Raw genomic sequence first — 72,089 nt, forward strand, 5'->3', positions numbered from 1 at the left:
TGAGGTACCATATATTTTTGGATAGGGGTGGGCTCTTTCACTACTTGTCCACTTCTCAGAGTTACAACATTTACCGTCTCCTTGGGGTTTCTTTCAGTATTAGCTGTCAAAGTACCTGGGATCCTTTCAGACAATATGGTGGCAATTTGTCCCACTTGTTTCTCCAAGTTTCGCAGATCTGTGCCAACTTCTTTGATAGCTTCCCCATGAGCATCTACCCTATCATATGTCTTGACAATAACGGAATTCATCAAATCTTCTAGCCCAGGCTGGAATGTTGAGGTTGAAACTGCTGCCTTTGATGAATTTGGAAGCCTGGAGCTCCTTGTCCCTGGAATCTTGAGTTGTTTTGTTGCCATGCATTTGCAGTACCCCCAGGTGAACTCCATGAAAAACCAAGGTGATTCTGACCCATTGCATTGAAGTTATAATTTCCCACAATATTTACTTCCTCAGTTGAGGCCTGACACTCATTAGTAGGGTGTCATCTTCCACATATATCACAAGCTGCGTGATTATCACTTTGTATAGAATCTAAGGTCATCTTCCTTATCTCTTTCGCCATGGCATCAAACTGTACCTGCACAGATGTGATAGCATCAACCTGGTGAACACCATTCGGCTGTCTTCTTTCAGTACTTTCAGAGGGCCACTGATTTGCATCTTCAGATAATTCATCGAGAATAGTGACTATATCCTCTGGTGTCTTTTTCATCAAAGGACCTCCAGCTGCATTACTCAATGTTCTATGTGAGGCCGGTGTCAAACCATCCCAAAAATCCTGGAGTTGTATCTAGAGTTCAATTCTGCTATGTTGACACTTTCGAATTAATTCCTTGAACCTCTACCACGCTTCAAACACAGTTTCAGTATCATTTTGGCAGAAGTTATGGATCTCTCTCCTAAACTTGCTTGTCTTAGCTGAGGAGAAATATTTATCATGAAATTTTCTGGTCATCTCCTCCCATGTTCTAATTGATCCCTGGGCAAGCTTCAAAGCCACTGCTTTGCATCGTCTTTGAGAGTGTAGGGTAATGCCCTTAAGTAAACTATATCTTGTGACAGACCATTGTATTGAAAGGTCTTCATAATCTCCTCGAAGTCCATCAGATGATTGTTTGGATCTTCGCTCATCTTTCCTCCGAAGACAAAATTGTTTTGAAGAGTTTGAAGCAACCCCTGCTTTAAATCAAAATTGTTAGCTGCAACTGGAGGTGGTCTCACACTCGATAAGCCTTGGTTGTAGACCGGTCTAGCATAATCGCCAAGTGGTCTCCCAGCACTGGGAGTTTTATTTCCGAATTGGTCTGCACCCAAAGTTGATTCTAAATAATTCTCTGAGCCCTCTCCTCTTCATAGACAATTTGTGCATTTTGAAGAGTTGTCTCCTCAGCATCTCGTGCAGCTAAATCTCTTTGCTGAGCTGCCTCTCTTGCAGCCAAATCAACATTATCCTCATCTCCCGTCATAACTTCCTTAGTTGAGGATTGCCCAACTTTCTCTATATTCTCAGGGAGATTTCTTTCCTTCCTCAACTGTCGCAGTTGTTTCTCGATTTCTGGTTGGTATGGGAGCACTTCCTTCCAGAGGATCGAGTCATGCACTAATCTAACCTGTAGCTTGCGCACAATCAAGTAACACACAACGTAAAAAGAGAAAAATAAAATAAAAAGAAAAAATTCCTGAATTAGCACCACAAACTATTTCAAACACTATTAATAAACAATCCCCGGCAACGGCACTAAAATTGATGAGCTTAAAACACACACTTAAATATGATCGCTAGTCGAATATAGTATATTATAATATCGTATCCACAGGGATTGGAGTTAAATAATATTATCATAGTTTGTAGCTAGATTGCTATCCAAGATAATCAATAGTTTAGAATTATGTGATTAAAAACTAAAATTAACTAAGAATCTAAAGTTACTTGACAAATGACAATCGAAACAAAAGTCGGCAAAGAAGATATCAATGGGAGAAAATAGGGATTGATTGGAGAGGTGCAAGATAAATGCATGTGATGTAACTCTAGTTAATTCACTTCTAATGTTCAAGTGAGTCTCTCAAATTCACTCAATTATTAGTTCAAACGTTTGGTAGAAACTCCTCTATCGATTAAGTCTCAACCTCACAATGTGAACCAATTTAAGCTCGGTGAAGATATGCAAGAATTCGTAATGGATTGATCTTTAGGAGAACCTCTTCCGATTATCCTCCTAAGCAGGTCTAAACAATAATTCAACTAGCCTATTTCGATTACTAAGAAGAATTAATGAATTCAACCAACTAGATAATGCAACGATATCACAAGTATGTCTCTCTCGATTAGATGAACACGTGAATATAGATGCAAAAATTAAAACAGCCAAAACGATTCAATGCATAAAACTAGAGTTAATATCCATAAACAAATATCAATACACTAAAACCATCAATCCCTAAAGAGAACTACTCCATAGATATGGAGTAATTCATCACAAATATAAAGAAAAATATAAAACGATCCAAACTCTTGTCTTGAGTGAGGATTGAAAGATGAATCCCATATACTTTCGCTTCTCTACCTCCTTCTTAGCCTCCAGGTCTTAGATCTATCAAAGTCCTAAAAATAAAGTTTTTCCATGTATATATACCAAGTAGGGTCGGGCCCAAATGAAAACACTTTTTCCTACGCGAAATAGGACAACTACTCTGTAAAACTTTCACAAGCACGCCGCATGGGGCGACGCACTATGCGGGGCATTAGTGGGGAAATCCAAAGAGCTAGTTCTGACAGGCAGCGGGGATTTTATATAGGCGCGGCGCGGCGCGGGTGTTTTGTTTTCTCAAAGTCCAGATATTTCTTGACTTTTTGATATCCAGATGTGATTTTCGACCCCCGAACACGATCCCGGCTTTATCCCTTGGGCTTTTACTCAGACTTCAAAGAGCTAAATCACTTGAATTAACTCTATAACATTTACATAGCTCGAAATTCTCCTACAAGACATAGAATACACAATTAGTGCAAAACAATAGCGATTAAAGCTTAAACTCAATAAAAGTGCAGTAAATTAGAATGCAATAAGAGACTAAAATATGAGATTATAGCCTACTATCAAGCAACTTATCAGCGGCTCATAAACAAGATGTTTGAAAAATAGATAAGGAAAACCATGGAAGTTTATATAAACGATATGTTTATTAAGTCTTTGAACGCATGTGATCATCTTAAACACTTGCAAGAAACTTTTGACATCCTAAGGAAGCATAACATGAAGCTTAACCCCGAGAAGTGTGCGTTCAGGGTCAGCTTCGGCAAGTTCCTTAGATTTCTGGTGTCACAAAGGGGGATTGAGGTTAACCCTGATAAAATCAAAGCCATCGAAAACATCCTGTACTAGCTATCAAGCATAAAAGAGGCTCAAAGGATCATAGGGAGATTGGCCACTTTGAGCAGGTTCATTTCCCGGTCTTCTGAGAAATGCCACCATTTCTTTGCGCTGCTCAAAAAGAAGAACAACTTCGAATAGACCCTGGAGTGCCAGCATGAATTGAGGGATTTGAAAAGGTACTTATCAAGTCCTCCGCTACTATCGAAATCGGAGGAAGGCAAAAAATTATTGGTCTACCTAGCAGTTTCAGAGGTAGCGGTAAGCGTCGTTTTAGTCCGTGAGGACGCAGGTACGCAATCTCCCATTTATTATATTAGTAAAATTTTAACTGGAGAAGAAACTCGCTACCCGCATTTGGAAAAGCTGGCCTTGGCCCTTGGAAGCTAAGGCCTTATTTCCAATGTCACCAAATAGTTGTGGTGACTATCTTTCCCCTGCGGAATATCCTTCATAAACCCGAATTTTCGGGTAGGCTGGCCAAATGGGCCGTCGAAATGAGTGAATTTGACATAGAATATAAACCTAGGACTGAGATTAAGTCACAAGTTTTGACCGACTTTGTGGCCGATTTTAGTCCAGGATTGCTACCTCTGGCAACCAAAGAAGCAGTGATGGTGTCAGAATCAACATCAGAGTTTGGACCCTATTTACCGACGGAGCTTCTAACATAAAAGGGTCCGGGCTTGGCATAGTATTAACCACGCCTTCGGGAGAAACCCTAAAGCAGGCCAAAAGAACAGTTCCTTTGACTAACAATGAAGTGGAGTATGAAGCTTTGATTACAGGACTCGAATTGGACCAGGGACTAGATTTCGAGGTCATAGAAATCAAATGCGACTCCTAGATGGTGGTAAATAAGGTCTATGGGATCTTCGAAGCCAAAGAGGAACGCATGCAACAATACGTAATGAAGGTTCAGGCTCTGCTTGCTCAGGAGTGGTCAACTACGCATATCCCGAGAGAAGAAAACTCAGAAGCAGATGCATTAGCTAACATTGGCACATCAACAGAAATGAAAGGATCGAACTCTGGCACGGTCGTACAACTTATGAACTTGGTTTTAGATACAGATAGTTACTACGAAGTAAACGCGACTAATTTGGTTTGGGACTGGAGGAATGAGATCATTGATTATCTCGAGCATGGAAAGTTGCCTGAAGATCCTAAAGCATCCCGAGCGATGCGTGTTAAAGCAGCACGACATAGCTTCAAAGGAGGCCAATTGTACAGGAAATCTTTCCAAGGCCCGCTGGCTTGATGTTTGGGAACCTCTGAAGCCAACTATGTTATGCGAGAAGTCCACGAAGGGATCTGTTGAAATCATTCGGGCATAGATTTCTTGGTACTAAAGTTGGTAAGGGCAGGATACTACTGGCCCCGAATGGAACAAGAACCGAAGTTTTTGTATAAAAATGCGATAAGTGTCAACGCTACGCAGCGTTAGTACATAAACTAGCAGAACCATTGCACTCAATTTTGTCTCCATGGTCTTTCGTGAAGTGGAGAATGGATATCATTGGACCACTTCCGCCGGCCCTGGTAAGGTAAGGTTTCTTTTGATTTTAACTGACTATTTTTCTAAGTGGGTTGAAGCAGGTCCTTATCAGAAGATCGGCGAATGTGAAGTGGTGGATTTCTTGTAGTAGAACATAATTTGTAGATTTGGGATACCAAAAGAGATAGCCTGCAACAACGGGCCACATTTTATAGGCGCAAAGGTCATAAAGTTCATTGAATACTTGAAGATCTAAAGGATCACATATTCTCCCTATCATCCGAACGCAAATGGTCAATCGGAATCAATGAACAAAGTGATTATACAAAATCTTAAAACGAGATTGGAAGCAGCTAAAGGAAAATGGCCCGAGGTGCTGCATGGGCATACCGAATAACGGCCAAATCGAGCACAGGAGAGGATCTTTTCTCCCTTGTGTACGGAGCAGAAGCCTTGATCCCGGTGGAAGTAGGGGAGCCTACCTTGAGATACTTCCAAGAAAATGAAAAAGCAAACAACGAAGCAATGTTGGTCAATTTGGAGCTGCTCTATGAGCGCAGGGACTTGGTGCATATAAGGATGGCAACTCAAAAGCATAGAATAGAAAGATATTATAATCGAAGAGCCAACCTCCATTATTCAAAGTGAGAGACTTGGTTCTTAGGAAAGTAACTCAAAACACCCGGGAACTCAATGCAGCGAAGCTAGGTCCAACATGGGATGACCCCTACCGGGTTTTAGCTATCACCAAGAAAGGTTCATACGAGTTGGAGAATCAAAATGGAGAAAAGTTGCCAAGAAACTGGAACGTGGCACATCTCAAGATATATTATTGCTGATGAACATCACCTGTAGTGAAAGTATGTGCAGCACCCTTTTTCCCTTCGTCCAGTTTTTATCCCAATTGATATTTTCTGGCAAGGTTTTTAATGAGGCAACAACGGAAAGCATACTATGAAGAAGGTTTCAACAACAACAATAAGACCTTTTAATAACAAGGCACACAAGCGAAGAACCACTCCGGAGCGGTTAGATAATCTTTTGCTCGGTAGCAAAGTTCCTATCGGGAAGTTAAGTTTGCTATCGAACAAAGACTACCCGACCGTTCACAAGTGCAAGCCACTAGGGGATTGTTAGATAATCTTTGGCTCGATAGCATAAATTCCCAAGGGGAAGTGAAGTGTGTTACCGAACTGAAGATTAACTAGCAATTCATTAGTGGAATCCTCGAAAGTGTTAGACTTCTAGTGTTCCAATTCGTATTCTTCGCATTCAAACACTGGGGGAAAGAATAGTTATATCATCAGGACCGGGGACTGCGCGTCCAGCCCCGGAGAAATAAGTTGTACAAGTTAGCCACAAGAAATGCCAATTTCCTTTTAGCATAACGAATGCTTATGTACATTTTGAAAATGGAAGGAATAAAGTAAAGTCTTTTTATTTCTATCTTGTTTCTTGTCTGAACGATGAATTGATTTTGTCATTTGAAAGTTAAATAAGTACTTCAAATGCTAGTGCCGTAATGAACAGGAGACGTCCTCTTCCAGAGCACCGTAAACATAAGATGGCCCTCTCTTATGAAAACTCTCACGATAAATGGTTAATTTCGGAAGAACTTGTGCCCGAAATCCAAATGCTTTCGGGAGAAAATGCACCCAAAGCCTTGCATAATCAGACGCAAATAGTAAAACTTGCACAAAACACTTAAACGAGAAAGGACGCAAAGATTAAACTTGCATAAATGTGCAAACAAAAGAACACAGAAAGACTCATGAAATACTTGAGCAAAAAGTGTTTTTATTTACAATGAATATGCCAAAAATGGCACAAGTACAAAAGTTGGAAAAAGAAATGAAAAGCTAAGATGCTGCATCTCCGAAACCCGGATAAAGAGAAGCATCCGCGCCCCCAGGAGAAGTAGGTAGATCCGTCGCTGGTTCGATATCTTGACCTTCATCATTTTGGCCTTCAACATCTTTGCCTTCCGGTTCCTCTTCAGTTCCCAAGAATTCGGAACCGGAACCATAAGAACAAGAAGCATCATGACTGGCCGGAAAACCCCTTTTAGCATTTGACTCCAACTCACGAGAATTAGTGATTTCGGCATCAAAGTCGATGATACCCGCTTTAGCCTCTTCTAAGGTTTTTCTCCTCATGTTGTACGTAACATATATTGTTTCAACAACGAGGGAAGCCGCTCGACGCTTGAGTTCTTCTTTAAGTTGGTCAACCTCGGTAGAAAGATTTTCACGTGCAGATCTAATGGAAGCATCCGCGCCCCCAGGAGAAGTAGGTAGATCCACCGCTGGCTCGATATCTTGACCTTAATCATTTTGGCCTTCAACATCTTCGCCTTCCGGTTCCTCTTCCGTTCCCGAGAATTTGGAACTGGAACCATAAGAACCAGAAGCATCAGGACTAGCCGGAAGACCCCTTTTAGCAGTTGACTCCAACTCACGAGCTTTAGTGATTTAACAACGAGGGAAGCCGCTCGACGCTTGAGTTCTTCTTTAAGTTGGTCAACCTCGGCAGAAAGACTTTTTCGTGCGGATTTATCGGACCGGAGGCTAACATCGAGATCACGGATATTAGAGATGAAAATTCTATTATGCTCAATGGTCCTCTTATACTTCTCCTCCAATTGGGCATATTTCACCCCGGGAGCAGCAAGCTCTTCAGTTTTGGAGTTCAAGGCTGCCTCCAAATTATTTAATCTTTCAGCGGAGGTAGCCTCGCGATCGGATGTAGCAAGAGCGGCACTATGAACTTCAACCCATTTGGCCCTAGCCTTTTCAAATTGAACCCTCAGCGGGGCGATCGCTTGGCTAAGGTTCTCTACTTCTTGCTCACTTTGCTGCAAATGAGCCTCAAACACAACAACCTCAGCAGCTTACCATGATTTTTGACCTTCCACCCGTATTTCAGGGACAGTTCTTTCCACGTGCGGGTCTCGGGCGTAGTAATGTCCAAAATTTTCTGGACCCATTGGTCCAAGCCCACAACCCTAGGTGAAACCCACTGATGAAATAGGTAAAGGAAGAAAAGTCAATAATGATGTGGAATGATCTTTAACAGAAGAAGAAACAAACGATAGACTTACGTGCAGAGGCGGACCCATGTGTATGGATGAGGGGTCACCGGACCCCGTAAATTTCTACTGAAATACTGTATATATATACGTATATATCTTTAAAATGGTTAATTTAAGCAGTTGGCACCCTGAACACTAAAAGTATTTAGAGGGCATTGGTTGAGCATAATAATGTTCCCCTGTCGCGTAAAAATTCTGGGTTCGCCTCTGCTTACGTGTGCGGTTCCATAATTTTGGGAAAGCCGGAGTCGTGGCCGGGATGATGTCATTGGTGGCGACTGAAACGAACCTTTCCATCCAACCACGATCATTGTCATCATCCATGCTGGATAACAGTGCATGGTGGCCACGCTTGCTGAAATTTATCATTCTCCCGCAGAAGATTTTAGGGGAGTAGAGGTTCATCACTTGAACTAAGGATAGCTCATCTCCCGTCTCCTGGAACAGGCGCCGGAGGCAAGCGATTGTCCTCTACATGGAAGGGTTTACCTGTGCCAAGCACACCTGATAGCGTAGGCAGAACTCAACAATGATGTAGTCAAGCTCGCCGCTCAATGACAACACTCCCAAAGTGAAGGAATACGTGTAAAAATATGTAAAACCCTTCTTGGGCAAAGTTATCCGCTTCGCTTGGTCGGGAGCGATAATGTCCAAATCTTGACAGTGGCAATCTTCTTTCACAACAGGGATACCGGAAGGACGAAAAGAAGAAGGGTATACGCTAACAGCCCACGTACGAGAGTGAGCAGAAGGGTACTTCTCTTCAAAATCTTTGGTAGTAATCAGATTCTTTGGGATGATGGTACTCACCGTAGTGGGAGCACCATCATCAATTTTGCCTTTGTTCTTTGAAGAACTAGGGTTTCTTGAAGAAGAGACCACTTTTTATCAGAAGGAGGGTTTTTCTCTCAAAGAAGGAAGCTAAAGAAAAGTTAAGATCGAAGTATGAGTTGAGTAAAGAAAGTCTTAGAAAATTTAGAGTATTATGAAGTGTAAATGAAGGAGGTTGATGCGTATAAGTAAAAGTATAGGCGGCTAAACTCGTGGCCATAATTACCTCGATAACCGGTAAAAGTTATGCTAAATCGTGGGATGACACGTGTCCGGGGCATTAAATGCGGAGAGACGTGCGTCTAATCAACCGTCAGAAACTTTTCAGAGGGGTCACTAAATTTTCCGCCAAAAATAATGTTTCTACCAACTACCCGGTGACATAAAGGTATGCCACCGGAAAGCTGAAGGACTATCAGTATAGGGTAAAATATATTTATTAAATGATCGCATGAGGAAGTGACACGTAGAGTCAAAGACAGAAGATAGTTGAAACCGAAGGCAACGACCCCGTCTGTTACCGGAGAGAATGACACTCATAAAGATAAAATAAATGTCTGCCACCTAGTAGCATTTAATGAAGAATACTCTACAACATTAAGTATACTACCCGTTACAAGAAATATGGCATTCACTGCCCGCCGTTACACATTCTTTAATGGCCCTCATAATTGATATTAAAGAGGGACTTGATCCTAGGACCTCGTTCCCTAGGTGCAGCTATAAATAGTGAGTTCTATTATCATTGTAAAGGACAGGAATTTACTGGCAAACATACGCTACACTCTATTCAAAACTTAATATAATTTTATCTTCTTATTTTTTTGATATCATTGTTGTTGTGCCCGAAAATTCTGATCCCGGAACTACTATTTCTACTATTTCGTTTCCATCTCAAGGCTAAGTATTATATTTTTATTTAATTAATCTATTATTTCAGGATCAAATTAATTCACTTGTTTAAAAACCACGTATAAATTCAACTGTATCGTTTTACGGGTAAACAAAACCCCCTTCTAATTTTAGAGTTATATATACCTCCTTGTCGAATCATCATTACGCAAATTTTATTTGCCATTAATTCATTTTCTAATGTAAAATAAAAATAAAAATTTATGTCATAACTTTATCTTGGATTCGTTTTCGTCTCATTCTTTCTTCTTTCTTTTCCTTTTTTCTGTTTAAGTCAACTTATATAAAAAAAAAAATATTTTCAACTCAACCTTTTACTATGCTTTGAAATAATGGAGAGACGTTAACACTTGGAAAGCATCAAAATTATGAAGGTAGTCCAACTTTTGCCATAACAAAATATGTACACCAAGAAGAAAACATTTCTCTTAGATGCTAAGCAAAAGTGGTTTATTCCAAAATTGAAAAGCACAAACACCTAGTTTTGCCAATAATAATCAATCTTGGATTTAAAAGGATCAATGGGCTTTCTTTTGAGTACTGCGACTTACTTTACAAACAACTTTTACATGACAAACCAACAACAATTGTAGTTAAACGGTAAGTTCATTCATAACCATAAGTTTTAGGCTATGAAAGAACACTTTATCCACCCCTACTATGGAACTTCTCAGTATATATTTGAATTAGTTTTGTTTAAAGAAATGCGTTGAGAAAGAGCAGATGTATAAAACCTTTCGATAAGATAGTGCTTTTTCGGCTCTCTCAAAATGAAATCTATTCTAAACATATATATGCCATGGTTCCTTATTTGAACAGGGTAAATGTCTAAATTTAATATTTATACATACTTTTCTCACCTATTGCCAATACTAATTACTGTAAAATTCTAAACACCAAGTAAGAAAGAAAAAGAAACTTTTACTCCCTCCGTTTATTTTTACTTGGCACGTTTTGACTTTTCACGTCCCTTAAGAAATAATAAATGAAGTGCATAATTTATCATGATACCCATATTAATTGATGTATATTTTATTGGATTTGAGAAAATGATTTGAAATGAGTAATAAATATTATGGGTATAACCGGAAAAAAAATTATTTTTCTCTTGATATGTGTAAAGTGACAAGTAAAAATAAAAATTTATTTTTAATATACATGTAAAGTAAAAGTAAACGGAGGGATTAAATGATAAGTATTCAATGGGGTAATTATAGAGGGCCAAAAGCAAAGCAACACTAGTCTATATGTGGAATGCATGTAGCGATTCTTTTAGAAAGAGAGGTGTTTCTGTTAGCAACTTTTATGCAAATTTGAGATAAATTTATATAGTCAGTATTTAATTTCCAAAACACAGACAACTTTCTTGAACATATCACTTGCAACTATTTCGTACTTCGTAAGTCTGAACAATTTGGAATGATAGTAAAGCAAAGTTAGCTCGACATTATTTTCTCTGGCTTTTTTCATATTTCATGCAATCTTAAATATTATGGTTTTGATAAATTGAATTTGTTCTAAAATACGTATTCTTTTAAAAACAAAGTGACATTTCTTACACTCTTATTACTATTTTAATCAGTAGAGTTTTAATTAGTCAAAACGCTTAAGAGATAGAAAAATGGTAGCATAAACAAATATTTTATGTACTTACGATTACTCCCTCCGGTCCACTTTAATATATTTTTTGACTTTTATTTTTGCAGTTCACAATATTTAATTTTTTAGATATTAAAAAGGAATTAACTTCTTTTTTTTAAAGTTGTCTTTGGAGTAAAGAATCTCGGTATATCTGTTATACTTCTAATGAGCAAATTAAAGAGATAGTAAATATTAATATGGTCAATTTTAATGTTAATTAATGTTAAAAAGGTAAATTGTTTAATTAAGTGAAAACAGTCAAAATAATTTATCAAAGTAGACCGAAAGAAGTATTATATAAGTTTTATAAGAATGTATGTAATCCTTAAAAGACAAATAATATAAATCAAATGTAATAACTCCTAACATACCATTATTGTATCCACCTCAGTCCTTTATCTTTTCTCCCAATTGATTATTGCTAAAACATTACTACATGGAACAAATGCGGACACCTACTAATAATAAAAACATCTATATCACAATCTCAAGAAATAAGGGCCACAACACAGAGGAACACATTAGGATAATAACATTTTCTACGAACTGTTGAGTGAAAATTTTAAAAAATTTGAGGAATTTCTAAGAAATAGAAAAAATGGGAAAATGTATAAGTACCCCTCTCATTTATAGTATGATTTTCAATTATACACTTTATTTTTACGGGGGTCCTATTACCCCCTGAACGTTTCTAAATGAAATTAGTATACTTTAGTGGTCTGATCCTTTCCCGAACCCCGCACATAACGTGGGCTTAGTGTACCGGGCTGCCCTTTTCTTTTAGTATACCTTAGTGTTGATGTGGCAGAAGAGAGTATATGTAACTCTCTTTGGGAGAGCAAGAAATAGAGAATTACAATATTTTTATAAAATACTATTTTTCTATTTTCTTTTCTCTTGTTTTCTTTTTCTTTTCCTTTTCTTTCCTCCAATTTTGTTATTTATAGACTTGACCGGCATTCTCCATATTCTCCGACGAGATCGAGTTCATATTTTATTCTTCAAGTTTTATTGTTTGGCGTAGAATTTAGGATAAGGGTTTTATTTAATCAAGTTTACAAGAAATGACTGATAAAGAAGAAGGGTTTTGATTGTTGGTTGCAAAAAATATTCTCGCCGTTCGGTCTTTCACTGCTTCAGGTGGTGAAGTGGGGAAGGGGAGTCCTATATTTTTAATTAATCAAATTTACATCAAAAAAGAAAACGAGGAAGAAGAATTTGGTTGTTGATTGTGAGAAATTTTTCTAGGAGCTCGCCGTTGTTCGATCTATCACCGGAAAAAATTTTCGTGCCGGAAAAAATGGAGTCCTTAAAATTTCAAGTTTCCAACCACCATTTTTCAGCTTATATTCTTTTTCTCTTTCTTTTTTTTTTCTTTTTCTCTTCTTCCCACACATAACTAACACTTTAAAGAAAAAATTATACATATACAAAGCAAACCACACTCAGATCTGGACAAAAAAATCTGTCACCGGAAAAAAATTCGCGCCGGAAAAAATAGAGTCCTTGAAATTCTTACGACCAACATTTTATGAAATTGTGAAATCAAAGAAGAAGAAAAAATGAATAACATTACCTAAAAAAAATTAAATTTTTTTCATAATTCTATTCCATTCTAAGTATGTATTCTTATAGAATCTAAAAATAATATTTCAAAACTTATCTACTTCCCTAACTAAGTGGAGTGTTAAATTATTAAACAAGGATCAAAATCTATCTCAATTGTTATGCCGCCGATGACCAAAATAAAAAGAAGAGAATGAAAAAAAGTTAAAAAAAAAAATGAAAACAATAATAGAATGATAAGAAAGGAGAAAAAGAAAAAGAAGAAAGATTAAAAGAAATACTAAATATACATGTGACAGTGCGAGTAGTTCATAGCTTGCCGAGAGTTTGATTGTCTAGCTTTAGAGTGGTATTTATGTCGTATGAAAATAGTTCAAGGTTAATAGGACCTCTGCAAATATAAGGTGTGTACTTGAAAATCTGTCTATATGTTAGGGAGGTACTTATGCATTTTCCCAAAAAACAATTAACATTGCAAGGTTTAAATATAAATCATCCATCATATCATGAAATCTGAAATAAATTATTGTTCAACGTAATACCAACTGGCAACTTAATTTACTTTTATGAAAAAGGTTTGATGAATTTTTAAAAAAAAGTTAACTGCAACCGCTATTATATTTTTGGGAACGTTTTATGAATTTAAAATTTCAAAGGTTTGTGAATTTTCCTATTTCTCTTCTTCCGGAAGAGACCGAGATAAACGACATATATCGAACTTGCTTGATCAGCTTCGAAAATTGCATGGGCGCCCTATTTGGTCGCCCCTTTTAACTTATACCCGTTTTATTTTTTTATTTATATTTATACTCATTTTTTTGTTAAAAGTATTTTAAAAAGACGATTTTGCCCTTCAGGAGTATTGACAAAACTGTAGACTGCAGGACAACACTTCAGCATGTTTTTGGCATGAAATTTTAGCAAATGAACTAAATAACTTAAGCATGTTTAGTCTGAAGTTTTAGCAAATGAACTAAATAACTTAAGCATGATAAGTCCGAAATTTTAGCAAATGAACTAAATAACTTAAGCATGTTTAGTCTGAAATTTTAGCAAATGAACTAAATAACTTCAGCATGCATTAGCAAAAATTCATTAGAAAATTACACATTGCAAGACAAAAACTTAAGCATGTTTAATCTGAAATTTTCGCAAATGAACTAAATAACTTCAGCATGTTTAGTCTGAAATTTTAGCAAATGAACTAAATAACTTAAGTATGTTTAGTATGAAATTTTAGCAAATGAACTAAGGGATCGTTTGGTAGGGTGTATAAGAATAGTGCAGAGTACAGTGTATTAGTAATGCAGGGATTAGTAATGCAGGGGTTAGTAATGCAAGCATTAGTTATGCAGATATTATCTCTTATAAACTGTTTGGTGTAGTGTATTAAAAAATATAATGCATTGCATAATTTTTAAGAAAAATAGTTGTTTACAAAAATGCCCTCCATATTCTCTAGCTTTAAGGGACTTTAAGGATAATTTTGTCTTTAACCATACTAATGCATGCATTAATAGCCTTGTTATTACTAATGTCATAGCTTTCTATGCATTACTTATACATAGGCTAATACCAAGTATGATGTATAACTAATGCAAGTATTAGTTATACATAGGTTGAAACAATATACCAAACAAGGTATTAGTAATGCACAAAGTTAATGCTTGCATTATTTTTTCTAATACCTCCTACCAAACGACCCCTAAATAACTTAAGCATGTTTAGTCTGAAATTTTAGTAAATGAACTAAATAACTTCAGCATGCATTAGCAAAAACTCATTAGAAAATTACATATTGCAAGACAAAAACTTAAACATGTTTAGTCTGAAATTTTCACAAATGAACTAAATAACTTCAGCATGTTTAAACTGAAATTTTAGCAAATGAGCTAAATAACTTTAGTATGTTTAGTCTGAAATTTTAGCAAAATGAACTAAATAACTTCAGCATGTTTAGACTGAAGTTTTGGATAAAACTCATGACAAAACTGTTGACTGCAGGATAAATAACTTCAGCATGCATTAGCATGAAATTTTAGCTTCAATGTAAAACAACTTCAGCTGCTACTGTAATTGGCTGAAGTTTTACACCATCTCGCATGCTAATGAATAACCTATGGTACTGTAAAACAATGTCATCTCCAAACGTTAGCATGCTGCTACGTTTATCAGGGCTTGTTTTACAGTATGCTAATGCGAATGAGGTCATCTCCAAAGTAGCATGCTAATGCTAATACTATCAGGGGTGTAATTGTCATATTCTTACGGATTTTTTGTCAACTGGCTACCAAATCAATAATTTTTAAAAATAGAGTACAGGTTAAAAGGTGGCACAAATATAGGGTACAGCTGCAAATCCCCCTGATCAGCTTCATTTCCAGCCCAAGCCCATATAGCAAATTAGCAATTACCTTCTTGTTGGTTATTTATTTGGAGATTTGGCATTGCATAACAACTTAGTCCAATAATTGGCAAAAAATGGCCTATCTTTTAGCATTTGGCACACGTAGCCTATATTTAACATTTAATGATCTTCTCTCTCTTCTAAAGATCCAACCATCACCCTAAAAATAGGCTTTCATTTCCCTTTTGTTAGAATTCGAAAATCTTTCAAGATTTTCTCCCAAATCTCTACAATCTTTTTTCTAGGTTTTTAAATTATTTCTCACAACCATTAAAAATATTAAAAATTATAAATATAGTTTGTATATCATAGTGTATATCAAAATGTATATCACAACTTCATTTTATTTTTTGTGTCTATCAAAATGTATATCACAACTTTATTTTCCTTCTTTGTATATTTAACATATAAAATTATAAATGTAGTTGTCTATAATTTATTACTATCTTTATATCCAGGTGTATAACACAAAACTAATTATATTATTTGTATATCACAGTGTATAATATATAATAAAAAGTGTATAGCAAAATATATATCACAAATTTATTATCCTTCTTTGTATATAATAAAATGTATATCAAAATTTGTTTTCCTTCCTGTATATCTCCGTGTATAATATATAATTTCTTATGAACACACACACACACACACACACACACATATATATATATATATATATATATATATATATATATATATATATATATATATATGTTAGGACCTCGAGGAATTGTATGCACATATTAATTTGTCGCTCTATATTAGAGCTTCGCTCATCTGTACTTGATGGGTAATACTTAGTAAACCAATCGTAGAGCCAATCCACCATTTTAATCTCATTTGGAATCCAATCCTGTAAACCACAGCGAACCGGGAAGGGGGGCAACGAACGAAAGGAGGGGGAAATCAGGAAAGCAATGAACAAGGGAAGGGATGGAAGGGAGAGAGGCAGCGAACAAGAAGGGGGAGGGAAGCAATTTCTGGGGGGGGGGGGTAGCAAACGGTGAGGAGGTGAGGAGAATAAATAATAAAATAGGGTTTTTAGAATTTGGCTATTTAATGCCAATTATTTGGGGCTGTCTTTACCAAAACCTAATATAAGACTAAAAAATTGCCAATCCTTCTTATGTGTTGTCATCACGTGTCATTGTTTCTTATTTATTACTTACCAACACGTTTAACTTTTCATCTTCAAGTTCTGCCCATGAGGCAAGCGGGTGTCAAAAGTAAAGACCACCAAAAAATATTATATTTCTATAATTTTTTGAGAAATTTGCACAGATATATAGGAGTATCTTTTCAGGCTTTATTACACTTATTTGGGCGTATTAATGAAATAGCATCAACTAGCCCCAAAAGAAGTATTGCTATGTAGCCAAATCCCCAAACCAGCACCTTCCTCCATCTCCTTCCTTAATCTTCAACCATAAATTCTATCTTCTTTTCCTCTATTCCTCTTGATTAAACCTCCACTATTAATACCTTCTGATTTGGTAAACAATTGAAAAAGGTTTGGTAGAACCATCACTAAAGACTCATTTGGAACTTGAATTCGAAATCTTAATTTGCAAATAGTAGTTTTGAGTGAGTGTGATTGAAATTTATTGAAAACACTTGGACGACAATTTATACCAATTTTGAGGATGATCAGATGTGATTTGAACAGGTTTGGAGTCAAAATTCAGAACTAAAAAATGTCATAATATACTATATATCACATAATATCATGTGTATATTATATGGATATACACGGATGATACACATAATTGCATATGGTTTTACATTTGCTATGTATGATTGAGGTGATAATAAATTACTTGTGTGGCTTATGAATTGATATTGCTATAAAATCAAAGATAGATTTGAATTGCATCACGTGCTAATATTTTTTTAAATGACCATGATACCTGGGCAATTTGAGCGTATGATGCTTAGCTTAAAGTATATATATTTATATGTATATCGCCTCATGTTTTACTCTTGTTTCGTGGATTTAGGATGTAAAGTGTGTTGATTTATATTAATTCGAGGTGTTTTTATGTGTAGGAATTATCCGGAAGCAATTGGGACAAAAGATGCGAGATTAGAGCCAAAACTAACGAAAAAAGGGAAAGGGGCATTTTCAGTGCCACAGGCAACGCCCCACACTACCTGTGGCGCCCCAGGCAGAATGAGAAATTTACCAGCGCCAGGGACGGCGCCTAGCACTGGGCTGAACGCTGGTGACGGGATTTCTGTCCAACTTTGCCCGGAACAAGGTTATTTCGGCCCTAAACCTACCCAACACGTATAAAAGCAAGACTAAGCTTATTTTTAGAAGGGCGACGCCACTTTGAAGGGGAAATACACACGAGAAACATTCGGGAGCGAAGAGATCTCAGTTTTCTTCATCTTTTCTTAGTATTTTCAATTATCCAACACTTATGAAATTGTTTGCTATCATCATGAGTGGCAAAACCCATAGTTCTGGGGTTGTGATTTAGCCATGAATATTGTTGTTTAACGTTGACTTAACCTTTATTACAATTCACTAATATATGGTTGTTTCTTCAATTCTGTGATTAATTGCTTAATTGTCTGGCCAACAGTTAGGTTCTATTTACTATCTATGCTATGATTGGGTAAGTCATGTTTAGATTAGAGAAGAATTGAAGAGAGCATGATCTTAACTGTTAGGGGAGGGGGGATTTGTGGTTAGGATAGGAATATACCTAGTCACCGTGCTTAATTAAATATCGTAATCTTAATGCGTTCTTAATAGATTGATTCCATAGGAATATAGGCGTTAATCTATTTTGAATAGGCGAGTAGTACTTCGGGAGAAGGCTATGAGAGCAATTATCGATTAATTAGCAACCATGAATGAATTGTATGAAAGGGAGAGTTAACTAGAACACAATAGGATTGGTGAATCGATCACAACCCTAGAATATTTGTCTCTATTGAATACATAACAATCATTTTACTGCTTGATAATTTAGTATTACTCAGAATTATAGTTTAGTATAATCACATTCCTGAACTCGAATTTGGCTTGACTGAATAACAATCTTGGTGAATTTAGTGGGTAGTTGATACAAGTCTCTGTGCGTTTGGGAGCAACAAGTTTTTGGCGCCGTTGCCGGGGACTTGAATATTGACTACTTTCTAGTTTTGGCTTTCATTATTTATTTCATCGAGTCTAATGTCACTTAATTATTGCTCTGATCTTAGGAACTTTAATTAAATGCGCAAGGTCAGAAGCCAGGACAGACTTAAAGGCTTTGACCCCGAACCTGAGAGAACATTTCATAGGAGGTTGAGGGAAGCAAAGGATACAAATAATCTTCAGGCACTTGTTCAATTTCCTATGAACATGGCAGAGGAACAACATATGGCTGTTCAGGAGGTGGCAATGCCCAACAATACTAATGTCACTTCCAGCATTGTGAAGCCCGGGATCACTATGTACTTTGAGCTAAAAAAGAGCATGATCCTGCTACTTCATGCAAATGGGCAGTTTATGGGTCTTCCACACGAGGATCCACAACAACATATCCTGAATTTCTTGGAGATTAGTGATACTTATATCACTAACGGAGTCACTCCAGACTATGTGAGGCTCACACTTTTCCCATTCTCTCTGTTGGGTGATGCAAAGCTATGGCTGAAGGCAGAACTGGATAATTCTATTACATCATGGAATGATGTGGCAAGGAAATTTTTAGCAAGGTTCTTCCCTTCAAGAAAAACTGCAAAGATTAGAAGTGAGATAGTCGCCTTCAAACAGAAAATGGGGGAGTCTTTATACTCAGCTTGGGAGAGGTTCAAGGGGCTACTCAAAGACTGTCCTCATCACAATCAGACCAACGAAGTGTTAGCTCACACTTTCATAGAGGGGCTACATCATGAGACAAAAATTGTGGTAGATGCTGCAGCTGGAGGTCAAGTGTTGGAAAAAAGCTTTGACGAGATATATGCATTATTGAACAAATTCTCCAAAAGCTATCCGGATTGGCAAAGAGAAATGGGCAGACACACGGTGCAAAAATCTGCAGGGGTTCTCGAGTTAGATGTCGTCTCGGCATTATCAGCGCAGATTTCTACACTGACCAACCAAGTCAATCATATGACCTTGGTTATTAACAAGCAACAAGCTCAACCAATGCAACGGGTTCAATTGTTTTGTGAAGTATGTGGAGAGGGTCATACGAGCGACTTATGCCTAGTTAATCCAGAGTCTGTCTGTTTTGTGGGTAATGCAAATAGGGGCCAGACAAACCAATATGGGAACACTTACAATCCCAACTGGAGGAACTACCCAAACCTCTCTTGGGGTGGAAATCAAGGTGTTCAAAATCAATACCGACCACAAGCACCTCAACAACAATATAAACCACCTCAGGCTGAATAACAGGCAAACTCAACAAGTCACATTGAGGAAATGATGAAGAAATTGATGGCTGACCAGCAAGACTATACAGCAGAGATGATAAAGAAAGTGATGGTTGACCAGCAGGCCCAAGCCGCAGCAATGAGAAATTTGGAGCGCCAAATGGGACAACTTGCTAGTGCCCAGAATACTCGACCAGTTGGAGCTCTTCCAAGTAACACTGGAGTTAATCCTAAGGCATCCATTAATGCTGTGTCATTAAGGCATCCATTGAAGTCCAGTCGAAAAAGAGAAAACATATGACTTTTAATGTGAGGTCAGCCACTATAGAATCAAAATCAAAAAAATCAAAGGAGTCAGAGAAGCTAGCTGAAGAGGCAGTGACTGAGCCGCCCCCACCATTAGTTGCAAGGCCACCACCTCTGTTCCCTCAAAGATTGCATAAAGTGAAGGATAATGTCGCGTACAAAAAGTTTCTTGATATTTTGAAGCAGGTACAAATAAATATTCCATTGGTAGACATTTTGCAAGAAGTGCCCAAATATGCAAAATACATCAAGGACATAGTGGCCAATAAAAGGAGGCTGACTGAATTCGAGATTGTGGCACTCACTGAGGAATGTAGCCCGAGAATCCAAAGTAAGCTGCCTCAGAAATTGAAGGATCCAGGTAGTTTCACTATCCAAATCTCGATTGGTAAGCATGCAGTCGGGCGAGCTTTGTGTGATCTTGGAGCGAGCATCAATCTGATGCCGCTATTTGTGTTCATACAGTTGGGTTTGGGTGAGCCGCGCCCAACAACGATAATCTTACAGTTGGCCGATCGCTCCCTTGCTCATCCGGAAGGAGTGATTGAAGATGTGTTAGTTCAAGTGGGTTCTTTCATATTCCCTGTTGATTTCATTATCTTGGACTACGAGCCTGATTAGGAAGTCCCATTTATTTTCGAGCGTCCATTCTTAGCCACGGGCCGAGCTATTATTGATGTATGCGAAGGAAAGATGACGATGAGAGTAGGTGATCAAGTGGAGGTATTTAATGTGTACAAAGCACTCAGATTGCCAGCCCACTATGAAAAGCTATCCATGATTTATGTAGTGGAAAGCAATGGTACGGCATTGGTGCCTTATATGAGCCCCATAGATCCTCTTGAACGAGCTTTGATTGGGAATGAAAAAGACACTGAAGATAAGATGATGGGCGAAATTGAGCAAGTACTTGACACGTCATGCAACTATGTCCATGGAATTAGGAAGTTTGAGGAGTTGGGCATGCATGTTACTCTAACCTTTCCTAAGCCATCTATTAAGGAAGCTCCAGAGCTAGAATTAAAGCCCCTTCCAGCACATTTGTGCTATGCTTATTTAGGGAACTAGGAAACATTGCCAGTAATTATCTCGTCCAGCCTGACTAATGTACAAGAATAAACATTGCTCAGAGTATTTCGCGAGCATAAAAAGGCTATAGGGTGGACAATTGCTGACATCAAATGAATCAGTCCATCATTTTGCATGCATAAAATTTTTCTGGAAGATGGACACTGCCCCAGTGTTTAGCAGCAAAGGAGATTGAATCCTATCATGAAAGAAGTCATGAAGAAGGAAGTAATTAAGTGGCTCGATGCAGGTATCATCTTTCCTATCTCTGACAGCAACTGGGTAAGCCCAGTGCAATGTGTGCCTAAAAAGGGAGGGATGACTGTGATTGAGAATGAAAAAAATGAGCTAATACCTACTCGCATTATGACGGGGTGGAGAGTTTGCATTGATTACAGAAAGCTCAACAAAGAAGCCCGTAAGGACCATTTCCCACTTCCATTCATTGACCAAATGTTGGACAGATTAGCGGGGCATGAATATTATTGCTTCCTTGATCGTTATTCGGGGTACAACCAGATCTCCATATGCCCCGAGGATTAGGAGAAGACCACTTTTACTTGTCCTTATGGCACATTCTCCTTCAAGCGAATGTCGTTTGGTCTTTGTAATGCACCAGCTACTTTCCAAAGATGCATGATGGCTATTTTCACTGATATGGTGAAAAACTTTGTGGAAGTTTTTATGGATAATTTTTCAGTCTTTGGGTCTTCTTATGATGATTGTTTGAAGAATTTGAGCAAGGTTTTGGCCCGTTGTGAAGAAATAAATCTGGTATTGAATTGGGAAAAGTGTCATTTTATGGTGCAGGAATGCATCGTGTTGGGTCACAGAGTGTCTAGGAGTGGCATTGAAGTTAATAAAGCGAAGGTGGAAGCGATTGAAAAATTACCTCCACCCATTTCTGTGAAAGGTGTCTGGAGTTTCTTGGGACACGCGGGATTCTATCGGCGCTTTATTAAAGATTTTTCTAAAATTGCTACTCCTTTGTGCAGGTTGCTTGAAAAAGATGTAACTTTAAATTTTGATGACGCCTGCCTGAAAGCATTTGAAGAGATCAAAAAGAAGTTGGTGGTTGCCCCCATTATTGCGGCACCTGATTGGTCCTTACCATTTGAGCTTATGTGTGATACAAATGACCATGCTATTGGGGCAGTGCTAGGCCAGAGGAAGGACAAAATGTTTTATTCCAACTGCTATGCGAGTAAGACTCTTGATGATGCGCAGCTAAATTACACCACCACTGAAAAGGAGTTGTTAGTTGTGGTGTAGGCCTTTGAGGAATTTCGGGCATATTTGGTGGGAACAAAAGTCATAGTCCATACCGATCATGCAGCAATCAGGTATATCTATTTACAAAAAATGAATCTAAGGCTAAATTGATGCACTGGGTATTGTTGTTGCAGGAATTTGATGTGAAAATAGGAGATCGAAAGTGCACAGAGAACCAAGTAGCTGACCATCTATCAAGGCTGGAAAATCACGATCACGTGGAGGAGGGTGGCCAAATTAAAGAAGTATTTCCTGATGAGCAACTTTTTGCTATCACCCAAGACCCTCTCCCATGGTACGCAGACTATGTGAATTATTTGGTGAGCGGGGTACTTCCTCCTGAAATTGAATCTGAGGCTAGAAAGAGATTTCTACATTATGTGAACTTCTACTATTGGGATGAGCCATATTTGTACAAGCAGTGTGTTGATCAAATGATGAGGAGATGCATACCAGAAAAAGGAGGTCGAACTAATATTGTACGATTGTCACGCATCACCCTATGGGGGCCATCATGGAAGCGATAGAACAACTGCAAAGGTATTACAATCCGAGTTATTTTGACCAACATTATTCAAGGATGTATATTCTTTTATTAAAAAGTGTGACCAGTGTCAGAGAACAGGAACAATCACAAAGAGGCATGGGATGCCTTTGAATAACATCCTGGAGGTCGAGATTTTTGATGTACGGGGAATAGATTTTATGGGACCATTCCCATTGTCCAGAGGAAACAAATACATTTTGCTACCAGTTGACTACGTGTCAAAATGGGTAGAGGCGATCGCATTGCCAACAACTGATGCCATGGTGGTAGCTGCGTTTGTAAAAAAGAATATATTTTCAAGGTTTGGGACTACACGTGCTTTGATAAGTGATGAAGGGACACACTTTTACAATCAGTTGTTGAATAATCTTCTAGCTAAATATGGAGTCTACCATAGAGTTGCGACGACATATCATCCTCAAACAAGTGGACAAGCAGAGGTGTCGAGCAGAGAAATAAAGCAAATCTTAGAGAAGACGGTGAGTGTGAATAGGAAGGATTGGGCTGCAAAGTTAGATGATGCCCTGTGGGCATATAGAACTGCATACAAAACGCCAATTGGGGCGTCGCCTTATAAGCTTGTTTATGGGAAGGCATGTCACTTGCATGTTGAACTTGAACACAAAGCGTATTGGGCCATTAAAAAGTTGAATATGGACTTCGAAGCCGCGGGCGAGAAAAGACTCCTGTAGTTGAATGAATTAGATGAGTTCAGGCTGCACTCTTATGAAAATGCTAAGCTTTACAAAGAAAAGACAAAGAGATGGCATGACAAGCATATCAAGCCGCGTCAATTCGAGCCAGGCCAACAGATGTTATTGTTCAATTCTAGGCTAAGGTTATTTCCTGGGAAGTTAAAATCGAGATGGTCAGGCCCATTTGAGGTGGTGAGAGTCACTCCTTATGGTGCAATTGAGTTGCGCGGGGTAAATGGTGAGAGAAAATTTTTAGTGAATGAACACAGAGTAAAGTACTATTGGGGAGAATAATTGATCGTGAGAAGATCAAAGTTGTACTCGCTGATGAGTAAGCGAGGCCCTGCGTCGTGCCGCGACGTTAAATCAGGCGCTTGTTGGGAGGAAACCCAATTTTTATTACTTTCATAGTTTAGCTTCTTAACTTTTTAGTTAGAGTAGTACTTCGGGAGAAGGTTATGAGAGCAATTATCGATTAATTAGCAACCATGAATGAATTGTATGAAAGTGACAGTTAACTAGAACACAATAGGATTGGTGAATCAATCACAACCCTGGAATATTTGTCTCTATTGAATACATAACAATCATTTTACTGCTTGATAATTTAGTATTACTCAGAATTATAGTTTAGTATAATCACATTCTTGAACTCGAATTTGGCTTGACTGAATAACAATCTTGGTGAATTTAGTGGGTAGTGGATACAAGTCTCTGTGGGTTCGACACTCGACTTATCTTTTTATTACTTGTACGACCACGTATATTTGCGTGTGCGTTTGGGAGCAACGGCGTACCACAACTAATTCCATGAGGTACCTACTACTAACATATGTATCGGCTCTGTCCACCAATTATTATTTTTTTCCTATTTGGACGTACCAAATTTAGAGCATCAATTAAAAAAGAGATAGAACCATAAAACTAAAAAAATACTAGTTTGTAAGACCCACAAAATTAAGTGGGATAATTTTGAAAAGTCTAATTGATATGATACAAAATAATCAAAAAAAATAAAATAATACAGCGTCGTTTCAACGCAGAACACATATAGGAAATGAAATATCTTTCCACAGACAAGTTAAATATAACGGTTCAAAATTAATCATCGAGGAAAAAAGAATGTGGAAAGTCCAAGAAAAAGCATATATATATATATATATATATATATATATATATATATATATATATATATATAAGCAGCCGAGGCGGTGACTGTAATTTGCCCTCTTTTGTTTATTTGTTCATAAAAAATGTGGGACGAGGAGCGTCAGTTTGAGTCAAAGGCCGACGCCGGAGCTTCGAAGACTTATCCATCCGTAAGAACGGTTACATTGTCATCTCTTGCAAGGTTTTTCTCTCTTAAGCGGATAATTTTACTTGTTTTTACTGATTTAGATTTCTACTTTTTGTTTCAACTTTGTATCTAAATTTCGACTATGATCTATTTCGTGCAAAAAAGAAAAGATTTTTTGCAGAAAATAAATATTAACCTCAATCAGAAAGTGTGTCCTTGTATAAAAAAATTCCTTGATTGCTTCCAGTGTTTGGTAACAGGTGGTGAAAGTGTTTACTTCCAAGACTGGCAAGCACGGACATGCCAAAGTGACATCTTCACTGGCAAGAAGCTCGAGGATATTGTTTCCTCTTCACACAATTGTGATGTATGTGCAGTTCGCTATATTCTTTTCATTATTTAATTATTTAATTGTCCTAACTGTGCTTGTTGCAGTTCCCCCATGTTAATCATACAGATTACCAACTCATAGACATCTCTGAGGATGGATTTGTATGTAACCATTTATAATTTGCAGATCAAGGATGAATTTGCTGAGGGCAAAGACCTAGTTGTGTCTGTCATGGGTGAGGGAGGAGCAGATTTGTGCACTCAAGGATATTGGTCCAAAGTAAATTCGTTAAGAGCGGTTGCACATCAAGATTGTGGATCAACTTGTTCAAGATATTTATCATCTTGATGATATCAATATCTGTTTATGTTAAAGGTTTAGTCTCATCTCCGCACTGGCCTTGAATGCTTCTTATAGCGTAGTTGAGACATGGCGTCTTGAATTAGCGCATCAAAGTTCAAACTGGACTTGAATTCTTCTTATAGTGAAGTCGAGTTTTGGCATCGTATTATTGACATTTGGTACGCAAGCAACAAATTGTGATGGGATGTCGAGAGATATGCTTTCTATAAGATTTAATCTGCCAACAGACCAAAATATGAAATTTTCTAATCCAATACTGCTATGATCTGTAATAAGGAAAATCTGAGAAAATGATTAGGAAAGGTGACTAGGAATAGGGAGGAAGAATAGGGAGACCACAATAAAAGGAGAAGTTTCCCATCATTTCTTTTCGTTGCTTTAGTGAACGAATGCAAAGTTCAACGAGGTACGGGTGGCATTATAAACTGAAAATTTGCTGTTTGTAAATGCCTTCACCCAGAAACAAAAAGGTCTTAAAATGATTTGAACTCACGCGTTCAGGGGTCCGTCCAAATGGTACACTTCTTACTGAATTAATCATCATCCTCGCTGCACGGACCAGGTTTCACTGCAGTAATCGATGATTTAACTCATATACCTGATGGCTGTTCCAAGCCAGTCATCAGGTATGCTGCCTTTCAAGATTCCACTCAGGGCTTTCACTGAGTGGTCCGTTCCTGCCTGCACCAACCTAAATCTCAGCACACAAGCAAACAACTAAGCCTCAATCCCAAACAAGTTGGGATCAGCAATATGAATCCTCACTTCTTTCACAGCACACAAGAAAAGAAATAATATATATCAAACTAGTTGGCATAGGCTGTATTTTTTCACCCTCGGTGGCTTTCCAGGAAAACATATTACCTTTGTTATGTAGACATCGATTCCAAGCTTTGCAATCATAGCGGCTTCTGTTATCTTTGTCACCATCCCACCAGTTGTATCATGGGCAGCTACAGTGAATTCAACTGTTGATGAAAGATTGAGGAATGATGAATACCAAGTAAACAAACTCTCTCTGAAGATAGTTGAATGCAAGTCAAACTGTTTAGTGCCTTTATAACGAAATAAGCAGCTAAATCCAGCATGGCACTGTCTTCTTCAGTTGCAACTTACGGTATAAGAACAGATGTACTTATTCTGATTGATATATGCACACAAGGCAATTAGATTCGCAGCCCCCAACAGTATAATCTTCTCCATTTGGGTCTGGCTTTCTTATACGTAATTGTGGGCTTGTTTTATGACTATCAATATTGAGGAATTTGCAGATATGAGAATGAAGCTATATTGGTGTTCAAATGCATATTCAGTTCCCAGAGTAAGCAAAATTGATGTGACAATATGATTGTTCTACACTGACCTGGCTTGCTTGTGTCCTCTAATCTAGGTTTCACTACCGACCAGCTTCCATCTTCACGTACAGCTGTCACAAGTGAACATTTCTCGTCTCAATATGATGCAGCTTCCTGTAGTTGCTCTACGGAAAGTAATATATTCAAAACAATGAACCCAACTCTAGGGCTAAAACGGAGCATTTACCAATTTCCCGGATAAGCACAGCGCCAGGTTCTACTGGTGGACGATCATATACGCCAAGTACATCTGTCTTCACTCAAGATGTATAGGATACACTCGTGTAAAAATGAAGAATCTAGAAAGTCTTATGGAGTAACTATTCTAATTTGCAAATCTCCAGCATGAACAGTATCAGAATGCACTCTCTACATAACAATGCGTCGGATACAAGAAAAACAACAAACTCTGGCTTTAGTTCAGCTGCTAAATGACGTATTATCACGTCTCCGCTCAGAATGGTGCACTCCTGAACAAGTGAAAGGATTAAGTAAATGATCACCAAGTTAATGTTCAATTATACTTGAAAAACAGACCTGTAATGTATCCAGGACAGCATCTCCATGCAAAACCTGGAATTCAAATGAACTTGTGTTATAACATTCCAATAGTTATGTTCACAAATTAGAAAATTGAAGCAATTACAATGACAAAGTGACCAAATTAGGAAGTGATACTTTAATTCACTAATCTGATATCCTATGAAAGAATAAAGAAGAAAATCTTTATGAAGGGCAATATAATCGAAGTTCCTTGCAATGAAGAAAAGACTCAAAAGTGGTCACTCAAGGCAGAGCGAAAGCTAAGCTAAGGTACATTTGCAGAAAACCATCTTTTTCTTTTTGCTAACATAAATTGGTTATTTCACACAGATTAACATTGTATATAATGAACATGACACTAGTTCAAGTAAAATAATATTTTGAAAAGCTTTCGGACTACATAAATAAACTTTAACTGCCAGCCCCTTTCATATATAATTTAGTGATGAACTATCATTAACATTAGATAATCCATAGTTAATTGTACTCGGACCTACTCTGAACACAAAATTATCTGATTGTGAAGTATGGTCGTTGGATATAAAGATAGCTTAAAATTACACAAAGACAGTTTATACCATGTGTTAATACATTTATTGGCTTTTAACTCTTCAAATAACCGATACGGCTAAGTATCAGCACTGAGCAGGTTTCATGCGTATATGTGATTGTAAGAGAGACAATCATCTGTGGTATTTTTCCCACAAGAAACATGAATTTCTATGAGTGAGGAACAAGTTCTCCATATCTCTTAAAATTTCTTGGTAATGTTTAAATGTCATGAATCAAATGTTGTGCTAAAAGAAAAAAAAACACATTATATGCCTTCAGATCTTTAACTCTCAGCAGAAATCTGCTCCTACATCATAATTAAATATGATCCTTTCTGCCTATAATAGTGGTATAGCAGATAGTTAACACTTAAGAATCAAGTCAAACTCAAATACATGGAAGATATTTTACTCCAGCACTTGAAAAGGAGCTAGAAGAAGAAGTAATAGCAGGCACATACCCAAGAATGAAACATAACGTCTTGCATGATGGGAGTGCCCTCATCCAAAAGATTTTAGCACCAATCCCACTTTTGTTAGTTTTCTTTTTGTGCGGGTTTTGTCATAGTTTGTTAGAGATACTATGTCATGCATCAGTTTAAAGTTTCCAAAAAGTTACATTATGACCTAGGCTGCTTCACACATTATCATAAGGTTTTGGCTTCATTACTCCGGTTCTTTTACAAGGTAACAGAGCTAATCTTAAGTAAAAATGTTCTCTATGTAAATCTGTTCAATCAACAGTTTTTCTCTCTACTTCTAGTCCAATTGTACATTGTCTCTCTATCCAATTAGTCGCTTTGCACTTGGCTCAGTCTACCAACTCAACTAGCCACTAGCTCTATTGTAGGTTCTTTTCTCTACTCGTTGAACCCAGTTTCTATGCTTCAATCCTCCAGATACCTTCTTCAACTTGTTGATCTTAATCTCTTTGCTCTAAACTCACTCTTCAACCTACAAGCCACATTCACGTTGTTGAGATTACTTATGCGAAATAATGTTACAGATACACAACATGCCGCGCCTTGTTAAGAGTTGCAGAAGAGCTTTATCATTGTCCGGCTACTCCACCCATTATATTAAGGATTTGGATTGGATGTGCAGATTATTTATAATTGTCACATGGCAAGCCTTTAGTTTAGATATGTGGGCTTATGAGTCACAAAATGTTAAGCACAGAACAATCCACTGAATAGGAAGGTCAGATTCCCTTTTAGGTAAGAGGGCCACATGAATTTTGTTAACTTCAGTTTTGAATCCTCGTGTGTAATTCACTAATTCCTTCGCCCAGTACTCGTTTTTTCACTTTTTACTTAGTATTACTATTTCATGCATGTTTCTCAGCTCGTCTATCGCATGGGATGTATCTGCTTTTCTCTCTTCAACCCAAAGATTCTAAGGATCCCATGGATCACCAGAGTTCCTTTCCTTATGCATATAATCTGTTGCTTTACAAGCGTGGGGTCTTTAGCTGGTGCTGGCGCCTGCTGCAATGCCTCCGGAACCTCACTGTTGTTCAACAGCAGTGCCCTCCTCCAAGAAGAATGGATTCAAAATTCTTGATCAACATGTCAAAAAGAGCAAGACAGCGCGATACATCATTACCAACAACATTCATGCACAGAATCATCCTAAAAGTAAAAAGCTAGAAGGAGCTTTGAGTAGTAGAACTTTTTCCTTTTCTCCATGTTCTTCTACAGGTTTTTTTGAGCTTTTGGTGTATATGTCAAAACCCATATGATCATGAGATTTTGCACTATCTATAACATTCTTCTAGACATTCATGTGGAACATCAAAGTTTATGAATATACATCAAAAAGAGCTGACAGTTAAGCACCTCCTAGACATGAAAAGCCTAAACATCATGAGAAAGCTACCTACACAATGCACATTCTGAATGATATGCTTGGCTAAGAAAATGATATGAAAGATATCAGGGGAAAGGTAAGAATATGGTCAGGAAGTCTCTGTTTCACATAAAAAACAAAACTGAAAAATAATCACAGAGCCTAAGGAGATAGTTATATGTGTGAAAAATAATGAGTGGTCAGGCTAAGACCCAACGAGTTTAAACTCACAGGTATAAAACCAGCATCAATTGCTTTAATGACCATTGAAATGTCAGCCTCTGTCATCTGCAAAAGCACAAGTTGTCAAATTTCAAAATATTTCATGGAAAGGAACAATTTGTTTTTTCCCGAAAGAGCTTAAAAATATAGCAATATATCCATTAAATAAAATGATCTTCAGTTCGCCTTCTAACATTTCTTTGACATGTTGACCAACCACATGAGAATGGAGACATTCCGATGGAAGGAATACCCTCTGCAACAACAAAAACCATTTGTTAGGAATGTACTGGTAAGAGACAGACATAAAATCGTAATGTAGCGCATGACTAAGTAATCTGTGAAGAATGAATTCAAGTAAGCTCTTCAAGTTAAAAATATGCATTTATGGTGAATCATTAACAAGCCTTGTACATGAAGAGCGTTGATTGTTTGACGGTTAACTGGATGGACAGTTATCTAGTACTATGAAGATCAACAGCGTGACTAGATTAATTAGGATGTTAGCTTTAAAAAGAGCGATGTGCCCTTGTAACATCTTCCATAGAGCGTCATAGCCCCTCCAATCTGATATGATAATTACTTATGGCCTTCACAGTGTCTTTTCAAATCCTATTTCTTATCGTGCAGTAAAGAAGTTGGGCTAAGAGAGAGATTTCAGCACTTAAACATCAAAATTTATTTCAAATCCCAACCCTGCCCAAAGTGAGACCAACTGGAGGTAAATGGAGTGCAGATGTGAAAATGTTACATGTCACGCTACCAGTAACATTTAATCTCATCTATTTCAAGACAGGCTTAGAGACTAGCAGTATAGAAAAGAAATTGTTATGAGTACCTCTTGCTAGGGCTCTCACGATTTCAAGATTGAGGGATGTGACCTGGAATAAAGAAAAATGAGTATTCTATAGCATATTACCAGGGCATCAAAGCAAAAGCATAAAAAGGAGATCATTACATACAGACAAAGGAGTCTAACAAGTAATTAAGTCATAATCACTTAATTTGCAGGAAACACCAAACCCGTCGTTCCTTGAACACCTAAATAGAAAACTCTCAGGTAGTGCATAAGGTTAAGCAGATAAGAACTCAAGCATGGAAGTTAAGCCCGCATAAGATCCTGGAAATATGCCCAAAAGAAGAGGAGAACTAAGATGCATGCATGAAGTATATTTTGTAATGTTTGTGACCCAAATGAAAAAACCATGGAATGTAGAAATGCAAAAGAAAACAGAGGGAAGCAAATATTTCACTGGTCTCAGCAACGGCACCGCTAGTCCTAAGTTAAAAGCAGAATGTAGAAAAGGAAAAAAGACAATATCAGCTACATAATAGAGTTGAAAAATGTGTGCCACGCGGAACAAAGATATTGCTTGAAAATGAAAAGGTGAGGGCTGGATCTTACTGAAATTCTTGTAGCAACAAAACCAGCCTTGACAAGAGGTCGGCTTAGTCCACCCTTATGAACACCTGACTTGCTAGCTTGAAAGTGTCCAAAGGAACCTGAAGGCAATGATGACAACGTAAAAGGGTCACGAGTTTACATGAAACTAAGAACTAAATTGTCCTTCTAGAGAAGTAAATCTGGTAGATTATGTTTTATTCATTTCATAATTCACATCGTTTTGTTGGCTAATGAACCTTAGAAATCTTGCTAATGACTAAGCACACTCGAAAACATCAACCTGCTCCATGAACAACAATAAAACTTTCTGAATCCGCAACTGGTTGATCACTGAACTCATCGACGAAACTTGGAGGTTCAGACTGTCCCGGCCTTTTGCTCCAATCCATTCCAAGAATTTTTGCAGAATCAGAATTCGGAATCAATGCTTGACGAAGCTGGGATGAAACTTCCGTAAGATTCTCCTCATCTATAGTCTCCAATTTATTTTTACATGTGATCGCTGCACCTCCTGAACTAAACAGTAAACAAGTAATGAATCCTCAGAAAGCAGACATGCTAATAAGTAGAAAAGGATTCTAATCCCCTTGTTTAAACCAACCTGATGTCACTTCAAATGCAATTTATACATTGTAAAGAGTAACCTAAAATAGTTAAATACAAACTCCGAAGAGAGAATCAACTGGTCCATTCTAATTGTTAAGTGACCAACATATTTCTATTTTTATTTTTTCTACAGGTAAAATCAATCACTATGTCTCAATCTTAAACTATGGGCTCATATACTAGGAATCCTCCGTATCAGTGAAAGAATATACATTCTTGTTTGGCTATTTTTATGTTGTCTGTCAACCTATTATAACTCTCCTTTATCCAGGCTTGTAATGCTATGTTTTGCACATATGTGGAGTTAGTTTTTCCCCTCTTGTTTATAGGTAAAAATCGTCAAAAAAGAAAATAACAGTGTTTCCTGTAAGATGAAAGCACATCCAAGCTGAGGCATCATCATATCCGAGAGTTAATAAGTAAAGGAACTCTTTCCCCGAAGAAGATACAAGGATCTTAGAAAAATAAAAAAATGGTACTTTCTTCGGAACTACAAAGTGTAAAAGTACTTGCTATAGTGAAATCAGTTGCTCCTCTCGGGTCATGATTTTTTAATTATGTACTATTTAGAAGGATTTTTCACGTTAAAATCCTTGTGTATTTGTTTCTCATTTTATTATCGTTAATTACCGTATTTTGGTTCTCAGCATTTATTGCAGTTAGAACAGTGAATATACTTTCCAACAATTGGTATCAGAGCACATGTTATGCTCATAAACAGAAATATTTTTCATGGTCGGTTGTAACTCTAAGAGAAAATGTCAGTAAAGTACGAGGTAACAAGATTCAACAGTAATGACGGTTTTCTATATGACAAAGAAGGATGAAAGATCTACTTATCCAACAAGCAAGGCACTAGATAGCAATAGGACGAAGCCCGAACCCATGAAACATGAGGATTAGGCGGACATGAATGAAAAGGCAGCCAGTGCAATCCAACTGCACTTGTCTGATGAAGTACTCAATAATGTCGGTGATTAAGATAGTGACTGTGGTATTTAGAAAAGACTAAAAAGCATGTACATGTCCAAATCCTTGGCAAACAAGTTATTTTTAAGAAAAGAACTATATGATTGAAGGTACAAATTTCTGATCACATTTAAATATGTTAAATGGATTAATCATGCAGCTAGCCAACCTCGGAGAACAAATTAGTGAATTAGATTAGGTAATCTTGCTACTGAACTCGTTGCCATCTTCCTATGAATAATCATCCTGCATTATGAATAATCATCCTGCATCGTAGAGATGCCATTGAGTTAAAGGAGGTCATATCAGTCATCCTACTCAATGAGAAGATAAGGAAGAAGCTTGAGAATCAGGGGCAGGGCTCTTATCATGGAAACAGAGGCATGAGGCATTATAAAGCTTCGAGTAGCATGATAAATTCAAAGGTCGTGGAAAGTCCCGGGACCGTCAAAAGGTAGAAATTGTTACAATTGCGGCCAAACCGATCACTTCAAAAGAAATTGCCCAAATCCAAAGAAAGATCAAAAACAGTGGCCATAAGAATGATGACAACACAATTGTCATAGTGCATAATGATGATTTGATGGCTCTCTTCATTCGCGAGAGGAAGGATGCATATACTTGGCAAGCCAGGAGTCAAAATAGGTGATTGACATAGCAGCATCCTAACATGCCACTCCGGAATAGTTTTATAGGTACATCGTAGAGAACTTTAGGACGGTCAAGATGGGAAATACCAATCACTCAAAGATTGTGAGGATTAGTGACATTTGTATCAAGACAAATGTCGGAAACACATTAGTTCTAAAGTTGTGCAAAACATACCAAATTGCGAATGAATTTGATTCCAGGGATCGCTATAAATTGAGGCGGGTACGCGAATCATTTCGCCAATAGGAAGTGGAGGCTCATCAAAGGATCATTGGTGATTGCTAAAGGAGTTGCTCGCTACATATTCTACAAGGCAACCACTCAGTATGAGATGCGATTGTAGATGACATACCAGCAGATTTGTGGCACCAAAGATTGTGCCATATGAGTGAGAAGGGACTGCAGATTTGTGGCATCAGATGCACATTAGTTCTCTACCATGCAAGATGGTTGTTTCCAAATTATCACAGGAAGATGGCAATGAGTTTAGGAAAGGGATAGCCTTATCTACTTCACTACATCTTTCTCCAAGATTGACTAGCTACGTGATTAATCCATTAAACATTTAAATATGACAAGAAATTCGCACCTTCAGTCATATGAATGAAATACAGTTGCTTTCTTAAAAACAACTTGTTTATCAAGGATTTGGACATGTACAAACTTTTTAGTTTTTTTTAAATGTCACGGGTACTACCTTCATCACCTATATTATTGAGTACTTCATCAGACAAGTGTAATCAGATTGCACTAGCCGTCTTTCCATCCATGTCTGCCTAATCCTCAGGTTTCACGTGTTCGAGTTTCGTCTCATTGCCATCTAGTGCCTTGCTTATTGGATGGGTAGATCTTTCATCCTTCATTGTCATATAGAGAAACCATCATCTCTATTGAATTTTGTTACCTCGTACTTTATTCCTGATATTTTTTTTTCACAGAGTACGTTACAGCCGACCATGAACAATAATTTTATGTATGAGCAAAACATATGCTCTGATACCAATTGTTGGGAAAAATAACCAACAAAAAATATTCACGGTATATAACTGCAATAAACACAGAGAACCAAAATACAGTAATCAACGATAATAATATAAAAACAAGGACACCTATATTTTAACATGGAAAATCTTTTTTAGAGAAAATCACGACCCGAGAGGAGTAACTGATTTCACTATAGCGAGAACTTTTCCACCTCACTATAATAATGCTCACACTCTTTTTCCTCTCAAAGTATTTTATTTCTCACACTTCGTAAATTCTTCTCTTGCTCTCTGTGTTTTGTGTCATACAACTGAGAGAGCTCTGGCCTATATATAATAGTAGAATTGCCTGGTGTACCCTTTATGCCAAAAGTCAAGTTTGACATTGGTGAACACTAGGGTTGTCTAAGGGTGGGGGATTTCCCGGAACCGGTCCGTACCGGTACCGCTCCGTCCCGGTCCGGTTGGGGGGTAGGGGTAAGGGATTGGGGCTAAGGGGAAGGAGAAGGAGAAGGGGAGGGGTAGGCCTGAAAAAAGTACCCTTAGAACTGGTCTGATTGGTACCCTAAAGGTACCGTACCGGCAGTGGTCCGGTACAGGACCGGTACCCTTAACTTTTTTTTTAATTTTTAAATTTAACTATTTTTTTACCGTAAGACAGCGGTTATTGGCAACGGCCAAAAACGGCTATTTTTGCCACCCTACCCCCTAACACCCTCCCTAACCCTTAATTTATATTTTTAACCTCGAAGTTTGTCAAATTACACTTTGGCCCTATTTTTAAACGATAAATATCTCATTTTATTCTTTTTTTTCACATAAAACTCTCCTATCTATCTAATAATCTCTCTCTCTCTCTCTCTCTCTCTCTCTCTCTCTCTCTCTAATTGCAATTAATATTTTAGCACTCAATTATTTTACTATAATTTTTCAAGCATCAACATCAATTATACGACGACGTATTTTTTTGTTGGCGCTACACCACTAGTCGGAGCAATTTTCTTCCATCGACATCAATCATATATTAGCGCTTGGTACACTCGTTCCGACTTTTATTAAGTTTCGCATTTATTTTTGTTATCCCTGTATTGCTATTTGTTGTTATTTTAATTATTTATTATTAAAAATGGCTCCTAAAATGGTAAAGAAAATATTTACTAGATTGACTACGGTTAATGCTAGGGAGGGGGTCCCTGTTGTGAAACAAAGTCCGGGTATATCTGTTACAGACAAGAAACATATAATTCTGCCTTTCAAGGTTTTCCTAGAACAACAGTTAGAAATGATGTTTGCAATGATGAAGGAAATGATGACTTGCTGAAATATTGGATTAAAGCGGAGAGAAGAAACATTAGCTTTCCAGATATAAATCAAGAAGACTATGATGCATAATGAAATACTACCTACCGGAGATGGTGGGGATGCAGAAGAACAAGTACTATCAATTTCAAGCGAAGAACCACTAAAAATTATTGAAAAACTATATAAATCCTTCAAAAGAAAAATATAATTTTATTTTTATAAGTATTGAAATACAAATAAATACTTATAATATTTACATTGCATTAAATAAAATAAAAGACACTTCATAGCCTTGAATATTTTCATCCCGTAAAGTTTGTGTGTATTTAAATATAGCAATATTTTAAATTTGAATTTAAAACACCCCTAAGTACCCTTACCGGTACCGCCCCCTTACTCAGTTCCCTTAAGTACCCAGAACCCTCCCCTCAGACAGCCCTAAACACATACAAATATTGACTGGCCGCCTATTAAGTTCAAAGAAGAACAACAAACTTTCTTTCCTCTTTTTCATGGTTTCACATTCTGGTAGATGGGGCTGGACCTCACAAAATAAGAGCCTCTTCCTGGTAGGATGAGTTATTTTTTCCCTTCTTATTTATAGGTAAAAAATATCACAAAATTTGTCCTAGATGAAAACTTCCACAACTTTTTAGACCCAATACTTCTTGGACCCATTTCAATACCTCAGCCAGTCCAATAAGTAAATGATAAAAGTAATAAACAAATTGCTCAAGATCCCAGATCACTCTCCCTTGTATTGGTCGGAAAAAGCAAATAGGGTATTCCAAATTTCAGATTTTTCAATCAAATCCACACATATCAGATTAAATGTAGAGAAACAATGAAAATGGAACTGAAAGAAACTAAAAGATAAAAAAATAATAATAATAATGAATACCAAGATTGAGCGTTAAGGAAAAAGAGTAACTCACCGAGCTTGACGATGCAGCGAACGCGTTTGGTTGGAGGGACCGGGGCGGAAGCTTTATTCTGCTCCATTTTGGTTGACGCTTTCTGCTACTCGTCTAAGTCGCTGCTGCTACTGCAACAGTAGAAACTCTGTCTTTGTTCAAGCTGACTCCGAGCCCGAGGTAGCTCAAAATTGAAGCACAAAATCAGCACTTCTTCTTTTTATTATTCTTTTTCTTTCTTTCTTTCTTCTAAATGCACCTGGGTTTTTTTTTTATGTTTGTCTGAGCTTAGACGATATTTTGACCGAGGGATTAATGTAATAGTAATTCATTAAAAAGAGAATAATTTAACAGTAATTTGATTTACGTTAACAATATGTGAAAATGGTTTTATAATTAATTTGCCCAATCATTTAGGACTTTTTAAATATAGAAGCAATATGAATTAGAATTGAAAGGGTACTATTTCTTTGTTTCTTCGTTCGAAGTGTTTTGGGACCGTTTGTCCATACAGAAAAATCTTTTTTTAGTTTTTTCTTTCAAAAATGTGTTTATCCATACAATTTTACAAGTTTTTAGAAATTTTTCTAAAATAAGTTTTTCAAAAAGCAAAAAGTGATTTTGACCACTTTTTCAAAATTTTCAAAAAAAAAAAAAATTACTCAGTCACAAAACTGCAATATTTTTTTAAGTGAAATGCATGTCCAAACATAATTTCAAATTCCAAATATAATTTTTCAACTTAACTCCAAATACTACTTTTTTCAAAAATTATACAATTTTTATGTCCAAACGCTTACTTGGTGTTGCAAATTCAACTTACTTTAGGGCACGTTTGGCCATGAAAAAATTCGCTAGCGTTTGGACATATATTTGGTTGAAACTTGAAAAAATGAGTTTTTGAAGATGAGATGAAAAATAATTTTTGAAAATTAAAATTGTGTTTCGACATGCATTTTACTTGAAAAGAATTTGAAGTTTTGTGAGTGGGAAACTTCAAAAACTACTCTAGAGCTGTTTTTGGGATTTGAAAATTTTATTTTTAAAATCGGCCCCAAAATGATTAAAAACTATAATCAAACATATATTTGAAAACAGAATATGAAAAAAAAAAAGCTCCCAAATTATTTGGCCAAACAAGAGAGAATCACTTTTTTCCGGAAAAAATTTTCACTTTTTTTTTCGAAATCAATATTTTGCCATGAAATTTCAAATCCAATTTGAAGTTGAATTCCGGAATTTGAAAAACTCTAAAAAACTATTTTTCACAATTTTCACTGAAAATCACTCACAAAAATATAAAAATAACTTTGATTTGTATTCATGTCCAAACACAACTCTAATTCCAAATATCATTTTCAACTTAATTTTTTTTTTTACTTATTTGTGAAATTTCACAATTTTTATGTCCAAACGCCCACAAAATACCACCCATCGACAAATAATAATGGGTTTGGAATAAAAGGTCTATTATGATTTCAGGCATATTGCTCAACTTTTTAACGTATGTAATTTTAGGAATTTCGTAAAGACATTGTAAATATTTTACACTTAAAATTGATAATTAAAAAATGTTTAGAATATCTTGATAAAATCTACCTCTTTAAGTAGTATAGTGTCGAAAAAATATAGAACAAAATGCATAATGAAATATATATTTCTATTGCGGAAAGGAATAAAATATTATGAACATTAGCTCAAGTATAAGTTTTGAGATTCGTTTTCTCCCATTTACCTTCCATCCCCCCTGCTCAATGTTAAGCGTGGAACCAACTTTCTTTCGGTAGTGATTTACTCCTTGCGCAAGTGCACGCAGAAATGACACGAGCTAGCCACTTCAAAGGATTGTTGTTTAAATACAAGCCAATATATTTTGAATTTCAGTTTTTCAGTTTAAATTTTTGGGACAATAGTGTCCCGAATTATCCTAAAATTAGAATTTTTAGTTTAAAATTTTAGGACAAAATAATCACCGTCTAATTTCTAAATAAGATCCCTGAAAGTGACTATATGCACTTGCCCAAGTACATTCATGTTTGTTCCTACTCAAAACTCAGTTATGAGACCATAACATAGAGAAGAAAATGGATTCCTTAAATCGTAAAACATTACGGTTGATTAAAAAAAAAGGAGCATAATTAAGATAAATTCAACTTATATGCTTTAACGGAGTATTTATTTTTACATTATATCACGTATCTTCTGAGTTTCTTCGGAAGATGTATTTAAATGCATTTTAATTAAAATATTTAAACCATACATTCACAATTATTGGATTGTAAAAAAATATTACATGCATAGGGCGTTTATACCAAATTATATCAACTTACCATAGTTAAGTATTTTTTGTGAGAATATATACCCATGGTTAAGTGAGAGAATTCCTTATACAAAAACATACTTATTATATAGAGTTAATACCCTAAAATCCTCCTAAACTATACAACCTTTGTCAGTTACTGGTACACCCCGAAAAAATTTCGAAGTACTTAAGTGTAAAGCCCGGTAAAGTTTGCAAAGAAAATAATATTTTATGGTACCGGAATAGGTTTACGTGTTAGAGAATTGTAGAAATTCTTCGCGACTCGCAAGCTCGCCGCGGCTCGGACTTTTTGGATTGAACAATGCACCGGAAAGTAAAGAAAATTTTTTGGCGGAAAAGTGCATTTCTGCGGTCCATTATGCGACCGCAGAACCACTCTGCGGACCGCATAATGGCCGCAGAGTGAGGCAGTTAACTGGGTTAGTTGGAAGCAACTATGTTGTCGACTATGCGACCGCATACGCAGACAGTTCTTTTGGCCATTTTGTAACCAATTATGCGACCGATATGCGGTCCGCATATCGGTTATGCGATCGCATACCTTGTTTTGGAGCTCCATTTTTGGGTTTTTAAAACCCGACCCTATTTCGTTAAATATACTCTTTGGGTCATTTTTGAGCTATTATATGACATTTTAGAGTGAGAGATGGTGCCCTAGAGTGAGAAGGTGTTCTCCAATATTTGTCCTTCAATTCTTACCCAAGTTTTGGAAGATTAAGAAGGGAAACTCACTAGGTCTTCATCCTAAAGGTAAGATTCTACACATTAACTCTCAATTTCGAATTTTGTGTAGAAATGGATAATAAGCAAGATAATTTCTGGGCAAGAGGATTGGTTATCTTACATGCATGTGTTATCAAAGGGTGTAGGAAGATTGTTGACCTAAAAATGGTAAAGATTTGGTTGTGGGATGATGGAATTCTCCATAAAAGGACCTTGAAACCTTAATGCACACCTAGTGTTTGATAAAATGCTCAAATGAGCTAGAACCATAATCATCTTCCAAATTTTGATTCGATTTGTTATATTTCTACAATAGATTGAAGTTGCTAAGAATTCCGGAACATTTAGAGTATAAGGAAGCTCAAGTGAGGTATGTTGGCTAAACTCTTCTCTTAGAATTGAATCCCACGATATTCATGTAAATTATATAAGTCCCGAGTGATTCATTATGAAATTGGCTATTCCGAGTAAGATTGGGTTGACAGATATATGTTCAACAAGCATCCCAAATGCTCTATTCATGTTATGTTACCAATTGAGGATGTGTTAAAAAATGGGCTGTGCATTAATAATGTTTCGACTTTAAGTCAAGTTCAAATGAAGGCTACTATGCCAAATTTTGTGAAATATCTGTATGTGCATTAGACTCTAAATTGCTCACATGTGTACTACACACTTTGATTTAAATTGTGTTTGTTATTGATGATGAGGATGATATTTGAAATTGATAATGTGAGCATGAAATACTAAATATGGCCAATGTGCCAAGAATGATCTTATAATTATAGCCATTAGTGCCAATAAAATGAAAAGATGTGAAAGTATTATGAAATGCGATGATTGATATAAAAAGGTTGATGTCTCAAATAAGACAGCCTAGACGGTCGGGTCGTGATCGGATACCATGTCGCACACATGGTGGTGATTGTGCTGGAAATTATAATTGAAATTATGATTGTGGTCGATGTCCCTAATGGATAGCCTAGCCGATCGGGTCGTGATCGGACTCCGTGTTAAAAATGGTGGTATTTGATATTGAGAGAAATTGTGGTTGATGTCTCTACTGAGATAGCCTAGCCGATCGGGTCGTGATCGGACTCCGTGCTAAGAGTACGGTAGTACTGATTTTGTGAATAATGATATTGTGAATAGCGGTATTGGTATGCTAAATAATGGTATTGGTATTGTGAATAATGGTATATCGATACTAAAAATCTCCCAATGTGAGATATGAAAATTAATTTGAACACTATCTTGATCCTAAATTGAGGTTTGATGTTGATCAAGGCTTTCATTGACATTATGATAATCTTGTTTGTATTATTTGTCATTCTATTGAGAGGATGTTTAGTTATACATACTAGTGCTATTCGACGGTACTAACGTCCCTTTTGCCGGGGGCGCTGCATCTTTCAATAGATGCAGATGGTTCCACAGCAGGAGATATTGATCAGTGATAGCAGTGCATTTTCTTCCCAGCTGACTTGGTGAGCCCCACTTCATTCTGGGGTCATGTATCTTTTGTACTTTGTATATTAGGTTTGAGGTATAGCCGGGGCCTTGTTGCCGGCATTATCATTGTACTCTTCTTTATCTATAGAGGCTCCGTAGACATAATGTGGGTTGTGTATTGGTGCTGGGGAAAGACAAACTATGTTATATTGTAGATGTGTTACTTGTCCATTTGAGACTTTAAAAATGATAAAACCATTGGAAATGAATTGGTATTGTAGACATGAACACATTTTTATCTAATTAATGATAATATGTATTATCTCTATTCATGGATGAGTTTGGGTAGAATGAAATCTAACATGCTTACTCGGTCGGATTCACTCGGTTGAGCGCCGGTCGCGCTCCTCGATTTTGGAGCGTGACAATTGCCTACCTAAACTATCACCTATCCCCGAAAACCCTCTGAACTATATCCCCCTTCATAATAAAAAAAACCCTCGGCGCATTCTTACTAGTGTGTGTAATACCCTCTCTAACTAATTTTTAAAATCTGCCACATGGCAATCTACATGAATATTTTTTTATCTTAATCTATAAAATAGAATTAATTAATATTTTAATACTCTTTATTATATCATTGTAAAAAATTACATGGTTAAAAAAAAGGGCCAGGGTTAAAATTAGTGGATCAATTGTAAAAAAACTCATTTTCTCTTTGCTTTCATCGGAGACTTACTCTCATCAGAGAATGGCTTCACTAATCTCTGAGTAACGATTTTCTCCATTAATCTTGGTTCTAACCTCAATTGCATTGTCTATTCTTGCTTCCGTTCGAAAATAGGGATAAAAACTAGGGTTTCTGCTCCTAAATCGATGTAGAAGATTAGGGTTTTGATAGACCTAAATTTTGAAGATTGTGGAAAGGAGATACCTAAATTGTTAAAGAAGATAGCTATACACATGTCCTATTTCTTTAATCCCTAATTTCTTGAAGGATATTAAACCTCATGCTCTACAAATACTTTAAAGGGTGTTCCTTTTTTCAAATGAATTTAGTTAAGAAATGAATGATGGATAAAACGAGAAAGATAAGAAATAAAATCAGAAATAATAAGAGACAAAGTTTCAGATGGATTCAAATAAAGAAATGGAGAAGAAAGGGAAAAAAATGGAGAAAAAGGGTTTTAAAATAATGAGGAAGGAATGTGAAATATAAGAAAAAAGAAGAAAAAATAAAAACAAATGTAAATTTTTAAAAAGAAGGGCTAATTAGCTGATAGACACGCCATTTTAACGGCTTTTTTTAGCCTTCATGCGCTCTTGGATGATTTATTACATACATAATGCCACATAAGCGATGATGGGATTTTACTATGAGGGAGATATAGTTTAGGATTTCTTCGGGAACATGCGATATTTTAGGTATGCAGATAGTTTAGGCGTTTTTAGGGTATTAACTCTATTATATATCTATTGGTTTGATGTAAACATCTCGTGTGGGTAAAGTTTAACCGAATGAATTTTAGGTTCAACCAGGATCAACCGCCTGGTCTGGTGATCAGAGGCGGATCCAAGATTTAAAGTGTACAACAACAACCTAGTAAAATCTCACAAGTAAGGGGTCTGGGGAGGGTAGTGTGTACGCAAACCTTACCCCTTCCCGATGGAGTAAAGATGTTGTTTACGATAGACCATCGGCTCAAGAAAACAAAAAAGACGAAAAAGACAATATATCAGTCAATCAGGAGAAATCATAGAAATAATAACAACATTATAAGAATCAGAAAATAGTTGAAACGCAATAACAATAACAATAACCAGTAAAGAAAAACGGGAGGATAGTGTGAACACAACATTAACCACTAGCAATCTAAGACAAACTCTATCAGTCTACCCTTACACCTGGAATTAGGATTTAAAGTATATGAGTTCTAAATTTTAAGATAAGACCATGACCTAAAACTAGTTTTTAAGCCGGAGTAGTTGATCCAGTAGGTCTAAATATAGATAGAAGAATCTCGAATGAACAAGCATCCACAAGTATCGATTCATTCAAGCAAGAGAGTGCAACAATCCTTTCTTTGACACTGGTCCCGTAAACGAGTTTCTTAGTTAGTTAGTTTTTTTTTTTGAAAAAAAAGAAGAAAGAGTAATAGAATAACTGCTTTAAAGGGGAATTGAACGTAGGCGTTTTCCTTGTAAAACAAGGCTTTGCCACCGAACCCAAAGACCTTTTGTTCTACGATTCGGCGTACCGTATTTATATACATAAAGCTAATATTTCAATACAAATATAGGATCCGACAAAAAGTCATTGAGTTCGACCGGACCCGCACCCTCTACTGTAACTCCGCCCCTGCTGGTGATAACTCAATCACCAGCGTAGATAGACTCCCATATCAGCATGCTAGTCTTTGAAATAATACTTCGTAGTCTCCCACATTGAATGGAATTCTTAAATCAAATTGCTAGTACCCACAAAATTTAAGGCAAAAAATAAAATGAAAAAGATAATTATCCAATCCTGGGCACAAAATACCTTAGGGATGACAATGGGGTAGGGCGGCAAACACTTAATATGACAGGGTAGGTTAACATCTAAACGGGGCAGGCCGGTGCAGGACAAAATTTGATTTTTGAAAATTCTTAATAAGGGCAGGGCAAGTATAGGTCGTTCATTTCTCTTGTGATGTTTCTCTTTTTATCCTTGAAACTGGTAGCAGCACTTTCAGATTTTCCTGTTGGTACTATGAAAGGAAAAAGCTGATAATTTAAGAGTCAATTGAAATAGTTCTTGTAAATTATAATAGCTTCTTTCTAATTTTCTAAAATTAGAGTTAGCTCTCCTAATATTACATACCAATACTTAAATGAAAATCGAATCACTATTTATACAATACAACAACAATGACGTTGAATAAAGATAATATTAAATCTGAATATTGTTTGAAAAGGAGACAAAAATTAAAAGAAAGAACATGGGCCGGCTTCCAGTTATCTTCCATCTAATGTTAATCCAAAACTTAATAGTCTAATCTATTTTCAGTATTTGAGGGTTACTTTTACTGGTTTTACATTTTAAACCAAATAAATTGTACACCCTGTTAAACACAAACATTTCAAATGAATATGAAATTATTGCATTCAACTAATAAAGTCATTAAGCATTAATCAATAAGGGAGACTTAATAATTAGTCGTAAACGGGTCTCACATGTAACTTTAAAAATCATATAGATCTAACGAGTTAATAGTTCAGAGACGCGTTTGTGAACATAAATATAATACTTTATTTTGCTGAATTACAAATGAATCGAGAAAATATTTTATTTAGACAATAAAAATTTTAAAAAAAACGGGCAAGGTCTAAATAGGGCAGGGAGTTAAACGGGGCATGGCATAATTTTGGCATGGAAAGACTTAACCCGCCCGGCCTATTGCCATTCCTAAACACCTAATTATAGGCTACTTATCTGCCTTACACCATAAAATGCAATTAAAACCATACTGTCTAAAAGGCTAATAATACTCTTGCAATTCTTCTCAAGCAGATAGAATCGCCTCTGTTAAAACCTTACTGGCTGCTTGCCTCAAGCACAAAGATAATACATACTCTTCTCCTTTGTAATTTGAAGGTAAATGCACCAAACAATTGTTACTAGTACTTGATACATTACAAAAATCATCAGAAACAAGTACTACACTTTCTTAGGAATAACAGAACATCTTTCTTAGATTATACAATAGCAATCTGGTGGTTAACAGCATAATAGAAGAAGGAAGTAGAATCCGATTCTTGGTGATTTCAGATGCAATTCAATTCTGGAGAACAAGATGTGTACCATCTCTGTGACTGAAAAATATTAGTAGTAGTCAAACTATCAAAAACCAATGACGACTTGAAAGCTCTCAGTTGGGATTTTTCTTCCAACAAGGAAACTCACCTCAACATGATGACAAAAGATTTATTCGCAAATGATGAAGATTGCTTTATGATGCAAAATCCACCGGCAGAGGAAGTTGGAAATTTTAAAAGAAAATTACATGACTCTCAAGCACTCTACAATCCAATCATGGGAAATTGTAAAAATGAAACAGATTCTCCATCCAAAAATTGGGAGCAAGCAATAGGAACATTGTGAACAAGCTCCCATAGTTTCATAATTTGCAATTATGATGCTAATCAAATATTCATGAAATAAAAGGTAATGCAAACAATGCCGAAAACGTCTGAGCTAACAATGCAGCAGAAAGGGCAATTAATAGACTGTTTCAGCTTGTTAATTCAAACAAGACCATGTTCTTGTTCCATGAGAGCTCACAATTCCTTACCCCTTAAGAGTATTTTCACCCCACTACCTTCTGTAGACAATCCTCAATCTGAAGTATGCCGTATCTCCGAGAAGCAACTAGCTTATTAGAAGTGCCAATACCAATTCCCAAGTTTAAGTTTGCCTATTAACTAATTAGTAAGTGATAAATGATATGCAATCTGTGAATACTACCACACTGTGAAGGGGAAAAACAGCTGGCTAGCTAGGTGAAAATACAGATATCTTAGGACTTTTTTAGGTCATAACAGTAATACACTTAAAGAGATCTTAACATCCCACAGAGGATTTTTTACAAGGACAGAACTTCCAATATTCAACATAACAAGTATAACTGTTGGATCACTTTTTAAGCCATGATTTTTTTTTTCCATTGGATAATTAATATTAATACTAACCCAAGACAGGATTCTTACTAATCACTTTTTAAGTCATGCCATCAAGTCATATCATATTTAGACTGAAAAGAAAAAAATCACTTAAAACAAAAAAAGAATTTCGATGCATAAGCAAGTTAAAAATACCCATAAAAATATAGCTAGCACAACCAGATTACACTCAAAATATCCTTGGCAGATGATCTGAGAAGTGGCAATGCTTTCTAAATCTTGTCACCACTATTCCCTGCAAAACCTTGTGCTACAGTGGCTTCCTGGTATGCAGAAAATTGAACATATCCTGAAATCCCTCTTTCAGAGGAATATGGCTAGCCAAGCATCATGAGAAAATCCACTTTTTCTTCCTGAATAGCCCATACTTTTCTTTAATCACATTATTCCAGAGAGCTCCATTCTCATGAGTAACCTCTAAAGCATTTGAATAAGAAACTTAGCATAGTCTTAGTTCTCTCACCTAGTTTATCCTCCTTGTCTGCAATCACTTTTTCGATGCAGTCTTTTGCTACGCTCTTTGAAATAACTCTGACTAGGTAATAATAGAAGAACAATCAAACTTTTTTTATTTTTCTCGATCAGTTAGAAAGAGCAATCCGATTTTCTCATACTCCTCCTCAACCACTGCGACTTTTGAAGCTCATTAATTTATCAAGAAAAATACAAAATAAAGAGATTTGAAGCCTTGAAGCTCATTATAAAACACATTGTTGTAGATGCACTCCATATCTCTCCATTTGCTCAATTGTAATTTTCGAGGAGATATATAAAACATCCATTTGCTTGCATTTTCTGAATAGTTAGCTCGCGTAAGAGCAAGCCATTTAAGTGCATGCACTTACCCGATATGTAAATAAGCAAAAGAAGAATTTAAAGTCAATGTAATGCACTTTAAATTTGCCTCCGTTCTAATTGTACTACTAAAGCAAGATAAATTCATCGTGGATCTTCTAGAGTTGAAAAAAATATTATGCTTTTTCAAGGTAAGATACCAATTTTAGGTGCACTATTATGGAAATCTTTTCAGGGAACATCCAATAAAAAGAGTACTATCATGGAGCAATAACTGAAGCTAGGACACCTGGATATACGATTCAAACTAACTTAACTTTTCATTAAGGAAATGATAGTTTTTACAGTACATACACAAAACGGAGAAGCTAGAAGAAAGCTAACTACCATGAGACTGGATGTTAGCTTCAACAACTTATTACATATAGAAGATGCATAATTATATTGATTATGCATCTTTACTTGATCTCCTAGCTACCATGAGACTGGATGCACGCCTGCATAAGATTAAGACGCAATTTCTACAAACTAAAAAGTAAATGCTGCATTTCGGAAAACCTACTGACCTTAGGCTATTTCAGCCTTGAACAACACAAACAACATGAGGAACCTTTTCATTGTCAAAAGGCAAGTACACATACTCACTAGCGAACTCCTCCGCGATATCCAACGCTAGCTCCCCGTGCAACGCCTTGCAATACATATACAACACCACGCTCGCAGCAAGACTCTGAAGCATTAGCAGAGTTGCAAAACCCGAGCTCACCACCATCTGCAGTATCAACCCGAAGCTCGTCCACCCTCCGCTTGCAGCCCCTACAGTCACCAAAAAACTAGAACACCCACCCACTAATAATCCAATCAGAACCCCGAAAAACAACAACACTGATAGCGTGACCCGTCTCATTCCCTTCACCAAATACGCGCTTCTCCTTAACGGTTCGTAACCCCATTTCGATTCCACCACTACAATCACATAAGCTAATGACCAGTTAACCTGCAACCATACAAAAACCAATAGAAGCGCTATTCCTAAGAAAATAGCCAAACCCGTCAAGTAATTCGAGTCATAATTCACTTCAAACCCCAGAAATTGCATGCACCGGACCACGATCGCCCCGAATAGGGCGAATAATAGAACGATGAGAGCGTGGATTACACGCGAAACGATAAGGGTTGCAACTAAGGGCAAGAAGGAGTAAAGAACGGACTTGATAGAGGAAACAAGCTTGACGGGTCTACCGTAAAATCCATGGAACGTGCTGTAGGTGATCGTAGCAACAGCAAAGAGTGCCAGCAGAACAGCGAAGAGGATGTAAGCAAGGAGAACAACGAGGAGGAGCTGGGTGTCGGGTCGGGTTAGTTCCCGGGTCGGACCAAACGGATTAGGGAGGGTTAAGAAGGAGGAGGAGAGGTGAGCTTGCGGGTGGAAGATGATGGAATTGGACTGAGAGAGGGCGGTTTGGAGGGTAGGGTAGATGATGAGGGAGAAAGAGAGAGGTAAGAGGAAGGAAACGGAAAGGGCCAAGAAATGGCGGGAGTGAGCATTGATTATGCGCTTTGATTGGGAGACTACTCCCCACAGGTTAAGGGTATGTGAATAAGCGGACATTGAATAACAATGGTGATGATAACGGAGAGATGAATCCAGATGGAGGACAAGAGATTGTTTTGGGATGGTTTATAAATTGGGAGAGATGCAATTTGGGTTTTTTTTTCCGCTTTCTCTTTAGCTTTGCAGATAATTATTAGGGAGAGAAGAGGGAGACACGTGGAAATCTTAATACATAGATTTGATTGGAATTTTAAAAAAAATTAAAAAAAGATTATTTTTAAAATTGTGTTGAAAAATAATTTTTGAAATGAAATTGTATTTAGACAAAAAAAAATTCATCCATCAAATTTGAAAAATAAATAATATTTTCAATTTTTTTTAGCAAAAAGTAAAAATATTTATATAAAAAAGGGAGCTTAGTTTCAAGATTTCCTGAAATTGGCTGGAAAAGTAGTTTGGTCTAACCCCATGATTCAACCAAGAAGATTTCAAACTACATTTTTGGACATTCTGTCGACTTTCACCAACATTCTGATTTTTCTTTGTGGAAATTTCAGTAGACACCCCTGTACTTTGACGCAAATGCATACATATCATAACCTTTGGCAAAATTTGGGGGTTCAAAATCGAACCGAAAATCGAACCGTAAAAGTGGCTTAATGACTTATTGATATCGGGTTATCGGTTTAACGGATGATGAGCAGATTGAAATTTTATTATTAACGGCTTATCGGTTTGGGAGCGGATTATTTAATTTTTTCATCGGATAAACTGTTAACCCGTTAAGAATATATATTTATTTATTTATTTTATCCATATGTATATTAAATATCCCTTCCATAGTTTCACTAATCCACCGTTGAAGAATTTCCATTTTTTTCTATTGCTCAAACCTATAACATGCCAACAATCTCCTTCTTTGCATGTTAAAAATATATAGGTAAATGTGATTCTAATGCCACCGGATGGACTAGATTGTTGGCCAAAAGAAGATAGTAACAAGCAATCGCTTGTGTTTTACCACCATTGAAGGTAACAGTGTGGGAATACATGCAAAGTAAATTGACTTTTTGCTGGTATTTACTAGTAATAGTGTAACTTGAAGGACCGAAATAGGCATCTGTAATACATATTTAACTAGGTCGATAAACTGCATGATAACCGTCCAATAATAGCTAAACCGATACCAATCCGCCCGATATCTTATTGGGTGGCTAGCGGATTAATACATTTAAAAGTCGATAACCGATAAGCCGAACCGTTAAGATTAAATAACCGTCCGATACGCCTGATCCGCCTTATAAGTAGCCCTAGGCAAAATACATGAGTTTCCCTTTAAACTTGTCCGGATATTTCGGTTGAACATTAAAATTTTATGGGCGTTCATGTACCACTTTATTCTTATTCAGCGTAAAATAAATATTCCCTTATGTACAAATAACTTATGCGTTGAAAATACCAAAAAAGTTATTACTAGTGATTAGTACTCCATCTTGTTAAGTAATTTATGATCAATTGCTGTAAGAGTTTTAAAAGATAAGTGCATGCTTTTTTTAATTTAAAAACATTCTTTTTTTAATCAAAGGTGTGCATAGAAAGTTTCAACAAATATGCCTATTCTTTTTCTTACATTATATAAAATTAAATATATGGGAATTTGCTACTTGTAGTTTTAATTTATTGTGTAGTTATATTAATTAATGTACATAGAGACATGGCTCGTGTTTTACAAATCTAAACACATTACACCCTTGTAAACTAAAATATGATTCAAACTAATATCAATGTAGAAATTTTCATAAGGTAAGGGTATGCATATTTGAATCTAAAATACATGAAGTCAATTTACAACTGAAATACGTATATTACATTAATGTTTATTATAATACACCTTTTTTTTTTATATCATTATGATCTAAGGATTGGTGTGCCCAAAGAATCCAAAACTCGTACCAAATAAAAAAGTCAATTCGAACTGATTTGATAAGTGATGTGTTCTTTGTACATTTGGTTTCCAAAATTATGGAAAATCAATATTATTTGGTTTAATTTGAAATTAAAATAAAAGGTTCAGTCCAACGGACAATGTACAGTACCAGTTTGTAATTTTTCCAATTTTAATATGTATGTGCATATATATCTTTCCTAAGATTTATATGTACTCTGAATTTTACAGAATATCAAAATGAAATTGATTCTTGACTCAATCTTTTCGATAAATATTGGCTCGAATCTCTTGATTTTTATTCCATTTTTATAAGAAAGACTCATTTTATTATGGTATAAACATGTACCGATGCTTTATTATACTGCTTTATATCATTAGTATTCTTTTCCCCTCTTTCTCTCATCCATCCATTTAGCCACACAAGATTTGATTGAAGAACAAATATTTCGAAGTTAAAGTAGAAAAAATAATCGAGCCTTTTTGAAGTTATCAAGTTATTGTTAGTGTCTTGTCCATAGCCTTGAAATGTAGAACATCTGTTGTTTTTCCTTTTTCTCTTTTAGCCCCTCAAGTAAAAATAACACAAATAGTATGGGTAAATTTCACAAATGGTCATATAACTATGATATTTTTCATCAAAATCATATAACTTTATTTTCTCACACCAAAATCATATAACTATGATTTTTTTTCATCAAAGTCATATAACTTTGTTTTCTCACATAAAAATCATAAAACTTTCACTAACTCACACAAAAATCATAGTGGTCGAAAAATAAAATTTCGGATAGTATTTTCTTATTTTATGTTTTTTTATTTTTTATTTTCAGTCTAATAAATAATTATCTAATTAAAATAGGAGAAATATGAGTATATTTTTAGCCCTTCTCAAAAATAATAGCCGATATTTTTTATTTTATATATATATATATATATATATATATATATATATATATATATATATATATGTGTGTGTGTGTGTGTGTGTGTGTGTGTCTCTCTGTGTGTGTGTGTGTGTGTGTGTGTATTCTTATAATATGCACATTCTATATATATATATATATATATATATATATATATATATATATATATATATATATATATATATATTTTAGCTAGCAAATACAATTAATTTCGACCGGCCGATTATTTTTTTATTTTTCCCTTAAAATAGGAATGACCCAACCCAACCTGACCCAATACTCATATATGTAAGTTAAAATAATACTAAAAGTGAATTCTTCCCCCATAAGAAACTTAGTTCGGAATGCATGAGATTCTGACAAAAAAAAAGGAGATAAAAGTTATAATTAGAGAGCACTTGAAATAAAAATACTATCGATTTGAATAAAAATCTTGAAAAAAAATAAAAAAATAGAAGTATCATGTTTTGAAGGATCTACTATTCACTTATAATATTATTTTAATTTTTATATATGAGTATTGGGTCGGGTGGATCAGGTCGGTTGGCTCATCCCTATGTTAATTGGATTATTATTTATTTGACTCAAAATAAGAAAATAAAGAATCACAATTTGAATCGAATTATCGGTGCAGTTTATTAGTTTTATTTGTACACCTCTAGTTATAAGACATTGAAAGCAAGTTTCCCAGCGCATTTAGATATTTCTCAGCAAAATATCACTACCCCCAATACAACCAATATCCAAAGTTAGATTTTTATGAGACAAATGAAGACAGAAAAGACCCACTACTATAGTAAAGCTAGCTAACTTTCACAAACTCATTAGTTATTCAATTTTACACAAATAAAAATTATGGCAGATGAGGATGTTTCAGAAAGCTTCAGTGAGTGGCAGCAAATCCAATCTCCATCTTCTACTACTGGCAGCAAAGATCAGTTAAACAAAAATAATGATGTAGTTGTAACCAGAGAAGACTTACCAATTAACAATGATCCTCAACTGTTTCAAGAACCCCATTACTCAGCAGTTTCTGCTGCAGAAACTACTCTGCCATTGCCCGATAGAGATGATAATAATGAAAAAGGTGAAGGACATAGGTGGTTGAAGAAGCATTTGAGAGAATTAACTTCTTGGATTGTTCAGGTTGTTTGCAAGGCCAAAAATTATGCTGCTTGTAAAGTTGGAATTGGAACTTTCACTTCCACTAGAACTAGACTATTAGCAGTACTTTCGGTTTCCTTGTTTTATTGGATGATACAGAGGTGGCGGAGGCAAAGACAGATTGATACTTCTAAGAAACTTGTGCTTCTTATCAAAGAAAAAGACCAGGTATATATATAGTCAATGTATAGAAGTTAAATTCCACACACAATTCTTGATCTGTGTTCTTACCCTTCCCGAGTTATAAGATTACCCCTGGATTGGTTAAATTATCTGTCCTAGAAGTTAATTTATACTTGTGATATATATACTTGCTATACTTTTGAGTCATCAGCTAATTGTAGGCGTAGCTACTAACTTCATTCTTGCAGAAAATCGACCAGCTCTCTCTCCAAATTAGCCAGATGAATGACTCCCTACTAGCGCGACGAAAGGTTCCAGTTCTTCAAGTTGGCTAATTGATTCACTGGCCATTAATTGTTTCTTGGCAACTTCTGAGGGTATATATGGAGCTTTTTCGTCCGTCAATGTTGAATTTTAAATCTACAAATCAAAAGTACTCAGAGGCGTTGCTTTCAGGAGTAATCGAACCCGATCTTTTCCAGCGAACCCACAACACTTACCGTTGAACCAAGACCCCTTTTGTTACTGGGTTCGGCAGTATATATTTATATAGATTTAGTAAATATTTCAATACAAATACAGGATTCCGGAAAAAGTTACTGGGTTCATCCGAACCCGCACCCACTACTTTAGCTCCGCCCCTGAAAGTACTCCTATAGTGTGTTTAAAGAAACCAGGATACGTGTACGAAAAGACAGATATTTATCAGTATTTGATATGGTATATGTGCTCTATAGAGTGTTTTTCAGTGTAAGGCTTGCTTTCTTTTTAGTTTCTCTTTACTGGTGTTTTAAAGAAGTAATACCTGATTAAGATAAGAGAAATTAAGATACCGCTAACTTTAATTCAAAAAGAAGAATAAGAAGGCTCAACAAGTTGGATATTATGTAGTGCAGAATGCCTAATGTCAAACTTAGCTATAATCTACAAAGGTTTTTTGGCTTACTTTTTTTTTTTGGTTTCCCGATGATCCGATATTTATATTAAGGCTCCAATTAATTCGGAGCCGTGATGGATAAAGTCCATTAACGAGGAAAGCATTTTCTATCACGATTTTTTTTTTCATTTCCAAGACTTAAAAACCCCAAGCTTCTTATAGTTAGAGAGATAATCCTATCCCTCCACTACAATTTTCAATGATGAGTTTAGGATTTTGAATAACCTCTATGCCTAGGTCCATGCAATTTTTTCTGATTATTTGCATATCTTAAGGCCCTCTTAATGCTTCAAAAATACTTTGATGGATATAAAAATTTATTTAATTTCATAGGTTAAAAAATAAGATTTTAAAACAAACAATATAAATAATTATATCCTATTCTCATATTCTTTTTAACAAATCTTGCAGGAAGAAGAATACATGAAAAAGAGAAAAGAAAATAAAGCTAGAAGTCGAATGAAAAGAAATAATGTCATTTTGCCTAATATCCTATTGGTAAAAGTATGTTGAAAGATTTTCATCCATAGAGTAGAGAAGATGTCTAACTTATCGAATGACACGATGGGAAATGAAAGAAAGAAGTTATCTTGGCCAAAGTAATCTCATCGATGCCAAAGTAATCTCAATTTGACCAAAGTAGGAAGTAACCAAGTGCCATATTTTCCTATAAATAGCAAGTTCACTTTGTAAAATAAACATCCAATCTTTTGCAAGATACTTGTCCGTTCTTCTACAAAAGAGTAAGCGAGTTAGGATCCTGAAACTGAAAGTTCTTTTCGATTGCATAAGAAAGGACAAACATCAACTTCCCAAAGCATATCATATGAAGAAATGGAGAACCAAGAATTAGAAGACAACAACCCAAAAGAAATTCCACCACCAGCCTATATAGATGAGTAGTTTGATGAAGTGGCGTCAAGACCGGCAAACATAAACCTTAGAGGTTATACCAAACCTGATCGCTTCAACTGTGAATCTAGTGTTAGAAAACCCTCACTAGAAGCCAACAACTTTAAAATATCAGGAGCGACCTTGTCACGACCCGAAATTTCAACCATGGGCCGTGACGGCGCCTAACATCTACTTGTTAGGAAAGCCAATGTTAGTTAACTAATTAACCAGTTTAAGTATAGTTTGAACGAAATACAACCGTTTAAAACAAAAATAAACAGTAAAGGCAAAATAGAAGGGGACTTCAGGGATTGCGAACTTCGAAAAACTCTACCTCAAGTCTCCTATAGTAGTTGGATCCGAGTAGTCTCCTCTACGCGCCACTAGGACCAATACCGGGATCTCCACAAGAAGTGCAGAAGTGTAGTATGAGTATAACCGACCCCATATACTCTATAAGTATCGAGCCTAACCTCAATGAAGTAGTGACAAGACTATGACAAGACACTCACTATAAACCTATATGAATAACAATAAAGGAAGGCAGAAATATAGATAAAACAGTAAACTCATAAGAACGGACCCGAATGTCAACTAACAGAGGGCTCCAGAATAACATCGTCTAGTAATACTCATATCACAATACCGGAATAGAACATTATAGTTACAACACTACAACACATCATACTCCGTTGCGTCGTGCAACCCGATCCTAACATTTATCATAATATCTGTTGCGGCGTGCAACCCGATCCCAATATCATTTCATAATATCTATTGCGGAGTGCAATCCGATCTCAATATCAATTCATTTCAATACTGTTGCGGCGCGCAACCCATTCCCAATATCAACTCATTAACATAAACAACTCAGCATAACCAATAACGAAATCTCAACATAACAAGAAATAAAGCGCATAGAACATTAAGAAACTACCAGTACCAAACAGAACATAACCAGTGCCTCGTATCCACAAACCTCGGCAAATTACCAATACAAGAATAGCTGAAGGATTCCCACAATCGGACAAAACATAATAAATTTCACAATAAAGTAAAGACGATTAAGGCAAGTAAATATATGAACCAAGGATGATATACAATTAATACAGGTAGGAACATATAGTAGGTAAGCATGTATTTATTAAAAAATGAATAAACTGAAACATGTAACAACAAATTGACAAATAACAAGTAAGGCACGGATAACAAGTAGAGACATGTAGCAAATCAAAGCATGTGACAATGTATAACATAGAATAAGTCAAGACATAAAGATAAATAGCCACAACCCGCATGCTTGAACCCATGATGACGCATATGCACTCGTCACCTCGCATATACGTCGTCCCCACACTTTGTGCATATAGCAAATAGACCAAACAAGTCCTAATTCTCTCAAGTCAAAGTTAAACACGACACTTACCTCTTTCCGCAACCAAATCAATACTCAACCACGACTTTTCCTTTAGAACATGCCTTTAAACCAACCGAATCTAGCCAAATATCATTCAAACAATTCAAAATAAGCTTTAGAAACTACCCACGAATGAAAAAGGTTCAATCTTTAGCTAAATTGAAAAAGTCAACCCCGAGCCCGCTTGGTCAAAATCCTAGATCCAGACCAAAATCTGATTACCCATTCAATTCCGAGTCCGGTTATGTGATTTGTTTCGGAATCCGACCTCAATCTATCTAAATCTTAATTTTACAATTTTTTTAAATTATACTAAAACCCCCTAATTTTTACCATGAAATTCCTAGATTTGATATTAAACGTTTATGAAAAGTAATGGGAATTGACTGAACACTAGTTAAGGTTACTTACCAATGATTTTGGGAAGAAAAGCTCTGAAGAAAATCACTTTTAGAGTGTTTAGGGTTGAATAATAGTGTAAAATGAGCTAAGTCCCGATTTTTTTTCTCTTTTACCCAGACGCATGTATCACAATTGCGAACTCTTGTTCATAATTGTGAGGACCACACTTGCGAAACAATGATCTCAAAAGCGACCAGTGCATCAGTAATGCAGAAGTCTCAAATGCGACAAACCCTTTGCATTTGCGAATGACACCCCCCTCGCAAATGTGACGACCCAATAGGTCATTTTGAGAATTAGCCTTTATTTCTTTATTCCGAGACCTCCATTAGCTTCATTTAATACTTTTTGATTTGCGTTCGTGGTCCGTGTCATTTCCGAAAAGTTTTTACGTAAAAAATTGAAGAAAATGCGATTTTTGGTTTTAAAAATAACTAGAGTTGACTACGGACAATATTTTGGGTAAATAATCCCGGATCGGTGTTTTGACTATTCCGGTAGGTTCGTATTATAATTTTTAACTTGGGCATATGCTCGGAATTGAATTCGAAGGTCCCTAGGTTGATTTGACTTATTTTTATCGGGTTTGGATTTTGGTTTTGGGACATGGAATATGTCTGTTTTACTATTTGAAACTTATCTACAAAATTTGGTGCAATTCCGAGTTGGTTTGATAGGAATCGGACGCTTGGTTGTATTTCTAGCTACTTTTGGTTTTTTTTTTTGAATTTCATGTGTTTTGATGTCTGATTCGTGGTTCTCGAGATTATTTTGGTATTTTGATCGCATGAGAAAGTTTATATGATATTACATTTGTGTGCATATTTGGTTTGGAACCCGAGGAGCTCAGGTGAGTTTCAGATGAGTTTGGATAGTTTGAGGACTGCTGGTGCAGTGCTTGTTTCTAGTGTCTGTTACAGATCTCACAATTGCGAGGCCAGGCTCGAATTTGCTAACAATAGTTCACACTTGTGAGAAGGGGCCTGGACTGGGTGACCTCGAATTTGAGAGGAAATGGTTCGCTTTTGCGAACTGTCTAAGGCCGCTTTTGCAAACATTTTGGTCGCATTTGCGACCATTGGCTATCTGGGACAACTTTGCAAATACGAAGGATGTATCCGCATTTGCGAAGGGGGTTTGTTCGCAATTGCGAACAAAATGCCGCATTTGCGATTTCTGGGCTTCTGACGTGTTGATCGCATTTGCAATCCGTGCTTCGCAATTGCAGAGTTTGAAATTGCGACACCTACAACTAGGTAAAAGAGAGAAACAATGGGACTTAGCTCATTTTACACCATTTCTCAACCCTAAATACTCTAGAGGCAATTTTTCAAGAATCTCTTCTTCCCAAAATCATTGGTAAGCAACTCTAATCGACTTTCTTTCAATTCCCCATTACTTTTCATGTGTTTTAACATCAAATCTAGGATTTCCATGGTAAGAATTAGGGATTTGGTAAGATTTGAAAATTTTGTAAAATTGAGATTTAGACCTCAAATTAAGGTCGGATTTCGAAACAAATCACATAACCGGGCTGAGGGATGAATGGGTAATCAGATTTTGGTCCAGATCTCGGATTTTGATCATGCGGGCCCGGGGTTGATTTTTTCAAATTCATCAAAGATTGAACCTTCATCATTCGTGGGTAGTTTTTAAAGCTTATTTTGAATTTTTTGATCGATAATTTGATAGATTCGGTTGGTTTGGAGGCTTGTTCGAAAGGCAAGTCTGTGGTTGGTTGATTGATTAGTTGTAGAGTGAGGTAAGTATTGTGTCTAACCTTGACTTGATGAAATTAGGACTTGTTGGTCTATTTGTAATGTGAATTATGTGGGAAAACGGCGTATATGCGAGGTGACGAGTATTGTACTCCATTTCTAATGGCCTGATCACGACCTCAAATTGTGTCTAACCGCAACGAATTTGATGTGTTATAGTTGTTTATAGATGTAGAGTTTATTTTTGATATTATGGTACGAGATTTGTGATTATGTTATTCTGAGGCCCTTTGGTTGTTGACCTTCGAGTTCGTTTATACGAGTTTACTACTTCATTTCTATTCCTATTTTATATTATTATTATTTCATACAGGTTATTTGTGAGTGACTTTCTATAGCCTCGTCACTATCTCGTTGAGGTTAGGCTCGGCACTTATAGAGTACATGGGGTCGGTTGTGCTCATACTACACTTATGTATTTCTTGTGCAGATACTGGTGTTGGTTCTAGCGGCGCATAAAGGAGACTACTTGGATTCAACTACTTTCAGAGACTTGAGATAGAGTTGCTGGCATTTGTAGTCCTTGAAGTCCGTTTCTATCCTATCTTTATTGTTTTCCTTATTTCGAACAATTGTAATTCGTTTAGACTTTATCAGTAGAATTCTAGTATGCTTATGTATTCATGACTCCAAGTTTCTGGGATATGTTTAGACTACGCTACGTTGTATTTATCACATCTATTTCAAACTATTACAATTTTGTATTATTAATGTTTTATTTTAAATTGGTAAAACTGGTTAAGTAATTAGCTAACATTGGCTTGCCTAGAAAGTGGAATGTTAAGCGCCATCACGACCCCGAGGTTAGGATTTTGGGTTGTGACAAGTTGGTATATAGCACTAGGTTGACTAGGTCTCACGAGTCATGAGCAAGCTTAGTAGAGTGTGAAGGATCGGTATGGAGACGTCTGTACTTATCTTCTAGAGACTATATGGCTTTAGGAAAATTTCACTTCTTTCTTTCTCTATCGTGTGACTTTATTCTATTATTGAAGTTTGAACCATTCTATTCTTGTTCTCTCGCAAATGATGAGGACACGCCCAACATCTACAGTCGGGCAGGAGCCAGAGCCCCCTATTGCAGCCACTACCAAGGATAGGGGCCGGGGCCGAGGTAGGGGCTGAGGCAGATGTAGAGCTCAGCCTAGAGCACGTGCAGCAACATCCGTTGCAGAGCCTCAAATCGAGCATGAGGAGGAGATACCTATTTAGACTGCACCAGTCAAACTCGCTCAGGCCCCGAAGGGATTCATTGCTACTCTCGTACTTCAGGACGCCCTAGTCCGCTTAGTGGGCCTTATAGAGAGTGTGTCCCATGCCAGAGTATTTCCTATGGCACCAGCTATCTCTTAGGATGGGGGAGGATCTCAGACTCTCGCCACTCACACTCTGGAGCAAATGGCTCCCCTATATCAGACTCCACCGGTTCCAGCAGAAGTTGAGTAGTTCAGCCCGTTGTTGCTACACAGACCGGGGAGAGACCCGCTATGTCATCAGATGGGTTGAGGAGGTTGGACAAGATCACCAAGCTCTTTCCTATTCATTTTGATGGTATAACTTTTGAGGACCCACAAGATTATTTGGACCGTTGCCATAAGGTGTTGCACAACATGGGTATTGTGGGGTCCAATGGAGTCGACTTCGTTGTGTTTTAGATGACCAGTTCTGCTAAGAGGTGGTGGTAGGATTTTGAGCGAGGCAGACCAGCAGGATCACCTCCACTCACTTGATCAGTTTTCATAGCTATTTTTGGAGAAGTTCATCTTTTTTTGTGAGAGAGGAGTACCGTAGGCAGTTCGAGCACCTCCAGCAAGGTAGCATGACTATTATCCAGTACGAGACCAGATTTGTGAACCTATCTCGCCATGCAGATATCTTGATTCCTACTGAGAGAGAGATAGAGAAAGAGAGAGAGAGAGAGAGGAGATTCATTGATGGTCTTACTTTTGGTATCAAGCTACAGATTGCCAAGGAGATGGGGGATGATATTTCTTTCCAGCGGGTGGTATAGATTGCTAGATGGATCGAGATGATTCGTGGTCAGGGTAGACATGCGGTATTCGAGAAGCGACCTCATCATTTTGGTGGTTTTAGTGGTTCCTCATCTGGAGGCAGAGGTTCGTTTAGTAGAGGCCATCCTCATAGGCCGATTCAGTCAGCGCTTCAGGTAGCACACAGTGCTTCAGTCTTATATGTCTCATCCTGAGTAGCCAACATTCAGTACACCTTCAGCTCCTATCAGTGCACCACCACTACAGAGTTACTATAGTGGTTGTTCGGGTCATCAGGGATCATCTCAGACTCAATAATTAGGCTAGCCACGAGGTTGCTTTGAGTGCGGCAATACATGTTACATAAGGAGGTACTATCCTAGGTTGATGAGCAGTAGACCAAAATAGGGTACTCGTGCCGTAATTTTGACATCGATTTCTCTATTGCCCGCACATCCAGCTAGGGTCGGGGCTCAGACAACTAGAGGTCATGATCAGGCCATTAGAAATAGAGGCTAGCATGTTAGAGGCCGTCCGAGAGGAGGAGGTCGGAGTGGTAGGGCTCAGCCCTATTTTTATATATTCCCAGCTAGACCTGAGGCAGAGTCATCTGATACCGTCATCACATGTATTGTTCTGGTTTTCCATAGAGATGCCTAAGTTTTATTTGATCCAGGATCTACTTATTCATACATGTCATCCTATTTTGCTTCATATCTGGTTATGCCTCGTGATTCCTTGAGTTCTCCTGTTTATGTGTCCACACCTGTGAGAGATTCTATTGTGGTAGATTGTGTTTATCGCTCATGTGTGGTTTCTATCGAGAGCTATGAGACTAGGGCAGGCCTTTTACTTTTTGATATGGTTGACTTTGATATTATCTTAGGCATGGATTGACTGTCACCTTATCACGCTATTTTGGACTATCACGCCAAGACTGTATCATTAGCCATGCTGGGGTTGCCTCGATTAGAGTGGAATGGGACTCCTAGCCATTCTACTAGTAGTGTTATTTCTTATGTGAAGGCTCGGTATATGGTCGAGAAGGGGTATTTGGCCTATATCCGTGATCCTAGTGCAGAGGTTCCTTCCATGGATTCAGTACCACTTGTGCGCAAGTTTATAGAGGTGTTTCCTACAGATTTTCAAGAGATGCCACCCGACAGAGATACCGACTTCTGTATTGATATGGTTCCAGGCAATCAACCTATTTCTACCGCACCATACCGTATGGTCCCAGTTGAGTTGAAAGAATTGAAGGAGCAGTTGCATGATTTGTTTGATAAGGGATTCATTAGACTGAGTGTCTCTCCTTGGGGGTGCACCGGTGTTGTTTGTGAAGAAGAAGGATGGAACGATGAGGATGTGTATAGATTATCGGCAGTTAAACAAGGTCACTGTCAAGAACAAATATCCTTTGCCGAGGATTGATGACTTATTTGATCAGCTTTAGGGTGCCAAGGTGTATTCCAAGATTGACTTGAGATCTGGCTACCATCAATTGAAGATTAGGGCATCGGATGTCCCTAAGATAGCTTTTCGAACTTGGTATGGTCAGTATGAGTTCTTAGTTATGTCATTTTGCTTGACTAATTCCCCAACAACATTTTTGGATTTGATGAACATGGTGTTCAGGCCCTATCTAGATTCTTTTGTGATCGGCTTCATTGAAGTTATTTTGGTTTACTCCCGCAATTGAGAGAAGCATGAGAAACATCTCCGGATCATACTTTAGACTCTAAGAGATTGTTAGTTATATGCCAAGGTTTCAAAGTGTGAGTTCTGGTTGGACTCAGTTACCTTTTTAGGTGAGATTGTATCTTCTGAGGGCATTAAGGTGGATCCTAAGAAGATTGAAGCAGTTCAAAACTGGCCTAGACCTACTTTCATTACAGAGATTCAGAGCTTCTTGGGTTTGGTGAGTAATTATCGCCGGTTCATAGAGGAATTTTCATCTATATCAGCCACATTGACCAAGTTGACCCGGAAGGGTGCTCTTTTCAGGTGGTCCAACGAGTGTGAGTTGAGCTTTCAGAAGCTTAAGACTGTATTTACTACGGCTCCAGTATTGGTATTGCTACAGGTTCGGGATCCTACACTGTGTATTATGATGTATTACGTATTGGGCTTGGCGCGGTATTGATGCAGGATGGTAGAGTGATTACCTACGCATCTCGGCAGTTGGAGGTTCATGAGAAGAATTACACTGTTCATGATTTAGAGTTGGCAGCCATTGTTCATGCGCTGAAGATTTGGAGGCACTATCTGGTATGACGTTCATTGTGAGGTCTATACCAACCATCGGAGTCTCTAGCACCTGTTCAAGCAGAAAGACCTTAATTTATGGAAGCGAAGATGGTTAGAGTTGTTTAAAGACTATGATATCACCATATTATATCATCTCGGTGTAGTGGACGATGCATTGAGTAGGAAGGAGAAGATCATATGTAGTTTGACATATTTACTGGTAGAAAAGAGGCCACTAGACATGGATGTTAAGGCTTTAGCCAACCGATTTGGGAGATTGGATATTTGGGTGCCCAGCCGGGTTCTTGCTTGTGTTGTGGCACATTCTTCATTGTTGGAGCATATCAAGGCTCGCCAGTTTGATAATCCTCACTTATTGGTGTTGAAGGATACGGTGCAGCGGGGTGGTGCTAAGGAGGTTGTGATTGGTGATGATGGTGTTATGCGGCTTTAGGGCCGGATTTGTGTTCCAAATATTGATGGGTTGAGAGAGTTGATTTTTGAGGAGGCTCTCAGTTCGTGCTATTCCATTCACTCAGGTGTCACGAAAATGTACCGTGACTTGAAACAACACTATTGGTGGAAAAAGATGAAGAAAGACATCGTTGCTTATGTATCTCGGTGTTTGAATTGTCAACATGTGAAGTATGAACATCAGAAATCAGGTGGATTGACTTAGAGATTGGATATATCGGAGTGGAAGTGGAAGCACATCACTATGGATATTGTGGTAGGCTTGCCACTAACCTTGAGGAAATATGATGAAGTTTGGGTTATTGTGGATCGATTGACTAAGTCCGCACACTTTATTCCGGTGGCAACTTCCTATTCAGAGAGGTTGGCTCAGATTTATATTCTGGAGATTATCTGCCTGCACGGCGTAGCCATTTCCATCATTTTTGACCGAGGCATGCAGTTCACATCACATTTATGGGGAGCCGTGCAGTGTGAGTTGGGCACACGGGTTGAGTTAAGCACATCGTTTCATCCTCAGATGGATGGGCAGTCCAATCGCACTATTCAGATCTCAGAGGACATGCTACATGCTTATGTTATGGATTTTAGAGGTTCATGGGACCAGTTCTTACCTTTAGCAAAGTTTGCCTACAACAATAGTTACCAGTTGAGTATTTAGATGGCATTGTATGAGGCCTTATATGGGAGGCGATGTTGTTCGTCGATTTGTTGGTTTGAGCTTGGAGAGGCTAGGTTGTTGGGCACTGATTTGGTCCGTGATGCTATAGAGAAGGTTAAGGTGATTCATGAGCGACTTCATATAGCTCAGTCCAGGCAGAAGAGTTATGTAGACCAGAAGGTTTGAGATGTAGCTTATATGGTGGATGTGAAGGTTCTTCTCTAAGTGCCTCCTATGAAGGGCGTGATGCGGGTTGGAAAGAAGGGAAAGTTGAGCCCAAGGTTTATTGGGCCATTTGAGATCTTAGAGAGAGTTGGGGAGGTTGTTACAGGTTTGCATTGCCTCCTAGCCTATTAGGGGTACATACAATATTTCACGTTTCCATGCTTCGGAAGTACCATGAGGACAGCTCTTATGTTCTAGACTTCAACACAGTTCAACTTGATGAAAGTTTGGCCTATGAGGAGGAGCTGGTGGCTATTCTAGCCCGGCAGGTTCGAAAGTTGAGATCTAAGAGTTTTACTTCTGTGAAGTGTAATGGAGAGGTAAGCCGATCGAGGCAGCTATGTGGGAGTCTGAATCCGATATGCGGAGTATATACCTATACCCTTTTACCAGTCCAGGTATTTTTCTATGTCCGTTCGAGGATAAACGTTTCTTTTAGAGGTGGAGAATGTGACAACCCAATAGGTCATTTTGAGCACTAGCCTTTATTTCTGTGTTCCGAGACCTCCATTAGATTCATTTGATACTTCTTGATTTTCATGCGTGGTCCATGTCATTTTTCGGAAAGTTTTTATGTAAACATTTGAAGAAAATGTGCCTTTTGGTATAAAAAACAACTTGAGTTGACTACACTTAACATTTTGGGTAAAACCTCAGATCGGTATTTTTACGATTCCAGTAGGTTCATATTGTGATTTTGGACTTTGGCGTATGCCCGGAATTGAAGAGGTCCCTAGGTTGATTTGACTTGTTTTGCCGAAAGTTAGCAATTTGAATGTTTGGAAATTCCTAGGTTTGACAGTAGGTTGCCTTATGGTTATCGAGTTCGGATTTTGATTTTGGGAGCTGGAATAGGTCCGTTTTACTAATTGAAACTTGTCTGCAAAATTTGGTGCAATTCTGAGTTGGTTTGATAGGAATCAGACGGTTGGTTGTGTTTCTAGCTACTCTTGAGTTTCCTTTTGAATTTTATGTGTTTTGATGTTTGATTTGTGGTTCCGTATGTTATTTTGGTATTTTAACCGCACGAGTAAGTTTATATGATATTACACTTGTGTGCATGTTTGGTTTGAAGCCCGAGGGGCTCAGGTGAGTTTCAGATGCATTACAGATGAGTTTAGATAGTTTGAGGACTGCTGGTGCAGTGCCTGTTTCTGGTGTCTGTTGCAGATCTCGCAATTGCGAGGCCTGGCTTGTATTTCCAAGCCTCGCTTTTGTGAACAATAGTTTTCATTTGCGATCAGGGCCCTGGGCTGGGTGACCTCGCACTTGCGAGGAAATGTTCGCTTTTGCGAACATTTTGGTCGCATTTGTGACCAATGGCCATCTGGGACATCTTCGCAAATGCGAAAGGTGTATCCGTATTTACGAAGGGGGCTGTTCGCAATTACAAACAAAATGTTGCATTTGCGACTTCTAGGGATCTGACGCGCTGATTGCATTTGCAATCCGTACAATTGCGAATAAGAGTTCGCAATTGCGACACCTGCAGCTAGGTAAAATAGGGCAAAAACGGGAATTAACTCATTTTACACTATTTCTCAATCCTAAACACTATAGAGGTGATTATCAAGAATTTTTTCTTCCCAAAATTATTGGTAAGCAACTCTAATTCACCTTCTTTCAATTCCCCATTACTTTTCATGTGTTTTTAACATCAAATCTAGGATTTCTATCGTAGGAATTTGGGATTTGGGTAGAATTTGGGGATTTTATAAAATTGAGATTTAGACCTAAAATTGAGATCGAATTTCGAAATAAATCACAAAATCGATCTCGGGGATGAATGGGTAATCGAATTTTGGTCCGGATCTCGGATTTTGACCAAGCGGGCATGGGGTTGACCTTTTCAAATTCATCAAAGATTGAACCTTTATTATTCGTGGGTAGTTTCTAAAGTTTATTTTGAATTGTTTGATCAATAATTGGCTAGATTCGGTTGGTTTGGAGGCTTGTTCGAAATGCAAGGCCATGGTTGGTTGATTGGTTGGTTACGAAGTAAGGTAAGTGTTGTGTCTAACCTTGACTTGAGGGAATTAGGACTTGTTGGTCTATTTGTTATGTAAATTATATGGGAAAACTGCGTATATGCGAGGTGACGAGTGTATATGTGCCGTCGTGGGGTTAAAGCATGTAGGATTAGGCTATTTACTTCCATGTGTTCTTTTATTCTATGTTACTTTTATTACATGCTTTAGTTGCTAAATGTTCTTACTTGTTATCCATGCTTTACATGTTACTTGTTGTTTAATTGTTACTTGTTTCAATTTGTACACATCTCACTCAATATATGCTTACCTGCTACATGCTTCTAATTGTATTAATTGTATATTTTTGTGTCTTATGTTCTACTTGCTTATACCATTCTTATATTGCTTCAAGTACTTTATTATGTCATTCCATTCATGTGATCCATCTAGCTATTTCGGTATTATTGTTTTGCCAAGGTTTGGGATTGCGAAGTATTGGCTACTCTTCCTTTGTATTGGTAGTTCCTTATTGTTCTGCACTTTTCATTTTCTCTTTTGTGTTGACATTTCGTAAATACTGGTGTTTAGTTGTTCATACTAGTAAAATGATATTGTGGGGATCGAGTTGCGTGCCGCAATGGTACTAAAATAAATTGATATTGGGGTATCGGGTTGCACGTCGCAAACGGAACAGGAAATGATATGATATTGATATTGGAAATGAGATGTACGCTGTATAAGATATTTTGTTGAAACTTGGGATCGGGTTGCACGCTTGGTTCAAAGTTTGAAGTTTATGAATTGAAAAGATTTATCTTGATCGACGATTCGTGGTATTGATGTTATTATGTGTGATTTGAGGCCTCGAGTAGGTCCATAATATGTTTTGGGACTTGTTGGTATGTTCGGACGGGGTCTCGAGGGGCTCGGGTGAGTTTCGGGGTGGTATCAGACCATTTCTAGGCCCCTTTTAGTTGCTAGTTTTTGGCTACATGGGTGTGCATCACGATCGCATACTCTGGGTCGCGTTTGCGAAGAGCAAATTGTTGTTTGGGCATTGTAAATCGCGATCGCAGAAGCCATTCTCGCGATCACATAGAGGAATTTCTATTGTCACAGGACTAACTTTGGAAACTCATATCATGCAATCTATAAGGAATTTGGAGATGATTCAAAATTGAAAGTTATAGTCCTTTGCATCTAGTTTGTAGAAAATCAAACCGTTTGTCATTTAGAGTTTTGTGTAAAAGGTTATGGCTATTATATTAGAGGCTATCTGGAAGAGTTGGGCAAGCTTGTTGGAATTTGTTCATCGCGATCGCGGGGACATGGCCGAGATTATGAAGAGTAAAAACTATGCTGGAATTTTTTTGAATCACGATCGCGAGGTTGGAGACCACGATCGCGAAGAAGGACCAATGGCAGTGCATTAAAACACCCAATTTCGGGATTTTGATTTCACTTTCTCCACTTTTTGAGTTCCTGGAGCACAAGTAAGTCAATTTTGGAGGAGATAAACACCCAAATCATGAGGGTAAGTAATTTTTTCTTTTTTCTAATTGTATATATATATATATTTTTCATGGATTATTATTACACCTAACTCAAGGATTTGAAGAGAAGAAATTGGAGTTTTTTGACTTGAACTAAAGAGAATGAATTTTGGGATTTTGAACATGAAATTGCGGTCGGATTTGGATGAAAATTATATATTTAGACTCGAATTCGAATGGGTTGTTAGAATTTATGAGTTTGTCGGATTCCAAGATGCGGGCCCGAGTTGACCTTTTGGTTGACTTTGAGTATTTGATTAAAGATTCGACCTTTATCGCCTGGGTTTATTTCCTAAGGCCTTATTTGATGTTTTTGAGTTGCTTTTGGCTAGTTTCGAGCCGTTCAGAGGTTGATTTGCACGGTTTGGCATTTCTAGAGTATCGGTTGGTTTGATCGGTATTTGATTTGGCTTGATTGAGGTAAGTATCTTTTCTATACTTGGTTGAGACACTAGTTGCCTGAATTATTTGTGATAGCTATGTGCTATGGGTGTGCATATGTGTGGGGTTTGAGCCCATGTGCGTGTACCAGGGTATTTATATATGCTCGGGATAGTGCTTAGGTTATGATATACCTATAATTGACTGTTACGCTTTAAGCTATATGTTTCTCATATTTGTAATATTGTTGTGAACTATTTGAGCCATGTTTGAGGTTACGAATAGCCTAATTCCATGAATAAACTTGGTAATTTCTATTTTTGTGATAAAATTGCCGATTTGAGCTATGATAGCACACTTTGCGTTTGCCCACACTTTAACATGTCATTATACCAGTCCAGGAGCATGAAATCTGATATTTATCCATCATATACATGTGTTCCTGTTTACTTGATTCTGTGTGATATCATTTGGACTGGATGCATGTGACCACACTGGGCGGATTTTGTTATTATGCCTGTGACCATGCTAGACAAATTATGATATTGTGGCTGTGACCACGCCGGGCGAATTGTGATATTTGCACGTGAGCTGTCCGTGCATCACATGAGTTGTCCGTATAGATTGATATTATTAGCATATAAGTTATCCGTGCAGCACGTGAGTTGTTCGTGCGGATCCAGATATTGATATTATAGCATGTGAGTTGTCCATGCAGCACGTGAGTTGTCCGTGTGGTTGATATTATTAGCACATGAGTTGTCCGTGCAACACGTGAGTTGTCCGTGCAATGTGTGGATACGGATCTATCCCCCTAACGTCGCCCTATCATGTTTCTCTATTGATGGTGTACACGTGGATTGCGGAAACCAATGGGTTTCTAGTTGATGTGAGCTCTGGAAGAGCTGATTACTATTATTTAGATCGGGTTGTGCGCCGCAACGGGTTGATATTTGGTCATTGCATTTCATCTTTACTTGCAATTTCCTTGACTGTTTACCTGATTTACTTTCATATCTTCCTTATACGCTGGATTGTTGACTGAACAGAACACTTTAAAATAAAGAATTGTGAGCATCAAGGTAGTTTTAGTTGAGATTTCCTGATTTGATCATATGTCTATTCTATACTTGTTGAAATTATGAATTGTACAGGTTATAACGAGTATCATTTATAATCTTTGCTTCTAATACCTCACCGAAGTTAGTTATGATACTTATTGAGTACATGGGGTCGGTTGTACTCATACTATAATTTTGCACCTTGCATGCAGTTCTTGGATGTTGTTGAGTATGGCGGGTGCCGACATTGGAAGCATACCTGATTTCCGAGCATAGCTACCACTTGTTCTTGGTAGTTTAGATTTGAGTTATGTTTATGTATATTTCAATTAGATGTTGTAAATATTATTTCATACCAGCCTTGTAAATCTAAAGTCTTAGTGGCTTATAACATGTACTACCAGTCCCTGGGGAGTTGTATAAATTCAGTTAGTTCACTTTTTGACTCTTATCATTATCATTAAATTGTGTTACTATTATTTGGCTTACCTAGCGGGTTGGGTTAGGTTCTATCACGACTAGTTGGATTTTGGATCGTGACAAGTTGGTATCAAAGCTCTAGGTTCAAAGGTTCTACGAGTCATGAGCAAGTGTCTAGTAGAGTCTTGTGGGTCGGTATGGTGATGTCCATACGCATATTCGAGAGGCTACAAGGAATCTAGGATAAAATTTCCATATTTTCTTCTTTATTGTGTGTTATTGATTCAGCTTGAGGCGTATATCTTTGATTTCATTCCATCCACTCATGTGTTATGTGAGCGCTCGGTATCAGCTGTGCACTGACGGTTTGTGATTCCATGGATGGGGTACGAGATATGTTTTCTGTGTTTTGATGATAGGCCGGTCTGGAGGACTTGAGGCTGGGTTTTGATCGTAGCTTGGGCTTGATGGTTTTAGTTGCGTGAGGATGTGCTTTTGGACTTATATGTCCGATAGTGTCCCTAGGAGTGGGATTTATGGCTCGGTGAGTGGTTGGATGGCTATACGATGAGTATGATGTGATTGCGGGATGTGTTCAGATGGCTTTGATGAGAATGCAAAAAGACTATTGGGTGCTTGATTTCTGTCTCGATGTATTGTACAGTCTCGAGTTATGAGCGCGTTGAGGGATATTTCATGTTGTCCAGTTATGGGATGAACTAGGTTCTTATGTTATGTTGACGAGTTCAGACTCGGGAGATTAAGTAATTGCATAGTAGTTGTGGGCATGAAAGGGCAAAGAGAGATGCTAGTTTGAGGCTAAGAAGGTAGGTCATCTCCTGCAGAATGTTATGAGGTTGTGTGATCCTTATGATGTTTGTGGGGGGAGTTTCTTCTACCATTGGGTTACATATGTTGCAATTTGAGTTTGGATCGCTTGAGGAAGTTGACTTGACTATCACAAGAATGAATGTGTGTTTAGCAGAAGATTTGAGGTGTTTTATGATTAGTGCTACATGAGTTCATAACAGATTTTGTTGAATTGCAGTACGAGGTCATGGAAATAAGGGAGTAAGGGTATTGCGGGTTATCGGATATTGTGATCTATGGATTTGAGTCAAGTGGGGGAGTCTGCTATCAACGAATGGATTGCATGGTTATATCTTATATTAGTTTTGGCCTGAGGCATGCTTTTGGATCGGTTATGACTTGAAGAGCTTGATATTGAGGGTGACTCGAGTAAGAAAATTTTTCGATGCATGATGTATTACACCTCATCGATATATGGAAGTATTGGAATAGTTTAGTTTTGCTGTTCGTGATGGATGTAAAGCACTAAGAAAAAGGAGTCACTCGGTTGCGTTAAGGTGGGGTTATTTCTTTGGGTGTTGGTGTGCTAATATGGCACATGTTGTTTGGCTCATTTCGGCGGTGCGTTTGAGATTAGAATAGGGTGGATGAATTTCGAGAATGGTTCTAATGAGTTCAAGAGTCATACGTGGCGTTTGAGGATTTTCCCCAAATTTGTATATGACTAAGATCTGAGATTTGCATTGGATGGTGTCGAGGCTCGCGGTATTTCTATATCATTATGGATTCTACATTTCAGTATCAGAAAGGTAAAATGAATAGCTTTAAATTCACATAAGGTCTCTTTAGAATGGGTATCTCGAATGCGGTATTTTTAGTGCTTAAAAGGGAATACGATAGTTTATTGACTTTAGGACGACGTGGTTTCATGCTAGGATCTCTTGTAGTGAGCTTTGGTTGAGTATCATGGTGTTATGGCAAGGAGAAGTATTAACTTGAAGGCAATTCAAAAGGAACTCGAAGAAATAAACAGCTTGGTAGTGGTTTAGATCAGCATGGTAATGGGAATGGTAAGTTCTTTTGGTTCTTATGATCTAGTGAGGCTTTACCGGTGTTTTGTGGCAATATTCTTGAGTTTTGGTGACCAACATGACTTGGTTGAGTTAGGAAATTCAATGCTGATGGCATGGTTATGTGCAAATGGATTTCGAAGTGTTCTCGATAATTTCTGTCACGACTTGAGATAGATATTTTCTACCAGCATGAGGAGTATGTTGTGTGTTGTGATTTTCTCCTGGATGGGTTCGAGTGGAATATTTCTAGCTAATTAAGTATGTATTCTGCTAATGACTCAGAGTCGATAAAGGGGTTCTCGTGTATTTCTATGATGGAATGATAGATTTAGTACGACATGTGAGATTGAGATTTTCATGTACAAGTTTGCGGTTCAGTTTCGAAGGGAAGGTCATGAGTTTTAGACCGCACAGACGGTTTAAGATGTTTAGAAGAATGCTGCTAGTACTATTTGATATCACCGAAGGTGAGTGTGTATTTGAGAAGGCACACTGTATTTTGACTTATGGATGCTTCATTTATATTGTGATACTCGCCTGGTTGATTGAATGCTAATGCTCAGATCTTGCTATGTGGCATGAAACGATTATGGAAGTAATTCTCGTAAGATGATTGTGCATGATGTGTTGGTCTTTTGAGTGACCGAGTCGAGATCGAATGTGGAGATTTGTTTTTGTATTCTCGTGATTTGGAGTCTGGGAGTCTCAGAGGCAGATTGTTTCTTGGTCGCGGATTGTGAATATATTGTTAAAGTTATCCAGCTGGGAGTATGTGTTATGGTTAGGTTATTGTGGAATTTTGGAGGTTTATTTATCTATTTGAGGATTTTTGGAAGTGATTTAGGGGCCCATTGGTAGGCCTAATGAGGATGTGTATTCTATATCAAGTCGGATTTGTTGACTCAGCCCTACTATTATTGAGGGGTGTATCATTCGGTTAGAGTTGAGCTTGTTCATGTTCTGATATGCTCTATGTGTTGCTCTTCTATGCTACGATGGGTTGTGATTGGTTGGGTATTTGCACACATGGTGTATTTTGTCTGGGCCTTGTGGCGAAATTTGAGCGAGATGGTTCTTGGGTGTTGAATTGTTGATTGCGCCTTTGTTATGGTCTTTTCGGTTTGTGGTATATTGTGCTA

The 72,089-nt window shown here is 37.2% G+C and overlaps 4 protein-coding genes, 1 non-coding gene and 1 pseudogene across 9 annotated transcripts; 4 read left to right on the top strand and 2 right to left on the bottom strand.

Moving 5' to 3' along the window:
* Positions 1-19,062: 19,062 nt before the first annotated feature.
* On the bottom strand, positions 19,063-19,167 carry LOC117279941 (small nucleolar RNA R71). The gene has a single exon (XR_004510384.1). It is a non-coding gene; the product is annotated as a small nucleolar RNA R71 (small nucleolar RNA).
* Positions 19,168-19,997: 830 nt separating this feature from the next.
* Positions 19,998-20,627, top strand: LOC138909557 (uncharacterized). Its single transcript, XM_070200763.1, has one exon. The coding sequence runs from the start codon at positions 19,998-20,000 to the stop codon at positions 20,625-20,627; it is 630 nt and encodes a 209-aa protein (XP_070056864.1).
* A 4,178-nt stretch (positions 20,628-24,805) lies between these two features.
* Positions 24,806-26,578, top strand: LOC104108843 (eukaryotic translation initiation factor 5A-2-like; annotated as a pseudogene).
* LOC104108659 (isopentenyl phosphate kinase) lies at positions 25,921-37,167 on the bottom strand. 4 transcript variants are annotated; one of them, XM_018775289.3, is made up of 12 exons: positions 36,950-37,167; positions 31,784-32,014; positions 31,504-31,601; positions 30,937-30,979; positions 30,293-30,354; positions 30,108-30,164; positions 27,472-27,507; positions 27,327-27,404; positions 27,122-27,188; positions 26,943-27,005; positions 26,444-26,547; positions 25,921-26,270 (listed from the first exon to the last, which is right to left on the bottom strand). In XM_018775289.3, the coding sequence occupies exons 1-12, from the start codon at positions 37,014-37,016 to the stop codon at positions 26,202-26,204; spliced, it is 975 nt and encodes a 324-aa protein (XP_018630805.1). In that variant the 5' UTR covers positions 37,017-37,167; the 3' UTR covers positions 25,921-26,201. The 4 variants fall into 4 exon arrangements, with proteins under 4 accessions (XP_018630805.1, XP_009616074.1, XP_009616205.1 ...); XM_009617779.4 differs by having other exon boundaries at positions 25,921-26,260; positions 36,950-37,163; XM_009617910.3 differs by having other exon boundaries at positions 25,921-26,260; positions 31,784-32,019; positions 36,950-37,160.
* A 14,902-nt stretch (positions 37,168-52,069) lies between these two features.
* On the top strand, positions 52,070-53,410 carry LOC104084936 (uncharacterized). 2 transcript variants are annotated; one of them, XM_009588898.4, is made up of 2 exons: positions 52,070-52,701; positions 52,884-53,410. In XM_009588898.4, the coding sequence occupies exons 1-2, from the start codon at positions 52,225-52,227 to the stop codon at positions 52,989-52,991; spliced, it is 585 nt and encodes a 194-aa protein (XP_009587193.1). In that variant the 5' UTR covers positions 52,070-52,224; the 3' UTR covers positions 52,992-53,410. The 2 variants fall into 2 exon arrangements, with proteins under 2 accessions (XP_009587193.1, XP_009587194.1); XM_009588899.4 differs by having other exon boundaries at positions 52,077-52,701; positions 52,905-53,410.
* Positions 53,411-61,026: 7,616 nt separating this feature from the next.
* LOC138909558 (uncharacterized) lies at positions 61,027-62,776 on the top strand. The gene is made up of 4 exons (XM_070200764.1): positions 61,027-61,273; positions 61,884-62,122; positions 62,224-62,343; positions 62,426-62,776. Exons 1-4 carry the CDS (start codon positions 61,027-61,029, stop codon positions 62,774-62,776), a joined length of 957 nt encoding a protein of 318 aa, XP_070056865.1.
* The last annotated feature ends 9,313 nt before the right edge of the window (positions 62,777-72,089 follow it).

Source organism: Nicotiana tomentosiformis, chromosome 4, assembly GCF_000390325.3.
Source record: "Nicotiana tomentosiformis chromosome 4, ASM39032v3, whole genome shotgun sequence".
Lineage (NCBI taxonomy): Eukaryota > Viridiplantae > Streptophyta > Magnoliopsida > Solanales > Solanaceae > Nicotiana > Nicotiana tomentosiformis.

Coding starts and splice junctions, on each gene's coding strand:
- LOC138909557 (XM_070200763.1), top strand. CDS start 19,998: ATGACTTTTAATGTGAGGTCAGCCACTATAGAATCAAAATCAAAAAAA.
- LOC104108659 (XM_009617779.4), bottom strand. CDS start 37,016: ATGGAGCAGAATAAAGCTTCCGCCCCGGTCCCTCCAACCAAACGCGTT. Junction 30,980..31,503: donor TTGTTGCTACAAGAATTTCA/GTAAGATCCAGC, acceptor TCTTTATTCCAG/GTCACATCCCTCAATCTTGA. Junction 30,355..30,936: donor CGTGAGAGCCCTAGCAAGAG/GTACTCATAACA, acceptor TTGTTGTTGCAG/AGGGTATTCCTTCCATCGGA.
- LOC104084936 (XM_009588898.4), top strand. CDS start 52,225: ATGGCAGATGAGGATGTTTCAGAAAGCTTCAGTGAGTGGCAGCAAATC. Junction 52,702..52,883: donor TTATCAAAGAAAAAGACCAG/GTATATATATAG, acceptor TTGTAGGCGTAG/CTACTAACTTCATTCTTGCA.
- LOC138909558 (XM_070200764.1), top strand. CDS start 61,027: ATGCTGGGGTTGCCTCGATTAGAGTGGAATGGGACTCCTAGCCATTCT. Junction 62,123..62,223: donor GCTTTCAGAAGCTTAAGACT/GTATTTACTACG, acceptor GTATTGATGCAG/GATGGTAGAGTGATTACCTA. Junction 62,344..62,425: donor AGATTTGGAGGCACTATCTG/GTATGACGTTCA, acceptor AATTTATGGAAG/CGAAGATGGTTAGAGTTGTT.